This window comes from Miscanthus floridulus, chromosome 19 (assembly GCF_019320115.1).
Source record: "Miscanthus floridulus cultivar M001 chromosome 19, ASM1932011v1, whole genome shotgun sequence".
Classification (NCBI taxonomy): Eukaryota; Viridiplantae; Streptophyta; class Magnoliopsida; order Poales; family Poaceae; genus Miscanthus; species Miscanthus floridulus.
The window spans coordinates 8,377,629-8,449,717 of NC_089598.1; the positions used below are offsets into that span (position 1 = coordinate 8,377,629).

The 72,089-nt window shown below is 47.5% G+C and overlaps 3 protein-coding genes and 4 pseudogenes across 3 annotated transcripts; 1 reads left to right on the forward strand and 6 right to left on the reverse strand.

Moving 5' to 3' along the window:
- Positions 1–15,453: 15,453 nt before the first annotated feature.
- Positions 15,454–16,020, reverse strand: LOC136525489 (protein PXR1-like). Its single transcript, XM_066518456.1, has one exon. It carries the CDS (start codon positions 16,018–16,020, stop codon positions 15,454–15,456), a length of 567 nt encoding a protein of 188 aa, XP_066374553.1.
- Positions 16,021–16,298: 278 nt separating this feature from the next.
- LOC136525490 (uncharacterized) lies at positions 16,299–16,715 on the reverse strand. Its single transcript, XM_066518458.1, has one exon. It carries the CDS (start codon positions 16,713–16,715, stop codon positions 16,299–16,301), a length of 417 nt encoding a protein of 138 aa, XP_066374555.1.
- A 4,080-nt stretch (positions 16,716–20,795) lies between these two features.
- Positions 20,796–24,712, reverse strand: LOC136525491 (uncharacterized). Its single transcript, XM_066518459.1, has 2 exons — positions 24,647–24,712; positions 20,796–21,686 (listed from the first exon to the last, which is right to left on the reverse strand). The coding sequence occupies exons 1-2, from the start codon at positions 24,710–24,712 to the stop codon at positions 20,796–20,798; spliced, it is 957 nt and encodes a 318-aa protein (XP_066374556.1).
- Positions 24,713–25,268: 556 nt separating this feature from the next.
- Positions 25,269–26,266, forward strand: LOC136528301 (uncharacterized; annotated as a pseudogene).
- A 3,817-nt stretch (positions 26,267–30,083) lies between these two features.
- Positions 30,084–31,287, reverse strand: LOC136525381 (uncharacterized; annotated as a pseudogene).
- A 4-nt stretch (positions 31,288–31,291) lies between these two features.
- Positions 31,292–32,935, reverse strand: LOC136525492 (uncharacterized; annotated as a pseudogene).
- Positions 32,936–34,963: 2,028 nt separating this feature from the next.
- Positions 34,964–53,383, reverse strand: LOC136525493 (uncharacterized; annotated as a pseudogene).
- Positions 53,384–72,089: the final 18,706 nt, after the last annotated feature.

The window sequence follows — 72,089 nt, forward strand, 5'->3', positions numbered from 1 at the left end:
AAAAGTTTAGGGTAAGGAATCGTAAGTTTCTAAGTTTGTTTAAAAGTTCCTTTGTAAATCGTAGTCCTCTAGGACTCGTGTTTTGTCTAGGGTATAAATATTGACCCTCGACCATTGTAATAAGGGTTCACAACCAAATCAATACAACCGGCCCCGTGCCAACTTTCGAGTCCTTTTGTCGTGTCGTCGAGTTCTTCGAGAGGAGTCATCGATCCGTCGACCTCCGTAAGTTCCGACAACCTTGTTATCATGTTTAGTATCATGCGGTGGATTTAAACGTGATGCAAGTAGTCTTGTTTGTTCTCAATGGTCGTGCGGCGGATCTTTGATTGACAATCAAGAAGTCTTTGCTTATGCTTTGTTTATGAGTAGATACCGTGCGGCAGACATTTGCTCAATATGCTTAGTGAAAGCAAGATAGTTATCGGCTCTATTAGATATGGCAAAATCTAAATAGATTCATTAAGTTATCCAGTGTTGCATGTTTTAAATATTTTATATATTTGTAACACACTTCTGCCCAATCTAGATTGATATTGTTCGGCTCTCTCTTATGATTTTGTTCGTGCTTCAACGATCATTGCTTTTCATATTACCTTTGCAAATAAATAACATGCTCATAATGGCTGAATTATTCTAATCTAGGTTGTCACATGTCGTGGGTTCATGTACGTTAATTACGTTTAAGCTTTAACGAAACTAGGTGTCGTACGGCAGATGCAGGTTTTAGATTAGTTTAATCGTGTTTATTTGTATGTTCCTTCTTCATGGACCCCAACTCGGCTGGATTGCTGAACTTGGTTGTGCATTAACTCATAATTAATTTCACTTGTTCAAACATGTCTTCCCATGCACATGCATTCGGCAATCAGACCTTTACGCGCGTTCATCTTACGATTAGCTGAATGGTTTATAAACTTGTTGACAGACAGCTTCCTATAGCTGTATGTCGTTGTAAGTGGCTTCAGGGCCGTATATATGGAACTGTCTGGTCTCACCCGACATGTTCCGGTTTGGCATTTAATTGTTTTATCCCTTGTTAGTTTTCAGGTCAAACTGACTGGCACGCTTCCGGATCACGAAGCACCCGGGAACCCGATTGAAGCTACGCTTTCCGGCTTGCTGTGTGTGAGGCACAGTGCGTCACATTTTGTGTCAACAAATTTTATCAGGAGTTTTATTTCAAATTTGTCGGAAATAGTTCTGTGATTTTCTCCCTTGTTGAAGTTGAAAAATGATCAAGAATTTAAGTGGGGTGACATACAACAAAAGGCTTTTGAGGAGATAAAAGAATATATGAAATGTCCACATGTGCTGGTCCCTCCTCAGCAAGGTAAGCCTTTTAAGTTGTACATAGCGGTCGATAACCAAACAATAGGATCGGCTTTGATGCAAGAATTTGAAGGAAAAGAACGAGTTGTTTTCTAAGTAAAAGGCTTTTGGATCCAGAAACAAGATATTCTCCCATCGAAAAGTTATGCTTGTGCTTATATTTCTCTTGCACTAAGCTACGACATTACTTGTTATCGGCTGAGTGTACAGTTATTTCCAAGGCTAATGTGATCAAGCACATGCTATCAATGCCAATATTAAATAGAAAAATGGTGAAGTGGATTCTTGCGTTGTCGGAATTTGACTTGAGGTACGAATCGGCTAAAGTAGTCAAAGGGCAAGTAATAGCTAATTTTATCACCCATCATCATAAGCCAAGTATTGGCTACATAGAGCCAGTACCTTGGGCGTTGTTCTTTGATGGGTCATCATGCAAGCAAGGTGATGGCGTTGGTATTGTTATTATTTCACCTCGGGGGGTAAGTTTTGAGTTTGCTTTTCTAACTGAGCCAATGATTACCAACAGCCAAGCAGAATATGAAGCTATTCTTAAGGGGCTTCAACTTCTTCATGAAGTAAAGGCCGAGTCAATTGAAGTATTTGGAGATTCACAGTTAATTATTAATCAGTTGATCGGCCTATATGAGTGCAAAGAAGATACTCTGAAGGGATATTATGATGAGTGCTAAAGGTTGCTCAAGGAATTTCCTCATGTCTCTCTTTAGCATATTCCGAGAGCACATAATCAAGAGGCTAATCATTTAGCTCAAAGTGCGTCAGGTTATCGAGTGTTTCAAGAGATCTTAAGTAGTGAGACCTCGAATAATGATTGGAGAGTTGAAATAGCCGATTACCTTAAGAATCCATCACAGAAGGTTACCAGGAGGCTAAGATATAAATCGATTAAGTATGTTTTGCTGGATGATCAGTTATATTACAAAACAGTCGATGGGGTGTTGCTTAAATGCTTAAATCAAGAAGAAGCTAAGGTGTTGATGGGTGAAGTACATGAAGGGATATGTGGAGCTCATCAGTCGGCTTATAAGATGAAATGGATTATTCGCAGGACTGGATATTTCTAGCCAATAATACTAGAAGATTATTTTGAATATTATAAGGGGTGTCAAAATTGTCAATGTTTTGATAATATTCAGAAATCGCCCGCATCGGCTATGAATCCAATAATCAAACCATGGCCGTTTCGAGGTTGGGGAATTGATATAATTGGCTAGATTTTTCCGCCTTCAAGTAAAGGACATAAGTTCATATTGGTAGCAATGGATTACTTCACTAAGTGGGTTGAGGCAATTCCTTTGAAGACAGTAACCTCGAAGAACATGGTTGATTTTGTCAAGGAGCATATTGTGTATCGTTTTAGGATTCGTCAGACTATCACTACCGATCAAGGGACAATGTTCACATCAGAAGAGTTTGGAGATTTTGCTGCCAGTATGGGAATTAAGTTGTTAAATTCTTCTCCTTACTATGCTCAGGCTAATGGCCAGGCAGAGGCATCCAATCAGATTATGATTAAGCTGATCAAGAAAAAGATTGAAGAGCAGACAAGGAAGTGGCATTCAACGCTTAATGAGGCACTGTGGTCATATAGGATGGCTTGTCATGGATCGATTAAAACATCACCTTATGAACTTGTGTATGGTCATAATGCAGTCCTTCCATGGGAGATTCAAACTGGATCGAGGCGTGTCACATTGCAAAATGATTTGTCAGTCGAAGTCTACATGACTCTTATGATAGACGACTTAGAGGACTTGAGTTGCCATTGGCTGCGTGCTCTTGAGAATATCAAAGCCAACAAACTAAGGATTACAAAGTATTACAATAAAAAGGTCAAGAGTAAACAATTTTCTGAAAGAGACTTAGTCTGGAAAGTGAAATTGCTGATCGGGTCAAAAGACAACGAGTTCGGCAAATGGTCACCTAATTGGGAAGGACCTTATTGGATTAAACGTTGTGCACCTGGCAATGCTTATATTTTGGAAACACTAGGAGGAGAAGAAGAGTTTGATAGAGGAATCAATGGGAAATATCTAAAGAAATATTATCCTAGCATTTGGATTAATACTTGACAACCGATTTGTTCAGTCATTGGCTCTAATAGCCGATACCAGAAGGGTATCGCCTCTAGTTCAAAAATAAACCCGAAGGGGTAAAAGCCGGTACGATATGTATCGCCTATAGATCAAGAACAAACATAGATTGGCACATGGAATATGAGTACAAGAAACCAAATGAAAATGAAGAAATTGTTTGCCAGCTTCTCTTATTACAAGCTAAAGGCCGGGGAACACCTTATTCACTATGTCCTCGGCCTGGGTAGCAAGGCCTACGGAGTTGGTGGCGTCGAAGAAATCCTTGACTAGGCGCTCATGATCCCCAGGGTCTTCGGTGGCTGGAAAACCGTGGGGAAGAAGTTGAAGCTTGTGGCCAGAGCGAGCTTGCGCAGCAGCCAATGCCATGGTAGCACCATGACGGACACCATGAAGAGCAACCTATCTGACATGGTTCGGGATGTCATGCAAGCAGACCACTAGCATGGCACCCCTAGCATTGATGAATCCTGCCGCGTACTCTATAGCTGATTGAAGGCTTTCCAGCTGAGCCGATAGATCTAAAAAGATTCGAGGAAGGGATGATGAAGATCTTGGAGACAAAAATTAAGAAGAGACAGAAAATTGTGGTAGGCATCTCACCTATGATTCTGGCCTCGGCCTTGGCCAACCTCTCCTCCACCTAGTTGGCCTTGGAGGGTGATCGGTGCTGAGCCAAGGTGGTCAGAGCCGATTCCATAATGGAGAGGCAGTCAACGAGCTTCTGGCCAGCCCGATCGATGGAGGCGATCAGATCATCATTGTTGATTCACTTCCTCGGGTAGCAGGGGAGCTAGCGGTGAATTGTTGATGAAGACGACCCTGGAAGTTGGGTAGAGTTGGCCCTATGCTCTGGGATAATGGGAGCATCCTGGATTGCACCCTCCTAATGACGAAGATGCTAGCGTGGTGACATAGGCCTGTTAAAGGCCTCCTCAGCAGACCTCTTGCCGTTCTCCATGCCTTCAAACCTATGGGAAGCAGAATCACACCAAAGACACAGAAGGTTTGGGATGAAGCAGGTTATTTTTTGATCCACAGCCATGGCCCGTATATATAGCCTGGGAGGTGAGAAGATAGGCTTCATCAGGGTTATGGAATTAAAGTCAAATATGGAAATGGATTGACACTCCGAGAATTCAGGGGATGGATCACGAAGAGACAACATATTCAGACTTATTGCTTCCCATAATTACAAAATATCATGGGATTAATATGAAAGGTTTACATTAACTGACAATCAACCCACTAAGACTTCTTAGGATTGAAGGGAGTCTGGATCCCCACAAGGCTAAAGGTCATCATGGACCAAGTCATATCGGCCCGCTGATAAAATTGCATCAGGGGAAGAGGAAAGGCCACCTGCTTAAAAGATGCGCATATACCCAACTGATTTCTCGGTGACTGGGAAATAATGGGAAAGAAAGCCGCCTACTAAAAGATGCTCATTTCTCGGTGGCTGGGAAACCATGGGAAAGAAGTCTATGGTTACCCCGATGGGCATTTGATGAAGCGAACAAGGGGAAGGTGTCCACACATTTTAGCCCTTGCAAGCACTGGAATCGGCTCTCTTCAGATGACGCCAACAGATAACGACAAAAAGCTACGGTTGGCATCGGGAAAAACATGTCGGACACTAAAAAAGGGAAAGATTAGGGTCGACGTTATCTTAAATTAGGAATGCTTTTATCTTATGCCAAAGATTGTAATAAGTCGTACTTAAGTAGGATTCATGCTTAGGTTCTGGGTATAAATATTGGACCCCGGCTATTGTAAAAGAAATCATCCAATCAATCAATACAAGTTACTTTTTTTCGGCTCCGTGCCAACCCTTAGGAGTAGGAGTAGAGTAGATCTCGGCGAGTTCTTCAACAAGCAGGGCTGCATCGGTCCGGCTGACCTCCGACTTGTCTATAAGTACCGTCATGGCTTATACTTCTGTTTGTATGGCTGCATCGGTTAAGTTCGACCTCCTCTGCGAACTCTAGTATAAGCTGGTTATCGACTCTTATCTAGTTCAAGTATGGTTGCATCGATCCGGTCGACCTCCACTGCTCGAATTAGATTAAGGTCAAGTTATCGGCTCTACCTAAGGGTGGCGTCCTTCGGGTAGATTCATTAAGTTACCGATCTTGCTGATGTTCTTACTGCCGTTAATCTCATCAACATCAACCTACCCAGTTGAGATCGATTTGGATCGGCCTCATACCCTTTTTAGTCCATCGTTTGCCTTGCTACAACACGATATTACTTACTTTGAGCGACGGTTTATGTTTCATCGGCTGTTCTATTTTGATCTTGATCGTGCCTAGTACATGGTTAAGGCATGTATGATCTTGAAGAGGTTTGCTAGCTAGTTAAATCTGGTCTACGGTTCGCTATTATGGCTGTAATGATCCGATCGATCCCCACTGATAGCACTTTAGATTGGAGGATGCTAGTTGGTAGATTTGCTCTCGATCAGGCATGACCTTAACTGTTTGCTATGCCTACATCGGCTAAATAGCCGATCGCCTATGCTTTAACGCCTACAATGTGTTCTCATGATTTTGTTAAATATGAATAGATCTGTGTACTTTAAAATTTTGATTTGTTGTCTTTATCATGGCTGCCATCGATCCGGTCGAACCCCATTGTTAGAGATAGCAGGTTAAGTCTGATGAGTTCATAGGTTTGTCCATGTGAAATAGTCGATTGTTCACACGCAGTAGTCCCTTTTCAACTGAATCGGCTATTTCAGCCGATTCGCCTAAGCATCCACACATATAGCGTGTCTTTCGAAAAGCCTGTCAATGTATAGATGGTTTTACGGATTCTAAGGTTTTAGTTTGTATTATCATCATAGCTGCCATTGATCCGGTCGAACCTCACTGTTGATGGTAATAGATTAGATTCAGAGCGTTTGTAGGACCATTTGTATTAGACAGTCGATTTGTTCGCATGTTATATCATTTCTTGTTAGATTCATCGGCTCAATGCTTTACACTGGTAATATCCACCGAGTTGATGATTTCACTTACATCTGTGGGCATTGTACTTATCAACATAAAATCAATCGCGATCCATAAGCTTTACTATCCATAACAGCCGATTTCTTCACGTATCGACTATTTAGTCGATTTTCCCGTCTGGCTGCTACCGAAGTGGCACACTTGGAACTGTCTGGGTAAGACCGGCATGTTCCACCTTAAATTATTGATAAACTTTCTCTCCTTGTCAATTGCAGGTCAAATTGACTGGCACGCTTTGGGAGGAATTCGCTGGATCGGTTAACCCTGCGTTGAAGTCAAGCGGATCTCCGGGCTCATCCTAAGCAGATCCTTCTAGCTTGCTGTGTGCTTTGGCGCATCGACACATTTTTGCGCCGACAGCTACCTTGTGCCTCTTCACCAGAGTAGGTGCAAGATCCCTCACAATCACCGGAGCCGGCCACGAACAATCACCAACATGTGTCGAAGCTCCTCCGCTGCTCTAAGCCATCTAGGTGGCGGCAACCACCAAGAGAAACAAGAAATCCATAGCCACAACGATGTCCAAGTCCCACTAAATACAATCACTCAAGCAAATGCATTTGGAATCACTCTCAATCTCACTATGATGATGAATCAATGATGGAGATGAGTGAGAGGTATTTGCTTAGGCTCACAAGGATGTCAAGTATGTCAAAGTGCCAAGACAGTGAGCCCCAAGCCAGTACCTTCCTATTTATGGAGCCCCAAGACTCAAAGAGCCATTGGGCACTCTCGGGCTGACCGGATGTACAGACCAGACTCAGCCCAACGTCCGGTCGCACCAATGGCTGCCATGTGTCCTTGTTCAAACCTTAGCCATCGGACCCATTGGTCTCTTAACGTTCAATGCCACAATCAATGAGTGACCGGACACGCCGCTCTAGTGACCGGACTCCAAGCCTCTCAGCGTCAGATCGATTCCAGAAATGTTCCAGAGCTGATAAAAGCTGACCAAACAAGCCCGGTCGAACGTAATCTGATGCACCATGGCATCCAGTCTCCACTGGCCTCCTCTATGCATGCACGACATCAGCGTATGTCAGCGTATTTGCTTTACTCCTGTGCGTTTGGTCGCCTGACTACTACGTTCGATCGTGCCACCGAGCGCTGCCCCTCCACTATTGTGTGTGACCGGATGTGACCCCACGTCAGGTCCAGCGTCTGATCGCGTTCCTTGTGCTCTCGACCAATGCTGTGTCACCTCGCTATAAATGACCGGACGTGCCGGGGTGAGTCCGGTCACCCCGCGACCTATGTCTGGTCGTGTACTTTTAGCTCCTTTTCTTTTTCTAAGTCCACAACCACTTCACCCTTACTTCCAACTTGCTAACCACAAAGTATAGAACTTGTGTGCACTTGTGTTAGCATTTTTCAAAGCATTTTACAAGGGTCAAAGTTAGCACACTAGATTCCTAAATGCATATGCAAGAATCATGTCACCTAGTGGCAATCGATAAACCGTTTAGCCAAACATTTCCCCTCTTTATAGTACGACTATCGATCCTAAATCACTCACACCCTCTATGGTGTCTTGAGTGCAAACCAAAAATGGCTCCTATCATTATACCTTTGCCTTGAGCCCATTTTTGTTTTTCTGTTTCTCCTTTTCTAAATGTGAAGCACTTGATCATCTCTTTTATGGCCGTCACCTTCACCATGACCATCTTCTAGCTTCACCGCTTGGGTTGGACCACCTTATCTAATTCACACACTTAGATCAAAGGTTAGTCCTTGGTTTCATCAATTAACCAAAACCAAACTAGGGTTTTCAATCTCCCCCTTTTTGGTAATTGATGACAACCCTTCACAAAGATATTCAATGAAATTTTCTTGGATTCATGTTGCTTGCCCAAGCATATTACCATGTGTAAAGGTTATGGACATGTTTCATAAACCCAATTTGGTAGCATTAGCTCCCCCTACATATGTGCTAAGAGATTGGATTTGAAAACTTGCACATATGCATGGATTAGGATGTGTGGGGAAGTAATGTCTACCAAATGATGGTAAGGTATAAAGAATGGACCTTTGAAGCGTGATACCAATCAGAGTTGCCATTTGAAACACCATCCTTAGCACCATGATTTGCTAGATACCACTTGAAAACAAAAGACACTAGATACCTCATGAGATCAATGTTAGAAACAAGGCTCGAGCACCACTTGTAAAACCAATTCAAGTGTCTAGCTATCCTATGCATGCTAGTTTTCATTACATCAATCATTTTCTATAATCTAGCATACACCATGTAAGAATGGATATGGAAATTAAAAACTTGTGCCTTGCAAGCACGCATATGTAATGCACATACAAATGCAACAAACAAGTTTATGAGCTTGCTCCCCCTACTTGTGTGCTTCAAGTTTTAATTGATCCCCTTCATTTCTCCTATCTTATCTTTGTGCATGTTACTTCTCCCCCTTTTGCAATATCTTTGGGAATTTCTCTCCCCTTTTGTCATCGATGACCACAAAAGGTGATCTCAAAATTTTAGATAACCATGTGAAGTGAGGATCATTTTCTCATATTTGGTTCAATCTAGATTACTTGCAAAAGATATTTAACTCGGTTTGATCCAAGGACAAGCTTCTTCACACCTCCAAATAAGGGTTATCTTGTACCATGTTGAGTTAAATACTTATAGCTCATTTTCTAGATCAAACTCTAGGTTCATAAGCCCATAAACATGTCATATGCTATCACTAGATCATGTCAAGCATACAAGCAATAGTGGTACCATACAAGCATCAAATTCATTTGATTTTCATGAATGAGTCTAAGACATGATAGGAATGACTAAATGCACTAATCAAGTCCTTAGCAATGGATGAATGACATGTCAATCAACTTTACCTTGCTTTGCTCGAGGGAGAGGTATGTCATATAATGGGGGTACATTAACACATATTTGAGAAGTCAAGTATGTTCAATTCATTCCTTAGCTTGCAAAACCTCTTCTCATCAAGTGGCTTGGTGAAAATATCAGCAAGTTGATCATCGGTGCCCACACTCTCAATGCAAATATCCCCTTTTTGTTGATCTCTTATGAAATGATGGTGGACATCTATGTGTTTTGTTCTTGAATGTTGAATCGGGTTGTTGGTGAGCTTCACGGTACTCTCATTGTCACATAGCAATGGCACTTGTTTGAATTTGATTCCAAAGTCACTCAACGTAGCCTTCATCCAAAGTAATTGAACACAACAACTACCGGCCGAAATATACTCCACTTCAGCGGTTGAAAGTGCTACACTATTTTGCTTCTTTGATAACCAAGACACAAGTAATCTTCCCAATATTTGACATGTGCCCGATGTGCTCTTTCTCTCAACTTTGCATCCCGCATAATCGGAGTCCGAATATCCAATCAACTCAAATCTAGCTCCTTTGGGATACCTCAATCCAACATTTTGTGTATGCTTCAAGTATCTCAATATTCTCTTGGTTGCCTTCAAGTGAGGCTTTTGGTGAGGCTTGAAATCTAGCACACATGCATACACTAAACACCACATCCGGCCCAGATGCGGTGACATAGAGTAGGCTACCAATCATAGACCGATACATCTTTTGATCCACCATGTTGCCACTAGCATCACTATCCACGCTTCCATTTGTCCCCATAGGTGTACTAATAATTTTGCTCTCATCCATGCCAAACTTCTTGAGCATGTCCTTGATATACTTGCCTTGACTCACAAATGTGTCATTCTTCATTTGCTTGATTTGAAGACCAAGGAAGTAGTTAAGCTCTTCAATCATGGACACATCAAACTCACTTGCCATCATTCTTCCAAATTCTTCACAAAAATCTTGATTGGTTGATCCAAAGATAATGTCATCAACATAGATTTGCAACACAAACAAGTCATTGCCTAGCTTATTGGTGAAGAGAGTGGTGTTAACCTTTCCCATATTGAATACCTTAGAGAGTAGGAAATCCCTCAATCTCTTATACCATGCTCTTGGTGCTTGCTTCAAGCCATACAAAGCCTTTCTCAACTTGTAGACATGGTTGGGTTTCTTCTCATCTTCAAACCTAGGAGGTTGCTCAACATAGACAAAGTCATTGATGTACCCATTTAGAAATATACTCTTCACATCCATTCAGTATAACTTGATGTTGTGGGCACAAGCATAGGCTAACAAGATCCTAATTGCTTCAAATCTTGCAACCGGGGCATAAGTTTCTCCAAAGTCAAGACCTTCAACTTGAGTGTAACCTTGAGCCACTAATCTTGCTTTGTTTCTTACAACTATCCCATCTTGATCTTGCTTGTTCCAAAAGACCTATTTAGTTCCAATCACATTATGATCCTTAGGCCTCTCAACTAACTCACATACTTGATTTCTTGTGAAGTTGTTTAGCTCTTCATGCATAACATTCACCCAATCAACATCCAACAAAGCTTCATCTATCTTCTTAGGTTCAATGGATGACACAAATGAGAAGTGTCCACAAAATGATGCCAATCTTGATCTTGTTTGCACACCTCTTGAGATATCACGAATTATGGAGTCCAAAGGATGATCTCTTGCAACATTGGTTGGTTGCAGCACTTGCACTTGATTTCTTGCACTTTGTCATCACTTGAACTAGCTTTATCTTGATCATGAGAACCACTAGCTTGCACATTTAAGTTAGAGAGCACTTGATTCTTGTCATCTTCAACATCTATCACCTCTCTAGGCCTTATATCACCAATGTCCATATTCTTCATTGCATTGACCAATTGAGTGCTCCTCACATCATCTAGATTCTCATCTTCCTCTTGGGAACCCTTGGTTTCATCAAATTCAACATCATGTACCTCAACAGTTCCACTAGCTAAATTCCAAACTCTATAAGCCTTGCTAGTAGTTGAGTAACCAAGCAAGTATCCTTCATCACATTTCTTCTCAAACTTGCTTAATCTTATGCCTTTCTTCAATATATAGCATTTGCAACCAAAAACCCAAAAGTATGCAATGTTGGGCTTTCTATCATTCAAGAGCTCATATGGGGTTTTCTCCTTCAATGAGTGACAATAGAGTCGGTTGCTATAGTAGCAAGCCATGTTGATTGATTCAGCCCGAAAGGAATGACTAACATTGTATTCACTCAACATTGATCTTGCCATGTCAATCAAGGTTCTATTCTTCCTCTCAACTAGGTTATTTGATTATGGAGTATACTTGGCCAAGAATTGATGTCTAATCCCAAACTAATCGCACAAATCAACTCTTGTATTCTTGAATTCACTTCTATTGTCACTTCTCACTTTCTTGATGGTTGTTTTAAACTCATTGTGAATTCTCTTGATGAATGTCTTGAAGATTGCAAACACATCACTCTTGTCAACAAGAAAGAACACCCATGTATATATAGTGAAATCATCCACAATCACAAATCCATACTTGTTTCTACTAATGCTAGTGTATGTGGTTGGTCTAAACAAGTCCATGTGCAACAACTCAAATGCTTTAGATGTGCTCATCATGCTCTTCTTAGGATGTGTGTTACCAACTTGCTTTCCGGCTTGACATGCACTACATAGCTTATCCTTCTCAAATGTGACTTCTTTCAAGCCTCTAACTAGATCATGCTTAATCAACTTGTTCAATTGTTTCATTCCAACATGACCAAGCCTTCTATGCACTTAAAACCAAGATCACACAATTAAGCTACCGACAATAGGTTGAAGTTCAAGCTTTCTACTAGTAGCACATTAGAAATGCTTAAGTCATTAGATATTGCAATCTTACCAAGCCCCTTGACCTTCCCTTTGCCATTGTCACCAAATGTGATACTATCAATCCCATTGTTATCATTTTCATTGATTGAATTGAACATTCTTGAATCACCGGTCATATGTTGTGTGCCCACTATCAAGCACCCAATGCCTTCCTTCGGCTTTATAATTGAAAGAACCTTGATGTCGCCTAGAGGGGGGGGGGGGTGAATAGTCACTACTGAAAATTAACAACAAATAAAACTTACAACAGATTAGTAGAGTGCGTGGCACTACTGCTCCGTCGTGCGGCACTGCCTCACTGAGAATGTGGCACTACGGCGCCTGCGCAGAGAGCTTCAACAGCAGCTACGCCTAGAACCCAAACTTAGAGATATGCATGGAGATGTCCAGTGGCAAGTCCACTAAGTACCTGCACTCACAAACACGCACAACCAAGTACATCGAGTGGAACACAAATAATGCAAATCAACACAAGAGAGAGGACACACGATTTATCCCGGGGTTCAGCTCGCCACCAAGGCTTGCCTACGTCCACGTTGTTGAGGAAGTCACAAAGGCTTTGGGTCTCTTCCAACCCTATCCTCTTCTCAAGTCCATCACCGAGGTTGAGCTTGAGGTTTCCACTAAGATCTTCGGGTAATACAAACTTTCCCTCGGCTCACCACAAGCATGGGAGCTCGCTGGGCGACGCCTAGCCGTCTAGGAGGCTTCACCTCCAAGAGTAACAAATATGCAATGAAGATTGACAAAGCCCGACAAGTGCTCAAGGATTGGCTTGCTCTTAATTGCTCTCTAACACTTAATCAATCACTAATCACTCACTCTCACAAAGAGTGGGGTTAGAGAGAGCTCACAAATGGCTTGGGAAGGGTTTGGAATGGTTGGAGCATGAGCAGCAACACCAGGAGGCGTGGGATGGGTATTTATAGCCACCCCACATAAGCTAGCCATTATAGTTCAAAAACTAGCTGTTATGACCTGTACAGGTGCGGCACTGCTGTGAAAATTCACGGCACTGTCGTAACTCTCAGAAACAGCACAGGTCACCTCACAGAAAATGCCATAACTTTTTACTCTGAACTCCATTTTTAGTGATCTTGGACTTTCTGAAAAGCTTGTTTCGAGGGCTATCCAACCTATTAGAGAACAAGAACCAAGATCAATAAGTGCAAGTGTTGTGCTAATGTGTTTCTCTCATGTTAGCACTTGGGTTTGGTTAGTTTGAACACTTGAGACTTGCCTATGATTCGTATTGCATCCCCCTTGATAGTATGGCATACCTATACTCAAGATCAAGAGAATATAACCATTTTAACCACTTGAGTCTTCAATGTCTTCATATGCCATTTCTTCTCAATATCACTTCATAAGGGGTTGCAAGCATCTTTATCTCATCTATTCGAGCAAACACACCTTGAGCATGTGACTTGAACCATTTCCATACATATGAGTTCACCTCAATGGCTTAAAGTCACTTTCACTAATGATTTGATCTTCAAGACAATATGACTCCTCATAGCTTGATTAGTTCCTCGACTCAATGCAAGTACTCTCTTCTTCACCTTAGCCATGGTACCTCGGTCCTCAAGCTATTGCTTGCCCTTCACTTTGGCTTAGTCCCTCGAAGCCCTTTTCTTGCTATCTTCACCTTATCAAGCCATACTCAAGTCACATCATATTAAGGATCCAATGAAAAACCATTTCTTCAATAGTATGATCCTTGCTTGAATATCTTCTAGATATGAATGTTGAGATCAATCAAGCTTTAGTTTGATTCACATAAAGACATATGAATCAACATCAATATAGTCAAGCCAATTCACAATTCCTTATATCCTCTTCATCTTGGCTTAACACTCCTAACACTCACTTCAATATCTATCTTCATACTTCTAGCTTGATCAAAGCAATGCAAAGTGATTTTCCAAATCTTTATCCATACAAGCAAACCAACATAGAGACCGACTTATATCCAATATGAGTTGTGTCCTTTGTCATTTAAACCTTTGCCTAGTATTTCTTCACTTATGCATTCTTGACTCATTCTTCAATCCTTGATCAAAGCTAATCCACTATCAAACTCTTCTTGTTCATGCAAAGCAAGCCATTATTGAGACCAATCCAAAATCATCAACTCATGTCTCTTTTAACATTTGGCAAATATGCTTGCTTTCTCATGATACTATGATATTCCTCAACATAGAAGCCATTTCATCAACTCTTTGCATTGTTGTCTTTCTCATGAACTATATTGTTTCTGTGATCTTCCAACACAACAATACACAATTTTAGCCTTGATTTGAACATTATGTGGAATATCATCAAGTTTGCCTTCTTGTTGAACCTATATACACTTCTCATTCCACAATCCACAAGTGTATGCAACAAACTTAATTTCCTATTCTACACTTAGCAAACTTGTTAGACCTTTAATGGTGTTGTCATTCAATTCACCAAAAGCCACTAAAGGGCTAGATGCACTTATAGTAATTGACCTACAAAAGAAGATCAATTCTTTTTAGGTACCTAAACTTGCTTGGGTCCTTGAAGGTTAGTTACCAAGGTCTTTGGTACTCAAATGGCCTTCTTCTTTGGGCCCACAATTGGTGTACCAATGAACTTAGCATTCACACCATTGGCACCCTTAACAAGCATGTAATAAGAATCAAATCTAATTGAGGATACAATAGGTTGCTTGTTATTGTTAGTTTTGCAATATTGCTCTACATGCCCAACTTGCTTGTATCTATTGCATAATCGACCATTGCCCTTCACAAATCTAGCTTTAGGAGTGATAAAGGCCGTCTTGCCTTTTTTAGGGGTATAGCCTAATCCCTCTTTGTTGAGAAAAAAACTTTTGGCTACCCAAGCACTTTAGCAAGCGAGCATCTCCACCATAGGCATTGCCTAAGGTACGAGTGAGTTCATTCACCTCTTTCTTGAGGGTCTCATTTTCCACCATTAGTGAGGCATCACAAGTGAAACCATCACTCAAAGGTGAAGTAGAAGTGGTAGTGCTACAAGAAGGGTTAGTGGGAACAACAACAATGGGCTTATAAAAACATTCATCAAGAATATCACATGTTAGTCCCACATCACAAGTCACAATCACTTGCTCCTTCTTGGCTTCCTCCTTCTTGACTTGCTTGAGGAGAGAGGAGTGAGCTCTTTCAAGCTTAGTGTGTCATTGCTAAGCTCCTCATGGTCTTCCCTTAGACTCTCATGAGAAGCATTGATCTCATCAAAGGATCGCTTGAGAGCTTTAAACTATTTCCACAATTCTTTGCACTCCTTTCTCTTCATCTCAAGACATGTGTGGGCATTTTCCAACATGTCTATGAGAGTCTCATTGGAGTCCTCATCATCATCATCGCCATCACTCCTACAATCATCACTTTCATCATATTTTATCTTGGTGGTCTTTGCCATGAGGCATGTTGATGAAGTGTCGAAGATGAAAAGATTGTTGTTGATGGCTATGCTTGCAAGTGCTTTCTTCTTGGATTTCTTATCATCATCACTTGAGTCATCATCCTCCAAAGAAATATCACTATCCCATGTTGCCACATAGCAACCACCCTTCCTCTTCTTTAGGAAGGTCATCTTTTTCTCCTTCTCTTTCTTTTCCTTCTTCTCCTTCTTTTTCTTCTTCTTCTTCTTCTCATCCTCATCATTGTCACTATTGTAGGGACAATTCGCTACAACATGATCCGGGCTCTTGCAATCGTAGCATCTTCTCACATATTCTTTGCTCTTGTTGTTGTCTCTTCTCTTTCTAGCACCATAGCCCTTCTTCTTCATGAATCTTCCAAACTTGCACACAAAAAGAGCCATGACCTCATCATCAATGTCACTAGCATCTTCATCATCACTTGATTCTTTCTTGGACTTGCCCTTGTTCTTGGATGATGAGCTTGCCTTGAATGCTACACTCCTCTTCTTCTTGTTTTCATCTTCCTTCTTCTCATCCTTGTCAACCCCTCCCTTTCCACACGGTATGTCTCTTGTGTCATGACATCACCTAGTACTTGGTTAGGGGTATGCTCCTTCAATCCTCCCCTTATGATGAGCAATCTCAACATCTCAAATCTTGGAGGTAAGCACATCAAGAACTAATGAGACACATCATCAACTTTGATCTTCTCTCCCAAGGCCTTCAACTCATTGACAATCACTTGCAATGTATGGTACATCTTCAGAATGCTCTCATCATCCTTCATCTTGAAGCTTGTCAACTTGTCCTTGAGAATGTATAGCTTGGCACTCTTAATCGTCGGTGTGCCCTCATAGGTCTCCTTCAATCTCTTCCACACCTCACTAGCTCTATCAAGATCCTTGATTTGCTCTAACACTTTTGAATCAATAGCATTGTAGATGGTGTTGAGAACCATTGTGGTGTTGAGAACCATTGTATTGCATTGCTTGTTTGCCTTGTCTTGGTTGGTGAGATTGGTGGGATCAATAATTGCAAAGTCATTCTCAGTCACATCCCACACTTGATCATTGAATGAACCAAGATACATCTTCATCTTTCTCTTCCAATAATCATAGCATGTGCCATCAAAGAATGGTGGTTTGCCCCGCACATGATTGAACACAACTTAAGCCATCTTTTTGACACCGAGGTTGTTAAGCCTTCAATCAAACGGTGACCATGGCTCCGATACCACTTGAAAGGTCCTAATATGGCTAGAGGGGGAGTGAATAGCCTATTTAAAATTCTACAAAGCACTAAGGCAAATTGATTAGTAAGACAAACGACACAATGCAATTTTGCTCTAGCTCTATAAGGGTCACAATCCACCTATCCCAACAATTCTAGTTGCTATGATCACTAGCACACACAAAGGCTAAGTCACTGCTCACTAAGCTAGTTTGCTCTCACGGGCTAACTAAAGAGCCACACTAACCAAACTAACAAGCTCTCAAAGACTAGCTACACTAAAGAGCTTGACAACTAGTTTGTAGGAAAGTAAAGGAGAGAGTAGGGTGATTATACTGCCGCGTCGAGGGATGAACCAATCACAAGTTGAATACCAATCAATCACCGGGAGAAATCCAAGAGACAAGTTACACACCAATTTTCTCCCGAGGCTCATGTGCTTACTAGCACGCTAGTCCCCGTTGTGTCGACCAACACTTGGTGGTTCGGTGGCTAATAGGTATCACACACCTAGCCCACCACAAGAGGTGCCGCAAGAACCTACCCATAAGGGAGGTAACTCAATGACATGAGCAATTTACTAGAGCTACCTTGTGGCTCTTCGCCGGGGAAGGTGCAAGACCCCTCACAATCACCAGAGCCGGCCACGAACAATCACCAACACGTGCCAAAGCTCCTCCGCTGCTCCAAGCCTTCTAGGTGGCGGCAACCACCAAGAGAAATAAGAAATCCGCAGCCACAACGATCCCCAAATGCCACTAGATGCAATCACTCAAGCAAATGCACTTGGAATCACTCCCAATCTCACTATGATGATAAATCAATGATGGAGATGAGTGAGAGGTATTTGCTTAGGCTCACAAGGATGTCAAGTATGTCAAAGTGCCAAGATAGTGAGCCCCAAGCCGGTACCTTCCTATTTATAGAACCCAAGACTCAAAGAGCCGTTGGGCACTATCGGGCTAACTGAACGCACTGACCGGACTCATCCCAGTGTCCGATCGGCCAGCGTCTAGTCGCACTGATGGCCGCCACGTGTCCTCATTCAAACCTTAGCCATCGGATCCCAATGGTCACTTAACGTTCAACGCCATAGTCAATGAGTGTCCGGACGCGTCGCTCTAGTGACCGGACTCCAAGCCTCTCAGTGTTAGATCGACTCCAGAAAGGTTCTAGAGCCGATAAAAGCTGACCGGATGCGCCTGGTCGAAGGTGACCTGACGCACCTCAGTGTCCGGTCTCCATTGGCCTCCTCTCTGCGTGCATTATGTCAGCATACGTAAACATATTGTTTTACTCCTGCGCGTCTGGTCGCTTCATTGCTCCTGCGTCCGATCGCGCCACCGAGCGCTGCGCATCCACTGCTGTGCGTGACCGGACGTGACCCCGCGTTAGGTCCAACATCCGATCACGTTCCCTGCGCTCTCGGCCAATGCTGCGTCACCTCGCTATAAATGACCAGACGCACTAGGGTGAGTCCGGTCACCCCGCGGCCAGCGTCCGGTCGTGGATTTTCAGCTCCTTTTCTTTTTCCAAGTCCACAATCACTTCGCCCTTGCTTCCCACTTGCTAATCACAAGGTGTAGAACTTGTGTGCACGTGTGTTAGTATTTTTAAAGCATTTTACAAGGGTCAAAGTTAGCACACTAGGTTACTAAATGCATATTCAAGAATCATGTCACCTAGTGGCACTCGATAAACCGTTTAGCCAAAGATTTCCTCTCTTTATAGTATGGCTATTGATCCTAAATCACTCACACCCTCTATGGTGTCTTGAGTGCAAACAAAAAATGGCTCCTATTATTATACCTTTGCCTTGATCCCATTTTTGTTTTTCTCTTTCTTCTTTTCCAAATGTGAAGCACTTGATCATCTCTTTTGTGGCCATCACCTTCACCATGACCATCTTCTAGCTTCACCGCTTGGGTTGGACCACCTTATCCAATTCACACACTTAGAACAAAGGTTTGTCCTAGGTTTCATCAATTAACCAAAATCAAACTAGGGCTTTCACTTGGGTAGCCTCTAAGTCAAGGCCTCCATCGTGGTTCCGATCCCGTAGTGGGTGGAATCGTACATGTATCTCGTCGAGCCATACGTGGACGGTGAGTTGTCGTGCTGGCTGTTACCGCTTGGGTGGTATTGTCTTTTCCCTACGGTGTGATAGAGATGGCGTCTGACTGGACCGAGGTGACCGCTGTCCCCTCGGTCCTTGTGAGGTCAATGCGGCATGCCTCTCGTGTCAGAGTTGGTACTCTTGGCGGGACTTGGTCGCTTTTCGTCTCTCCTAGTGGTCGTGGTGGAGAGATCGCGAGCTGTTGCCTCGGTGCGTGGCCAAGGCAGGGGGAGAGGTTGTGGTAGGCCTTGGTGTCGTCACTTGGCCTGTCCTTCGCAGTATAATTGGGCCTCGGTCGTTTGGTCTTATACTGCTGGCGTATTCGGCGTACCAACTAATCGATGCCTTGAGATACCCGGGGTATCATAACCCCGACACGTGGTGTCTTTGGCTGGCCGCAGGAGATGATGTCCCGGCCGGCGACGACCTCCTATTGGTGGCGTTGGGTTGGTAGTGGCTTGATGATGCCGCAGCCGCGAGGGGCGAGGTGGATGGGGCGTGGTGCGGCTGGCGATGGGGTGCATCGCGGTGGGGGGAAGTGCACAGTGCAGCGAGGGGCAGGGCATGGTGGGGAAGGGGGAGCGGCGGGACGGAGTGGGGCGGGCGGACTGGAGTCTGAAGAAGAGGCAGAGTAGGAGACAATGCCGGTAGAGGCTGAGAAATGAGTGGATAAGAATTAACGTAGAGAATGAGAGATTGATATGAGCCTGGAGTCCGTCCGATATTTCTGGGTGCGTCGGACGCTTGGATTGGAGCGTTTCCGAAAATAATTTCCCCGACAGTACGTTCTACACATTGGCAAATAACTCATTTTCTGTTATGATGAGTTGGATGAGCAGCGTGCAGCTGATCGCCGACAGTTGAAAGGTGGTGGTGCGGCGGCGAGGGCCTCCTCAGGCAGTCCAGCACCGCCTTGGAGCTTGATGACTCGTCTCTACACCGCCGTGTATGCGTTTCGACATCCTGGGCCATGTGAACAGATTAGAGGTCTCTCAACAAAAAATATAAAATAATTTTTAAGAGCTACCATCTCTGTTCCAAAAGGCATGGTGATTTTAGTTTTGTTCGCTAAATTCATTTTTTGCATTTTCATGGAATTATTTCATGATTTAAGTCAATTTCAAAATCCGTCAGATAATCATTTTTTTATGAAGCGTCAGCTAAATCATTCGTCGATGCTCGTAGGGGTATCAGTGTTGTGCTTGTTGTTCATAGGGACTATTTCTTTCCAAATTCATTTTCTGTCGTTTATTTGTTTAGCTCGTGTAATTCAGATTCTAACTGTCAAAATCTATGCCCTGAAATCTATGAAACGAAAGTGGCTGAAGACAATACTTATACACATTTGGATTTCTGCTTCATGACCAGTGTGCATACGACAACCTTTATTTTCCCTTTAGACAAATAGATTGCGTAGCATATAGCAAACAAAGGGCAAGGCAGCAACCAGATGCCTGCATGGCTGCATACACACAAGCAATTGCATCTTCACATTTTACATGGACAGAGGAAACTCAGACATATTAGAAACGTTTCTCTACTACTCATTAAAATAACAGTATCCAGCCTTCCAGGATTTCCAGAATAGCTAACAAGTTCATAAGTCATAACTAGTGCAAAAGATAACAAGTAGCAACGGGACAACTGATAACTGAATGGAAAGAGAACCCGATTTGTAAACTCTCAGGCTAATTCAGAGCCACTATTAATTAATCAAATCCTCATCTACCATAATGGACATTATCCATTGTAAATGCGAGCTTATGTTCTCTAAGGAAATTTGAGGTGAAGTTTCAGCACAAGCTGATGGAGTTCATCCATCACTTGCCATCAGCGATAGAGCATACTTGGGTACACCCAGAAGTCCTGCAGTTGGGTGTACCAGTTCCTCTTGAACTCAAGGTAATCATCGTTGTCTGGATTCCACACAGCATCCGCATCATCTCCAAGCCCATGCAACACCAAGGGTGGATCGTAATACCCGTAGTACAAGCAGTTACTCCTCCCGCTCCATCGTCCTAAGCTGGCGCAAGAAAACGCAGGGCTCCTCACATCGCACCCAATAAAAAGCGAGTAATTCTCTAGCTTCTTCACCTCCACCCAAGCTGCAGGCACAGTTGACATGTCGAGGCGATAGGCTTTGTACTCGACAGGTGCTCCAGCTAACGAAAGGGTTATGCAATGGTCGACCATCAGGAGCATGTCACCACACACCACGATCCATGGCCTTAGATATGGGCATGCATCCTCGCCATCCCACCACGCAGTTGCTATCTCCTGCAGACCAAGCTGAGGGGCCAAGGACAGATTGTATAGCTTGTAGTAGTAGTCCATTGCGATGAACTGGCCATTGAACTCCACAATCTGCTCAATCCGTGAATCATCGAGCCGAAGTTTTGACCAAGAATCACTTCCAATCAGCCAATCAAGCAGGAAGCACTGACCGCCCTGTTTCAATGATGCGCAAAGTAGGAGGTGTGAGTTTGGTGATGCGACGGGAGCTGTCAGCATGCCAGAGTAGAAATAAGTGTTGTCGCCAAATGGGAGCTGTGGAGGTAAAACTGTGGCACCAGTGAACACATCCACGATAAGGCAATTTCTGCCGCGGCCACAAATCAGCTGCCCATAGGAAGAGCCGGCAATGTGCAACTTCTCAGAGTGAGTGCCGGCGCCTTTGCCGGCGGCGGCGAGATTCCTTTTCCTTTCTCGTCTTCCTAGTTCCTACTCTACCGCTTCCTAGTTCCGCTCGTCTCTGCTCTACGCTCTTTTATGTGCCAAAATTGGGCCCTGTGAGCCAGGGCTGGAGAGATAGGAAAAAGCCCACATTACCTCCTTCAACTTTAATGAAAGTTCGCTTTTCTTTCCTGAACTCCAAAACCAGGCAAAACACCTCCCTCAACTTTTAAAACCGTTCATCTTACCTCCCTGACCCTGTTATATTTTGTTTTGAAGTAGGTTTTGTCTTTTTCTTTTTTTATTTATTTCGACTGAATATTTGAAAAATCATAATAAATCATAGAAAAATCATAAAATAGAAAATCTAATTTTGTTGTACTCCACATGAGTAGATCTACACAGTGAACATATAATATGGTAAACTTTAGTACAAAGTTTTTGTTGTGGCTTTAGATATATGTTTTTCTGTAATTATTTGGAATAATTCATAGCTGCAGTTTCTATGGTCTAATTGTGATGAAATTTTTATGGTGGGCTAATTATTGTATGATTGAACTGTAGTAAACATTTCATACTCATTGGATCATGTATAGCTTAGTTATAGATTTACTCATATTTGACAAGCATAAACCTAAATAAAATCTATAACTAAGTTATACATGATCCAATGAGTATGAAATTTTTACTATAGTTTCAGCATACAATAATTAGTCCACCATAAAAATTTCACCACAATTGGACCATAGAAACTGCAGCTATGAATTATTCCATTAAATTACATAAAATCATAGATCTAAAGCTACAACAAAAATTTTGTACTAAAACATACAATATTATATGTTCACTCTGTAGATCTACTCATGTGGAGTCCAATAAAATTGGATTTTCCATTTTATGATTTTTCTGTGAATTACTATGATTTTTCAAGGATTCAGCCAAAATAAATAAAAAAGAAAAAGACAAAACCGCCTTCAAAACCGCTTATAACCGGGTCAGGGAGGTAAGATGAACGGTTTTAAAAGTTGAGGGAGGTGTTTTGCCTGGTTTTAGAGTTCAGAAAGGAAAAACAGGCTTTCACAAAAGTTGAGGGAGGTAACGTGGATTTTTTCCGTAGAGATATCACGTATTGGAACTTTGGGCCAAAATGATGAAGCTTACAACTGGCCTAACAATTTCTTCAAATTTCAGAATCTTGCCCTCATTTGTTTTGAGCGACTATACAACATTTCCTATCCAAAATAATAAAAAAACTGACGTGCATTTGAGTGTTGAAATTGGGCTTCAGTTATTGTTTTACTAGAATATAAATTTGTTCTCGTCAATTCCAGTTCCAAATTCTTTTGTTTGGTAACCATTACGAATTATATTTTGACTCTTTTTCTCACAGTATAGTTTTTTTATAGACATTAGTCTCACACACATTTCCTTCCAAATTCGAATTCCAGAATTAAAAAAAAAACATAATCTAAACAGGTCGGTTCAAAAGCAAAAAGAATAGACAGAAAGCTGATCTTGAGTACACATAGTGGGTTTCCCCTTCATATTCCAAAAGCATACATCAACATTTCCTTCGGATACATGCACTATTTAAATGCAGATGGAACCTTACCAACACCTCATTCAGACAGGGAAAAAGGAGTGTTCAGACCGGGGCACCACTCTCAACGAGAAAAGTGACTTATTTCAACTACTAAGTGCTAGTACCATAGTGACATCTGTTAGTTGATCTCTATCCCGGTCAATTGGGCCCTTAGATCCACGCCCTGATCAGGGGCGTCTAACCCTACATGGTTGGTGGGCCCCCGTCACACTGCGCTATAAAAAAAGGTGGGGGCCGGCGGCTCAGATCACGAGGTTAAACGAGCTACAGCTGCCCCCACCGACGCAACCCTAATCCGATCTAAGAGAGGCTGCGCAGCCAGTGACGCGAAGCACCGCCACCGGCCAACGCCGCCACTGCACCATCGCCCTTCGACACAGCACCTACACCGAGGCTTCACCAAGCGCCACGATGGCCAGCCCGTCTTCCTCGAAGGTGGCCGATGGGTTGCACTTCTTCCACCCCTCTCCCTCTCACTCTATCTGTTAATCCCATACTGGTAGATGTTCTAGGACTCGCTGTTTACTCCAAATACAAGTACACATGCTAGATCTATGGCTAGTGATCCTGTTCTACTTTCATCAATGGTATCAGTCGCCTAACTAGACGTAGATCTAGCCTATCGGAGTAGAAAACCGAATAGCAGCATTTAGAAGGAGGTGATAGATTCATTTTTGGATCTAAATAGAGGGTTCATCGAACCCTAAACCCAAATCGGGTGAAGAAAAGAAGTAAGAAAGGGTGTCGGTTTTGAAAAGGATCTCAAACCCTAACCCTAACCCACGAAGACACCTCGGGGAAGAAGAACAGTAGCTAACCCTAACACTAACCCTAGAACACCCTAACCCTAGAAACAGATCGGACGATGGAGAGGAGGACCTATCGGACTCTTCTACCACGCGTCACCACCGTTGTCGTGTGGGTTGTCTCCTACCGGCGCACGGGAAGGAGCTTCGCCGCTGCCTCGTCGGCGCGCGGGGAGAAGCCGAGCCATGCTCACCGCCTTGCGCACAAGCCCGGCCGAGGGCACCATCATAGGACCGCTCAACGGCAGCACACTCACCCACTGGGGACCACGCACTACGGCGATGGGACCTGCGGTGGCGCCGGTCAGATCTAGGATTTCAGGAGCTTCTCACCGTAGTGCGTGTGGGGATCAGGGCACTGTCATCCAGATCGCTCGATGGCGGCGCGCTCACCCGCTGGGGAGCACGTGCGCCGGTGAGGGGCCCAGCGACGGCACCAACAACTCTCTTCGCTCTCGCTCTTTCCCTCACCGCTGCTGCGCTGAGAGAGGAGATGGAGGGAGTCCAAATGAGATAGGGTTTCGGGGTGTGTCCGCCGTGCCGGGGTTTTGTTCGGCCGATGCGCGCGCTCGACCATCCGATGCAGATGAACGGCTGACAGCGAACGGGCCAACATTCAGCCCAGGCGGGCACGAGCGGCGGGTGGCTTTACCGGCCCAGGCCATGGTTGCGACCTAGGAAGGCACAGCGGGCGCGAAAGCAGAGCTAGCTAGGCCATTTTGATACTTGGGCCACATGAACAGTATTCTACGAGTTTAAGTTTTATTCTTTTTTCAGAAGCAATGTTTTGATGATATTTGTCTAGTTTAAAATCTCTGTTAAAATTTGAACCAACGGGATAATTTTTTAGAGAATAGTTGAGAAAAGTTCAATGCTTCTGAAAATTAGATAATGAATTTTTCCATATTTCCGCTGCAATGTTAAAGTTTATCATTTTCTAATTAAATTAGAACCAATGGGAGAATTTAATTTAAAGAGTAGTCATTTTTAGTTAATAAATTATAATATTGTTATTTTTCTGATCAACGTTGATAATAACAATATTATAATGTTATTCATAAGTTTTCCATGCATTAATTCTATTTCTGCCCAACGGCGATGTAGAATTAGTGTATAAGAATGTTGTATGTTTTAATTTTGACCAACGTTACTTTAAAGCATGCAATTATGATGTCATAATTTTCTCACTATCTCTGACCGTGTTTTTCAGGACTCAACCCAATGGCATTCGTCTCGCACATACCACCTCTTGAAGGGGGCAACTATAGGGTATGGCGAGAGAAGTATGAACTAGCACTTGCGCTGTCTAAAAATGACCTGGCGCTTACCTCCCCGTGTCCTACTGAGCCAGTGGACCCGGTGAGGGAAGAAAACGAGTCTGATGCTAATTTCACTGCTCGGCGCCGAGATCATGCAGAAGTGCGGATGAAGTATGATCTCGAACGCAAGAAATGGGATATTTCAAACCGCAAGTGCTTGATGGTGGCTAAGTCCACAATTTTAGATGCTATAAGGGGGTCTATCCCAGACTGTGATACCGCCACGGAGTATCTTAAGAAGCTGGAGAGTCAGTTCACTGGCTCTTCAAAGGCTTATGCCAGTACATTGATCAATAAATTGTTTAATGAGAAATATACTGGTGGTGGTATCAGAGATCACATATTGAAGATGAGCAACACAGCTTCGAAGCTGAAGCCAATGGATTTGGGGCTCAAGGATGAGTTCCTGATTCATTTGGTTTTTGCTTCCTTGCCAAAGGAATATGAAACCTTTGTTGTTAACTACAACATGCAGCCCGACAAGTGGGACATAGAGAAGCTCATCGCAATGTGTGTTCAAGAAGAGGAGAGGCTGAAATCCTTATAGGGTGACTCTACTAACCCTGTGAAGGACAAGAAAAAGAACTTCAATAAGAATGCCAAACCTCAAGGGAAAGCCCCTCAGACTGAGCACCATCAGAAGAACAACAATGCTCAAGTTGAAAAGGATCAATGCAAATGGTGCAAGAAGCATGGACACTACCAGCGGGACTGTCCAGACTTCCTGAAGAACCTTCTGAAGAGAGGTGAGGATTTTATTACATTCATAGATGAATCCTTGTATTTAAGTTATGCAAAATCTACTTGGTGGATTGATTCAAGTGCAACTGTTCATGTTGCAAATTCATTACAGGGATTCCGTACGAGGAGGACCCTACAAAGAGGAGAAAGAAGAATTAAAGTTGCAAATGGAGTTGAAGCCATTGGAGATCTTTCTCTAGAATTAGTTGATGGTTTTCTACTTAAGTTTTCAGATGTTCTATTTGTACCCTCTTTGCGAAGAAACTTAATAAGTGTTTCATGTTTAGATGACGATGGATATGATTGCCATTTTGGTAATGGCAAATGTCAGATTGTTTATAATAATAAATGTGTTGGTCTTTCCTTCTAACAAGACAAGCTTTATTTATTATCACTTTCTGAGAATGTGAATGATGTAAGTACTGAGAATGAGAATGCTTCCTTGTCTATGAATGCAACAAATAAGCGGAAGAGAGTACATGATGTATCTTCAAAATTATGGCACTATCGTTTAGGCCATATTTCGAGGGGAAGAATAGAGCGATTGATTAAGAAATCAATTCTTCCGCCTTTAGAATTTTTAGATTTAGAACAATACATAGATTGCATAAAAGGAAAATATGTTAAGAAAATAAAGAAAGATGCCAAACGAAGCGCAGTAATTTTAGAAATAGTTCACACAGACATCTATGGTCCTTTTTTTGTGAAGAGTGTGGATGGTTATGATTCATTTATAACATTTACAGATGACTATTCTCGTTTTGGCTATATTTATCCAATTAAGAAAAGATCGGAAGCATTGGATAAATTTAAAATATTCAAGGCTAAAGTAGAAAATCAGCACAACTTAAAGATTAAGGTAGTAAGGTCTGATCATGGGAGAGAGTACTATGGTTGACACACCCCATATGGCCAAGTTTCTGGACCCTTTGCAAGGTACTTACAGGAAAATGGCATAGTAGCCCAATATTCTATATCGGGCGAGCCTCAACAGAATAGAGTAGCTAAAAGACGCAACCGTACCTTAATGGATATGGTGAGAAGCATGATAAGTTACTCTAACCTACCGATAAGTTTATGGATGGTGGCGTTAAAAACCGCCATTCATATACTTAATCGAGTGCCAAGTAAGTCGGTGCCCAAAACACCGTATAAGTTGTGGACAGGAAAGGAACCCTCACTAAACTATTTATGTGTGTGGGGTTATTCAGCTGAGACAAAAGTATTTAACCCAAACATAGGGAAGCTGGACTCCAAGACAGTTAGTTGCCATTTCATTGGCTATCCAGAAAAGTCAAAAGGTTATCGTTTCTATTGTCCTGACAGACAAACAAAGTTTGTAGAAACAAGACATGCTGTCTTCTTGGAGGATGATATGATCAGGGGGAGCATGGTAGCGCGTGAAATTAGTTTCAAAGAGAAGCGGGTATACGTGCTCACTCCTATGGTTCAGGAGCCATTCTTCACGCTACATGTTGTTGCTGTACCAACAGTGCAAGACACTGCAGTTACATCACCTGTTGTTAGTTCTCCTATGGCAACAATGAATGAACATGAGGAACCTGTCCTTCAGGATCCCCTAGAACCCGTTGTCACACATGAGGAAGAGCAACAACAGCCTCATATAGAACAAGCGTCATCTAACGAGGCCCCTAGAAGGTCTCAAAGAGTCAGGAGATCAACCATTCCTGATGACTATGAAGTTTATGAATGTGAGGAATTTCAAATGGAGGGTGATCCCACCTCATTTGAAGAAGCCATGAGAAACGCTCACTCATCCAAGAGGCTTGAAGCCATGGAAGATGAAATGAAATCAATGAAAACCAACAGAGTTTGGAACTTAGAAGATAGTAGGCTATAAATGGGTCTACAAAACTAAACATGACTCTAAAGGGAATATAGAAAGATTTAAAGCGCGACTTGTGACGAAAGGTTTCATGCAAAGAGAAGGCATAGATTACAATGAAATATTTTCTCTAGTCTCATGTAAGGATTCTTTTAGAATTATAATGGCGCTTATAGCACATTACGACTTAGAATTACATCAGATGGATGTAAAGACGGCGTTCCTAAATAGGGATCTAGAGGAAAATGTTTATATGGCACAACTGAAAGGTTTTGTTGTGGAAGGTAAAGAGCACATGGGATGCCGCCTGAAGAAATCCATTTATGGATTAAAACAAGCTTCAAGACAGTGGTATTTGATGTTTGATAGTACAATAAAAAAGTTTGGGTTTCAAGAAAATGTGGAGGACAATTGTGTTTATGCAAAGTTCAAGAATGGGAAATACATTTTCCTAGTCTTGTATGTGGATGACATCTTGCTCACTAGCAGTGATGTTAATCTACTACTAGAAACAAAGAAGTTCTTGTCTTCAAAGTTTGATATGAAGGATCTCAGTGAAGGTTCGTTCGTCCTAGGAATAGAGATTCACCGAGATAGAGAAAAGGGAGTTTTAGGATTATCACAAAAAGCATACTTAGAAAAAATTCTAAAGAAATACAGTATGCAAAATTGTAAGTCTTCACCTGCTCCCATAGTCAAGGGCGATAGATATGGGGAATTTTAATGTCTTAGGAACCAGTATGAGATCGATCAAATGAAAGCGGTTCCATATAGTTTAGCTATCGGAAGTTTATAGTATGCTCAAGTGTGTACTCGCCCTGACTTGCATTTGTTACCAGGTTGCTTGGTAGATATCAGAGTAATCCAGGAATAGAACACTGGAAATTAGAAAAGAAAGTTTTGGGTTACCTGCAAGGTACGAAGGGTCTCATGCTAATGTACAGAAGATCTGATTCCCTGCACATAGAGGGGTATACAAATTTTGATTATGTGGGAGATGAAAGAAAGTCCATGTCAGGATACATATTCTCTCGCAGGAGGAGCTATATTGTGGAAAAGCTCAAAGCAAACCGTCACTACATCGTCCACAATGTATGCTGAGTTTGTAGCATGTTATGAGGCCACATGGCAGGTGAATTGGCTAAAGAAATTCATGCCCGGGTTGAAAGTGGTAGACGACATACATAAACCACTCAAGTTATACTGCGATAATAATCCAGCAGTATGTTATGCTCACAATAATAAGTCAAGTGGTGCTGCCAAACACATTGACATAAAGTATTATATTATGAAAGACAAAGTCCGAGATCATATAATTAGTCTTGAGCATATAAGACCAGAAAAGATGCTCGTGGTTCTGCTTACAAAAGGCTTACCACCCAGCGTGTTCAGAGAACATTTAGACGGCATGGGTTTAAGGGAAAGCCTATGATTCCTGGACAATAAGGGCCTAGTTGAGAATCTATTTTAAAATAGAAAGGTGCATTGTAGCCGTTTAATCTAATGGCAACTGACCATGACGATGAGGCTCTATGTGCTGATCTGTGATGGAATGGGAACAAGATAAAGTAAGTAAGTTGAGTTTAAGTCATAAGGTGAGATCAAGGGGGAGAATGTTAGTTGATCTCTATCCAATTGGCCTTTGGATCTGCGCCCTGATCAGGGGCGTCCAACCCTACATGGTTGGTGGGCCCCTGTCACACTGTGCTATAAAAGAAAGGTGGGGCCGGCAGCTCAGATCACGAGGTTGAACGAGCTACAGTCGCCCCACCGACACAACCCTAATCAGATCTAAGAGAGGGTGTGCAGCTAGTGACGGGAAGCACCGCCACCGGCCAACGCCGCCACTGCACTACCGCCCTTCGACACAGCGCCTACACCGAATCTTCACCAAGCGCGTGGTCAGCCCGTCTTCCTCGAAGGCGGCCGATGGTTTGCACTTCTTCCACCCCTCTCCCTCTCACTCTATCTGTTAATCCCATACTGGTAGATGTTCTAGGACTCGCTGTTTACTCCAAATACAAGTACACATGCTAGATCTATGGCTAGTGATCCTGTTCTACTTCTATCAACATCATCTATTCAAATGCAGAAGTCTTCCTACCAGCAACATAGGGCGGGCACAGATCACTATCCATCTAAGTAGAACATGCTCGGGTACACCCAGAATGGCTAAAGCTTGAGGCACAGGCCCCTGCTGTACACAAGGTTAGGGTCAGTGGAATCATCCCAAACTACATCTGCATCATGACCCATCCCATGCAAGACCTAGGGTTGACTATCATGGGAGTAGTACAAGCAGTTGCTTCTCTCGCCCCCATCGTCCTGGGCTCATACAAGAGAATGTCGGGCTCCTAACATCACGCCCCATAAAGAGGGCATCATTCTCCAGCTTCACCACCTCCACCCAAGTTGCAGGTTCAGTGGACATGTCCAGGCAGTAGGCTTTATAGTTGACAGGTGCTCCAGATGATGCGAGGCTCAAGCTATAGTGAACAATTAGAAGCTTGCCGCTACATACCACCAGCGATGGCTGTGTATATGGGTATCCATGTATGTCATCCAACCACACAGTTGCTATCTCCTGCAAACCAAGCTAGGGGGCCAAGGACAGAGTGTAGAGCCTGTGGTAGTTGTCCCTCGCGATGAACTGACCATTGGACTCCACAATCTGCACAATCACTGAATCATTAAGATTGAGCTGTAGTTTTGACCAAAAATCACTTCCAATCAGCCAATCAAGCAGGAACGGACTGCTCTTTTCTGGTAGCGCACAAACTAGGAGGTGTGAGTTTGGTGATGCAAGGGGAGTTGTCAGCATGCCACAATACAAATAAGTGTTGTTGGTAAATGGGAGCTGTGGAGATAAAACTTTGGCACCAGTTAACACATCCATGATAAGACAATTTCTACCACAGCCACAAATCAGCTGGCCATAGGAAGAGCCGGCAAAGCACAACTTCTCAAATGTCTCTTCAGGAACCTGGCAGCGAAGGGTACTTTTCATGTTGGCTGGATCAAGGACCTGGCACGTGCCGAGCTTGTGACCATGGTCACTTCTGGAGGGTAGATTAGGAGCATGGACAGTGATATGGGGCTGGACGAGGAGAGACGGGAGCAAGATGCATAATGTGGATTTAGATGGGTATGAGGAGAAGGCAGCACGCCAAGAGCGACAGGTTGCGGCGAAGGCAAGGAGCTCAATGATGGAACCCAACAGAGGAACGACGGAATGAAGCAGACCTTCTGGGAGATCTGCCCAGCCTTGAAGCCCATACATAGCAGGGATTGTAGTGGAGGTAGGGGCACGTGTGATTTTGCTAGGTCTTTGCATGATGTCAGACTCTCTGCAACAAAGTAAAAAAAAATGAGCAAGTTGGAACTGAATCGATTCAAAAATGAAGAATAGACAGTTCACTTGCTAGAGACTTAGGTGACCTGCAAACATTTTAGAATATGTGCTATACAAGAGGTACTTTTTAAGTTGATATACACTGTTACAAACAAGGAATTCTATTTACTGGGTAAATCCTAATGTTTAAGCTAAGACAGATTGACAATGGAAGACCAGTTTTTATCTAAGTCTGGTTTCAATTCAAACTTTTCTTCCAATAGCCAAAACCCATGTCTATTTCCAGAACATGATATTTAGGATGGCCTGCAGTAACTTTAGTGAAGCATGAAACAAAGGTGAAAAGTATGGCAAAAATGCGCAATTATGCTCTGAAATACAATTTCGTGTACCCTTCACAGATTAACAATGGCATACAAAAAATATTTTCAGTATCCTGGGTTGACTCCCCACCCTAAAAAAAATTAACATAAAAGTGGAGTCTTTTATCATAGCATCGTTAGTCATGGGGCATAGCCATCTATTATAGGGGTCATTCATCAAAACTCAGAGGATGATGCTGCCGAAATTCCTTTGCTTAGTTTGGATTATAAGAAACCAAAGATAAGGCACATATGTGCCAAATGAACCAAGCAAAAAAGACATTAGGGACTACAAGAGGAAAAAGTCTACATAACCCTCTCACCTATTGCGACTCGACTACTTCACCCCATAACCTATAAAACCAGGTATTTAACCACCTTACCTTTGCAAAACCGGTCAAATAACCTCCCACGGTGGTTTTGCATAGCAGGTTTGCCACGCTAGGGCGCTGAGGTGGACTTTGATGCTGATGTGGACGAGTGAAAACTAGGCCCCGCTTGTAAGTGGCACCCCTTCTCTCACCTATGGGTGGTCCCCACCCGTCATCCTCTACCTCCATCTCCTACCTTCCATCCATGGCGGGCGAGGGATCACCATCCACTCTTCTAGATCGCTCGGTTACCCACTATAATTTCTTGTTGGTTCCCGACCGGCTTTAGTACTAAGAGCTACGAACGCTGAAGAAATCGAGCTAGCTATGCACACGTAAGAAAGGACGTTGCCGTCATGCTGGTGCCCCGATGATGCACACGACGAATGGACCGGACGCCGGATCAGCCCCGCATGACGCCCCGGCTTGTACCCAGCGCGGGCGGTGAGGCCGGCGCTGCCAACGGCGACGCTGTGGGCCCTGCGCACAGCGGGGCCGGCGACGCGCATGACGTCGTTGGCGCCGAACTCGCATGACGCGTCCTCATCAATCCGCCCCACTGCAACGCTCCGGCTGCGCACCGGGAGTCTGGGACCTTCAACTTCGTTGCCGCCACGTCATCGCCTCCGTGTCCAGCCGCTGCCTGGCGCGGACGAACTCGTTGACGTTGTCACCGCCATGGCATCGGGAGCTGGAGCTGGAGCTGAATGTCCAGGCCTCCATGGTCCCCAGCGCGAACCCGCCACGGCCTCCATACGTGCCCGCGGGCGTCGGCATCCGGCCCGCGCACGCCGACATCCGGCGCACATACGAGTCGCACGCCCACGATAGCGCCCGCACTGACGCGCCCAGCCACTGCCCTAGCTTGCTGCTGCTCTCCACCTTCTTGCTGCTCATCTCTCTACTTCGCCGCCTCAGCTACACGAGCACAGAAAAAGCCGGCCAGGAGCCAATAAGAAATCACCGTGGGTAACCGAGCGAGATCTGGAAGAGTGGATGCTGATCCCTGGCCCACGGATGGAAGGTAGAAGGAGCTGGAGGTTGGGGATGTCGGGTGGGGACCATCTATCAGTGAGAGAAGGGGTGCCACTTACAAGCCAGGCCCACTTGTCAATCTTCCACATCAGCATCAAATTCCAGCTCAGCACGCTAGCATGGCGAAACCGCTATGAAAAACCACCATAGGGGTTATTTAAAACGGTTTGCAAAGGTGAGGGGGTTTTATAGGTTAGGGGGTGAAGTAGTCGAGTCGCAATAGATGAGAGGGTTACGTAGACTTTTTCCGACTACAAGAGAGAGTCTCCACTGGCAGTTAGATATTAGCCTTCTCTCTCTCCTTCAGATCACCTATCATGCCAGCCAGAAATCTACCACCTCTAGCCAACTCCTCACACCAGGCAGGCAGACACTAGCAAAATCGATCACCCATTGTCTCCTCTTCTCTTTTGTGTTCTCAGTTTTGTTGGAGGCAGATTAATTTAATGTTTCCTGCTCCTGCCTCCTGCACCCCAATTCTATGGTAGTCTTCTTCAACGTCAGTTGCGTCTTACATCGCAGCAACAACAAGATCCATCATTTTCCCTTCCAATCGTCTCTACTGCTTTTCGATATAGCTCATGGATCCATGGTATGTTCCTACTACAGAGGAACGATGACCCAAGAAGAACAGGGACATCGACCCTGTTCAACCCCAACCCTCGATTTGGGACGGCGCCCCTGGGTCGTGGATTCATGTCTATTGGCACTAGGGTTTTACCCTGCCGTACATCTTACCATCACACGATAATCCAATGCAAACCTAATCTAAATAGCTCGATTCAAGATCACTTCACAACAACAAACACGCGACGCAATTTATCGGCTTGGTTGGTTCAACAAACTGAAGGACTAGGAGATAGGGATGCGCAGATGAACCAAAGGACTAAGGAGACAAGGATGCATGGATGAACCAAGCAAAAAGAATAAAAAGAAATCAGGCAGGGAGAGAGTGAGAGTACAGGCCTTGCTTAGGAAGCATGCGTCGATAATGTCGGTGTCTCCGCGTTCGCCGGCGAAGGCGACGGCGGCGAGATTGCTTTCCCAATCTCCTCTTCCCTCACTTCCAGAGTTCCAGTAGCGCCGCTTCTCCAGTCCCGCTCCCTTCTGCTCTACGCTCTCTTTTATGGGCCAAAATTGGACCAGGGCCGTAGCGATTTCACTTATTGGAAGTCTGGACCAAAATTATGAAGCTTACAAATGGCCTAATAGCTTTTCTTCTAGTTTCGGAAGTATATATATGCCCTCATTCATTTTGAGCCACTATACACATTTTCTTATACCAAAATAAAAAAAGGTGATTCGCGTTTGAATGTTGAAATTGGACTTCAGTTATTGTTTACTATAGAATATAAATTTGTTCACATCAATTCCAGTTCCACATTGTTCTGTGAGGCAACCGTTACAAATTATATTTTGGTTCTTTTTTTTTCTTTGACAGTATATATAGATTGATTCTTGTAAACATTGGTCTCACACACACCAGTTCCTTTCCACAAATCTGAATTCCAGAATTCCAAACGAAAAACCTAATCTAAACAGCACGGTCAAAAGAGAACAGGAAAAAGACAGAAAGCTGATCTCTGAGTAGACATCGTGGTTTTTCTTCATATATAATTCAAAAGCTACATCAACATTTTCTTCAAAAGCACACATTACTTAGCAATTAGACAAAAATGAAATCTCAAATACACACGTTATTAAAAACCTCATTCAGTTAGGGAGAAGGCTCGAGCAAACAGGGGTCACAATTATCAACGAGAAAAGTGCTAAATAACCTCTTTTAACTACAATATCACATAGTGGCATCATCTATTCAGATGCAGAAGTATTCGCTACCCAAAGAACACAGAAGGCGAAATTTCAGCAACATAAGGCAGGCAAGGATCACTACCCATCTAAGTAGAACATGCTCGGGTACACCCAGAATGGCTGAAGCTCGCCATACCAGCCCCTGCAAAACTCAAGGTCAGGGTCAGTGGAATCATCCCAAACGGCATCTGCATCGTCACCCAGCCCATGCAAGACCCACGGTTGCCCGTCATGGGCATCGTACAGGCAGTTGCTTCTCCCGCCCCATCGTCCTGAGCTCAAGCAAGAGACTGCGGGCTCCTCCCATCACCCGCGCAATAAACGCGGTATCATTCTCCAGCTTCACCACCTCCAGCCAAGTTGCAGGTTCAGTGGACATGTCCAGGAGGTAGGCTTTGTAGTTGACAGGTGCTCCAGATGATGTTACGCTCAAGTAGTAGTCAACAATTAGAAGCATGCTGCTACATACCACCAGCCATGGCCTTCGAAATGGGCATCCATGCATGTCGTTGTTGTCCCAAGACACAGTTATCATCTCTTGCAGATCAACCAAGCTAGGGGGCCAAGGACCAGTGGCGCGGAGGTAGGAATATTTTCTAGGTGTGGCGGGTTTATAAAGGTCGACCATGTATAATATAACTATCAATTATGCAAGGACACACTAGAACATTATCTAAATATGTATATTACTATGTGATCAGCAAATATAACAAAAATCCAAAAGTAAAGCATTGGTACATAAAATACCTCACTAAATAAATCTTGTTGTTGGAACAAATACATACCCACAATAAAGCTTTATTTGGGTGCAGACCTTGGCAATGCAATTATTCTTTTTTTTCTTTTGAAATTCTTTCTTAATTTCAGCAAGATCAAGTCCCTTGAATAAGCCTCGCTCAATGTAGCACACCATCAGGTCATTAAGCCAAGCATTAGCCATCTTATTGCGTAACTCGATCTTAATAATCTTCATAACCGAGAAGGCCCTCTCAACCGATGCTGTCGCCACTGGCAGTAGCAACCTCAACTCAATAATACGATAAACTCGAGGGAACATAATATTTCTTTCAAGTTCGAACATCTTTTTAGCTAGGCTTGCAAGATGATAACAAACTCAATTCGTCATGCCTTCTCATGTGGTTGATGAATAATTGGAGGTCAGTTTTTATACAGTTACGATCATCCTAGGAGAAATTTGCATCATAGATATCAGTAAGCTTAGCAATTCTGTCCACATCAAATTTGGCAAATGAGTCTCTTGGGTCAAGACAAGCGAAGCCAAGAAGCAAATCTGAAGTCATGTCATTAAAGCGATGATCTAGCTCGGTGGTGATAGCATCTATAGCTGCATAGAATGTATCAACACTGAAAAAATGATCTTGAGTGATGTTATTTCTCCCCCTTTTTCTTGATCGGCCCCATCTTGACACAGCTTCATCCATATTTGGTACTAGGATATCATTTTCATTGCAAAAGGTTTTGACATCTTCAAATAGTGGTTCCCAATCGTTAGCTCTCAAGTTGATCAAGCATGATTTCACATCTGTAACCAAAGACATGGCTTTGAACAATATTTTTATCCTTCTTTCGTAGTAGAAGTGACCTTATGTTTTAGACTTAGCTTTGGTTTTTGAAATCTTCATATGCTGTCTTTGCTTGATTGTGGATACTCCTGGCACCACCTACAGTGCCATGGGCTCTTGAGTCTTGACGTAGGCCCATGAGATACCAGCTCACAAACAAAATCCATCCGTGCATCAGGTCATCAGCAGGGGATGGCGGCCGTGTCATCAACAGGGGATCGGACGGTTTCACGTATATACAGTATATATACTAGTGTTTTGTATACATTTTAGGTATGGCGGCCGTGAAACCTCGCCATACAGCTGCCTCCGCCCCTGCCAAGGACAATGTAGAGCCTGTAGTAGCTGTCCATCGCGATGAACTGACTGTTGAACTCGACAATCTGCTCGATCAGTGAATTACCGAGCTGCATTTCTGACCAAGAATCACTTCCAACTGACCAGTCAAGAAGGGAGAGGCCGGAACGCTGTGCTGGCTGGATACTACACAGACAAGGAGGTGAGAGTTTTGTAGTGCAAGAGGAGCTGTCAGCATGCCAGAGTTGAAAAAAGTGTCATCGTTAAGTTTGAGCTGCAGTGCCCAAACTCTGGCCGGCCCCAGTTGTTGTAACACGGCTTCGGCGGGTGACGAAGGCCTCCGACAGCAAGGTGTCGCCAAGGCGTCTTCGACCGTCTTAGGGCGGAGACCTGGCGCTGACTAAAGGAACTTTCCTGGCACTACACGAGGCTCGGCGGGCTGGTCGCGAATTCCGCCCAGGCCGGGCACAGACACCTCCGACCTGTGCTCAGGCAGACCCCGCCCCGCCTCGGCTCACGAGCGTCTCCGGCGATGAGGGCGGAGGCCGCCTTACCTCTGAACTAATTAGACAAACAATCTTGCCTAAGTGTGTGCAGGTACTCAAGCGCAGGCGCTCGTGGTCCGCGCGAGCACGCCAGCAGGGCCCCCGCGAGGCCGGGCGGAGACCCACGGTTGACGTCTCCGACCGGACCGGTGGCACCCATGGTCCGCGCGAGCGCGCCAGCATGGCCCCCGCGCGGCCGGGCGGAGGCATACGGACGATGTCTCCGACCGGACCGACGGAGACCCGCCAAGGCGACGGTGCGCCCCCGAAGACGGAGGCCAGCATCGGGAACCACGGCCCCCGCGCGGCCGGGCGGAGGCATACGGACGATGTCTCCAACCGGACCGACGGAGACCCGCCAAGGCGACGGCGCGCCCCCGAAGACAGAGGCCAGCATCGGGAACCCAGGCCTTTGGGCCGAAGACCGAGGCACGGTGGGCCGGCCGCTTATGGAGGCCCGTTACTTGGAGACGGTGTGGCAGGATTGCCCCGCAAACAAGAGACCTGTAGCAGAATATTCCAGGAATGTACTGTAGCAGTTGAGGGGCATTGTAATAAATTCCGTCAGGGAGTAGTTGAGCCCTATAAATAGGGAACACTTGTAACCGTGCAGGAGGTTTTTTGGTGAATGAATGAATGAAACCCTAATTCTTTGTGCCAGCTTCCCACAAGTTCACCTGTCGAGCCTATCCCGAGCCTCCGCCTGAGGGCGACCTCTGACGAGCGGAGGCCCCTGTCTCCCTCACTTTGTCTAGAATCGCAGTTCCAACATTGGCGCCCACCGTGGTTTGGCCGAGACAAACCAACGATGGCAGGGAAAAGAAAAACCACCACCAGAGCAGCAACGACCACGGGTCAGAGAGGAAGACCTAGGCGCACCACTCATAGCACCTACGCAACCTCGCCAGCGGAGGATGGCAACAGAGCAGATGCCCAGGGTCAACAACCGGAACACCAACATCAAGAGATCCAAGAGCCGGAGGCCCAACCAAACTCAGGTACAACACTCGAGCAAGAACTACAACAGCTGCAAGCACAGTTGCAAAGAGCGCAACAAGAAAGGGACAAAATGGCAGCAGCATTCACAGCTAATCAGCAAGCTACTCAAGCGTCAGCACAAGCATCAGAAATAAGGCAGCAGTTGGCAGTCCTACACGCTGAGATGCTAAGTATGCAGCATGCAGTACCAGCATCAACCTCCACGATCCCAGCCTCCGCAACAACACCAACCGCAACCATGCCTCCACCAGTGATCAGCCCAACCACGATGCCGTCTCAGGCGATGTGGAGGCCTATCGACCCCAAGTCCCCACTCTCTGAAGGCATACAACAATCGCCATGGCCAACGGCGTACAAGCCAATCACACTACCAAAGTTCAACGGAAAGACAGACCCCCACCAGTTCATCATGAGTTATGAGGCAGCAGTAGCCTCCGCCGGCGGAGACGACGCCGTCTTGGCAAAGTCATTTGTTATTGCTGCCGAAGGTGACGTGTTGGCTTGGTATTCCATGCTCAAACCAAGCACGGTCTATTCTTGGGAAAATCTCCGAGACAAGATATTGGCAAACTTCAAGGGGCTAGCAGCACAGTCGCTGACATCCACAGATCTGTTCCAGTGCAAACAAATGTAGGGAGAGACACTACACGACTACTTCCGGAAATTCGTGCAACTAAAGGCGAAGGCACCAGACGTCCCAGAAGAGATCGCCATTGAAGCAGCGATCAAAGGGCTCCGAATCGGGCCGTTCGCAGCACACCTAGCAAGAAAGAAACCAATTTCCATACAGCAGTTGTACGACGAGTTCGAGAAGTACTGCAGATCAGACAATGACCTCCGGAAAAGACTAGAGGAGCAGGGTCAAAATAGACAGCAAAACAACAGCAAAAACTCACAGAAGAGCTATACGAACCAGAACGCATCAAATCAGAAACCAGGCCAGGGACAGGTGCTCAGCATCGAGGGTCAACCTCACCCCAAACAAGGGCAAATGGCAGGGCCAGCAGGGCCGAACACCCAGACCAGGAACCAAGGTAGGCAAGGTTACCAAGGCAAAAACTGGAACAAAAACCACAACCAGAAACAACGCAGGCCATATTGCGTCTTCCACGGTGAAAGCACAGGGCACAACACCAAAGATTGTCCGGGAGACAAAGGAGACACAGGAAAGAATGAAGAACAAGCAGACCGCCCAACCTCCGACACAGCAGAACGCAAGAGAGGTCAACACCACCTACACAACTGGCCACCAGCAGTACTGCCCGATGTACCCAGCGCTAAACGCAAACCAAATACATCCCTCCACACTGGCCTCCGCCTATTACCCAGAATTCCTACCAGCATGGCGGTCAGCGCCCCCGCAGCAGCCTCCGGTGGGCAACTATAGGTCGGAGGCAAGCCTGACCTACATAAACCCAAAAACTCCCCACATAACCTACCTCGAAACAAACCAACCGCCACAAAACCAAAGCAGGTTCGAGTATCCGCAGCAACAGCAGCAAATGCAACAACTGCCTCCGCCACCACCTCACAACCAACCCCCAACACCAAAAAATGAGCCAAACCCAGAAAACCAAGTCAACCCTCATGGAGCACTGCCAACAATAGGCATGATACTGCCAATTGCCGGAGGCTCATCAATGGAGTTTCAAACGAAAAAGCAGAAAAAGAATCACCTCCGCCTGGTAAACAATGTAGCAGTCCAGGGCACAGCAAAATACATAGATTGGTCCAGAGTACCAATCACCTTCATAGAAGAAGACCTCTAGCTAGAAAGCTACCCTCACACAGACGCAATGGTGATCAAAACAAACATAACAGCATGGGAGACAAGCAGAGTGCTGATTGACACTAGCAGTTCAGCAGATATCATCTTTGCAAATACGTTTGACCAAATGAAGCTCAGCAGAAATCAATTACAGCCCTCCGAATCCCCTTTAATAGGATTCAGAGGCAAGCAGATACAAGCACTAGGAAAAATTTCACTCCCAGTGTCGTTCGGAACCCAAGCAAATGCTAGAACCGAATACATAACCTTCGACGTCGTCGACTTGTATTACCCATACAACGCCATCTTGGGCAGAGGATTCATAACCAAATTCAATGCAGCACTGCATATGGCCTACCTGTGCATGAAAATACCAGCACTCCATGGTATTATCACAGTCCAAGGCAGCCAAAAAGAAGCAAGAAACATAGAAAAAGCTATCTACAGAGCCCAAAGAAACATCAACGCAGTCGAGTCAGCAAACAAAGAACAAGAGCCTCCGGATATGCCCAGAGGAAAAACAGATATGGTAGGTCAAGAACAGACAAAGCTGATCCCTCTAGAAAAGGAGTTACCAGATAGAAAAGTAACAATCAGCTCAGAATTGAGCAAGGCAGAGGAGGAAGAGCTCATGGAAACTCTAGCAAAAAACAAGGATATCTTTGCCTGGTCAGCCTCCGACCTCCAAGGAGTCAGTAGGGACATCATACAGCATGAACTGGATATCAATGAAAACATCAAACCAAGAAAGCAGAAACAGAGAAAAATGTCAGAGGACAGAATCCTGGCAGCAAAGGCGGAGGTGCAAAGATTGCTAGATGCAAAAGTGATCAGGGAAGTCAAGTATTCAGAATGGCTTGTAAACGTAGTTCTGGTACCAAAGAAGAATGGCAAAATGAGAATGTGCATAGATTTCACAGATCTCAACAAAGCTTGCAAAAAAGACCCTTTCCCATTGCCAAGAATAGATGCCTCCGTCGACAAGGCAGCCAGATGTCAGAGGTTCTCTCTACTCGACTGTTTCTCTGGGTACCACCAAATCTGGATGAAAAAAGAAGACGAAGACAAGACAAGTTTCACAACTCCATTCAGGACATATTGCTACACCAGAATGCCGGAAGGCCTCAAAAATTCTGGTGCAACCTTTGCCAGAATGACAAAGGAAGTTTTGGGTTCACAACTAGATAGAAACATCATAGCTTATGTCGATGACATAGTGGTCATGAGCAAGAGCAAGGACGATCATGTCTCCGACTTACAGGAGACCTTCGCCAACATCAGGATAGCCGGCCTCCGCCTCAACCCAAAAAAATGCATATTTGGAGTCACAAAAGGGAAGATGCTCGGATATATCATAAGCAGCGAAGGCATCAAGGCAAACCCAGACAAAACCAGAGCAATAATGACAATGGCAGAACCCAAAAACAAGAAAAAAGTGCAAAAGCTGACGGGAAGAATAGCAGCGCTCAACAGATTCATCTCAAAATCAGTAGAACGCAGCCTACCCTTCTTCCAAGCCCTGAGGGGCGGAGACAACTTTGAGTGGGGGCCCAAGCAGTCGGAAGCATTTCATAACTTGAAAGAGTATCTGGCAAGCTCACCGGTGGTCTCTGTCCCAGAATCAGAAAGCCACCTACTGCTGTACGTGGCGGCCTTCGACCATGCAGTCAGCGTAGTCCTAGTTCACGAGCTTGAAAAAGAAGCAGGCAAAACTCAAAGGCCAGTTTATTTTATCTCAGAAGCACTGTCCGGAGCCAAGCTAAATTACACAGAGGTGGAAAAAGTCACCTACGCAGTACTGATGGCATCAAGAAAACTAAAGCACTATTTCCAAGCCCATGAAATCTCAGTTCCAACATCACTGCCATTGCAAGACCTGCTCATAAACAAAGAAGCCTCCGGCAGAATAGGAAAATGGGCTACAGAGCTATCACAATTTGGTATCTCATATGTCCCCAGAACAGCAATCAAATCACAAGCACTAGCTGATTTTGTAGCAGATTGGACACCTCTGACAGAGACCAAGGTACAACCAATCAGTCAAGGCTGGACAGCATTCACGAATGGAGCCTGGGGCCAAGCCGGAGCAGGAGCCTCTGCCGTTTTAGCGGCACCCTCCGGCGTCAGAATGAAATACGCAGCAAGGCTAGAGTTCAAATCAACAAACAACATTGCAGAATACGAAGGCCTGATCCTAGCGCTAAGCAAAGCAAAGGCCCTAGGGGCAAAAACATTGATAGTCAAAACAGATTCTCAAGTGGTCACTGGCCAAGTAGAGAAAGAATACACAACAAGAGAGCCGGAACTCATCAAATACCTATCCGTTGTCAGAAATTTGGAGCAGAGATTCGAGGGCTTCACCCTGAAGCACATACCAAGATCAGAAAATGCAGAGGCAGATGAATTGGCAAAGGCTGCAGCAAATAACCTGCCACTGCCACCAAACACTTTTTACCAGATCTTGAAGTCTCCGACAACTGCGGAGACACCCAAGGCACCAAAGGCAATACTACACCTGCAAAATGAAGATTGGAGAAAGGCGATAACAGAATTCCTAGAGGGCAAAACCAACGAAGAAGATGAAGCAAAAGCAGCAAGAATACAGGCAAGAGCAAGGAATTACACAATCTTAGATGGTGTACTGTACAAGAAAGGAGTAGTCCAGCCTCTCCTCAAATGCATATCGCAGAGTGAAGGCATACAGTTGCTTCAAGAAATACACTCAGGAATTTGCGGGTCACGCATTGGCTCAAGAGCATTATCAGCAAAGGCAATAAGGCAAGGCTTTTATTGGCCAACACACATACAAGACCAGAGCAGACAGTCAGAACATGCAAAGCATGCCAAACATTCTCTCCAGGGCAGTCAAAACCATCATCGGAGACCCAGCTTATACCTCCGACATGGCCGCTGCAAAGATGGGGTATGGACCTGGTCGGCCCATTACCGCCATCCCAAGGAGGAAACAGATTCGCAGTAGTAGCAGTGGAGTATTTCACAAGATGGATAGAGGCAAAGCCGCTGGCGAAGATAACCTCAGAAACTATCAGAAAATTCTTCTGGCAAAACATCATTTGCAGATTCAGTGTACCGAGGATTTTGACAGTAGACAATGGAAAACAATTCGATTCAGAGAACTTCAAAGAATTATGCAAAAGCATAGGGACAAAACTAGCCTTCGCCTCAGTATACCACCCAGAGTCCAATGGTGCTGTGGAAAGGGCAAACAAAATAGTGTTTTCAGCAATATCAAAAACATTGCTGTGCCTACGCAAAGGAAAATGGGTAGATGAATTACCTAGAGTTATTTGGTCACACAACACATCTGTCTCAAGAACAACAGGATTCACACCATTCAAATTGCTTTATGGAGAAGAGGCCATGATGCCAGAAGAAATAAGGCATGAAAGCCTCCGCACAATGAGTCAGCTGATGTTGCAAGATGAAGAATATGCAAAAGAAACAATAGAAGCAATAAGACTGGAAGCAGTCAAAAACATCACAAAATATCAATCCCAAACCAAAAAGTGGAGAGACTCCCAGGTGGTAAGGAAAGATATAAAACACGGAGACCTCGTACTCAGAAGAAAACCCAACGCACAACTTGCCGGCAAGTTGCAACCAAAATGGGAAGGCCCATACACAGCAACGGCAGCAGGCCGACCTAGCTCTTTCCACTTGACCGACAGCGAAGGTGTCACGACAACACACACATGGAATATCGACAGCCTTCGCAGATACTACATCTAGGCAATGTACCAAAGGGCAACCTCCGCAAAATATAAGCGGAGGCCCCTCAATCTATTTACTTCTAAGTTTTTTTCTTTACTTCAATCAAAACAAAATGTAAAAGAGCTTGCACTCTTTTCCTCACAGGGGAACTCCAAGCGGAGGTGAGGTTTTTAACAAGGCAGGCTCAATGTAAAAATCCTCTACAAGTATAAAGAGGTAATTCCCCAAAAAGAACGCTCCAAAAACCCAAAACCGAAAGCGGCCAGCTCTGGCGCCGCAATATTCGGTAAACAAAAAGTATAGGTCCTTTCAAAGCGCCAGCCATAGGCACGGGCAATTTGAAACGACTTCTATGGCCAAACAGGCCTTCAACCTTGACAAAGACCTGTCCAAAGTCAGGCATCAAGGCAGCAAAAAATAGGCCAAACAGGCCTTCGACCTTGACAAAGACCTAAACAAAGTCAGGCATCAAGGCAGCAAAAAATAGGCCAAACAGGCCTTCGACCTTGACAAAGACCTAAACAAAGTCAGGCATCAAGGTAGCAAAAAACAGGCCATACAGGCCTCCGACCCTTGACGAAGACTCAACAAATTCAGGCAGCAAGGTCAAAAAAATTGGCCAAACAGGTCTCCGACCCTTGACGAACACCTGAACAAAGTCGGGCAGCAAGGTCAAAAAAAAAGGGGGGGGAGCCAAAAAGGCCTCCAACCCTCGAAGAACAAATTCAGGCACCAAGGAAAAAACAACCTTGGCAAAACAGGCCTCCGACCTTAACAAAAAACACCCCTAGCATCAGGGGCAACAAATTTGTGGCGCTAGAGCTACCCAAGGTCTCCGTCATCGAAAACAGGAAAAACAGAAAGTGCCTGACAAAACACTGCCACCACTGCGGCGCCAGGCCTCTTTACTTCAAAAGATCTCAAGCGGAACGAATAATTCAAGCAAGATATAGGCTATCAAAGCCAAGATATGATCCAACTAACAACGTACAAAAATGTTAACACCCGAAAGCCACCACCCCACTATAAAAACGGATTCCCCCCATGCCCTTAAAAACTCAGTCGGCATAGGGCGCAAGGGCGCAAGGGGGGAGCAAGGCATAGCATAGGCAAAAGCCGCAGCGACGGCCATGGAGGCAGGGGTCTCCTTAGATATCCAACTCGGCCGTAGATATTGTACGAAAACTCGTAAAATCGGGGGCAACAGTAGATAGTCGGAGGCAGTGGGAAAAGAGATAGGACCTATGGCACGGTGATGAACAGCAGAGGCCTACGGAAGAAGGGGGATATCGCACGAAATCTCGTAACATCCCCCTGATGCCGGAGACCTAACCTGCCATCTCCAAAGATCAACCATGTCCCACGGGTGTGTAGCGTCGGAGACCCATACCTCCAGACAGCTAAAACACCTAGCCAAAGAAATATCAAAAGTCTCCGCCGTCTGCACAAGCTGCGCCAAACCTCCAGTCGGATCGAACACCGATTCGGCAAGCCTCGCCAGGCGGACTTCAAGTACGCCTCCGCCGGTCAAAAAACTACGGAGACTTCTACCCCGGCCATCAAGCGAGCACAGAGAATGAGAAAAAATGGGGCGAAGGTCCTGGCCACCACCTCTATATCGCGCGCGTTCGCCCAAGTGAAGGACAACGGTGTGCGAGCTCGAGACTAGACGAGATATGTAAACTAGCTCGATGGGCTCAAGCCACCGCACAAACAATCAAGAAAGTGAACCTGTCTTGTATTCCATAAAACGTCAAGAAACATTCTTACAGGACACTGACTTAAAATAAAATCCTAACTATGGTGGCGGACGTCCACGCCAAGCGAGCGTGCGAGTAAACCCAGCGCGCTCGTCGTCTATGTCAAACCTAACTGACTCGAACACGTCACGTGCAACGCTGCGGGGAAAGGCCGAGCGCCAATACTCCCAAAGCTCTCCGCTCACGTAAATACCGTCGTTGTAGAGAGTCAAAGGCACAACATCTTGCGCAGGCTCCCGATTTGGAACCTGCGCAAGATTAAAATTTTCCACAAAACCATTCAGAACAAAATAAACTTTATTCACAAAAGTCCAACTAGACTGCAAAATACACGCTAAAGCAATTAGGTACTACGAAGTGCCTAGACCTCCGGCGCTTCAGCCGCAGCGGAAGTCCCTGGAGCGGAGCCCGCATCAACTGTGGGCGGGCATGGCGCCTGTGGCCTCCGACCATCGCCACCATCGTCGATCGTAGATCCCCCCGGAGCACCGCTAGTGGCGGAGGTACCGACCGCAGTCGCCAAGCGCGGAACTGACGGAGGCCTGCCCGCAAGACTCTTCTGCGCATCCTGCAGCATAGACTAAAGTGTCAGGGCCACAAGCAACGAAAGCCTTTGCAGCCTCGCAAAAAACCAAAAAAGAAGGGGCGCCAACAAAGGCCATAAATACCTTCGCCCTCTTGTCCTCCGCCAGTTTCCGGGCAGCAGATCGCCCATAAGGAGCCCAAAAGTGCCCAATGAAATTTCTCAAGGTTTTTCGCAAACCAAGAGAAGTCTCACCGAGCTCCTCCAGACCAGGCAGTGCTCCTTCCGGAACACTCTCGGTATGCGTACACCTGCCGCGTGCCAAAAGCTTGGCATAGTTCGCTACTCCCGCTAGCGCCCCATAGTCCATGCAGCCGTTGATCAGACCGGGGAGCTTTGCAAGGTGGCACTTTAGTCAGGAGGCAAGGGCGTACACACTGTCTTCCTCTGGAGGAGCGGAGGTTTCGCCTCCGAGCTCGGCGACGGTGGCCCGGTAGTGGCCAACGGTTGCAGCAAGGACTCCCTTGACCGAGTCCAAACGCCTCGTCGACAAAGACAGATGCTCCCTCACCGCCGATGCGGATTCCTTCTCAGAGGCAAGCTCTTGCTGGAGACCCTCAGCCAGCTCGTTCGCCCTACGGGCCTGCTCGGCGGACAAAACCTCTGCATCCCGAGCCTTGGCGAGATCGGCCCTCAAACCATCCTTTTCTCGCTCCTTCTCTGCCAGAGACAGGCGGAGAGCTGCAACAGAGTTGGACAGACCCCCTTTCTCACCTTCTAGGCGCTCGATTTCCGCCTTGAGCGCTTCAATCGCAGCGTCTCGGTCGGAGACCTCGCGAGTACAGCGCTCTTCCATAACAACGCCCGTGTGATACCCTTGCGACTAGAGAGAGAAAAGCCAAAGCGATCAGCAACGGAATCAAAAACAAGTCTAGAAGCGAGCATAGCGCAACCCGCCGAAGACGCACCAGGCTCTGGTGTTCTAGATGAACACGGAGAAGCTATAAGAAATCCATGTCCCTCAGACGCTGTTTGAAGCGATCTGCTCAAAGGAGAACAAACAAACACAAAACAATAAGGTGAGAAAAGCAAATCTCACGTTAAACACACCAACAGCCAAAGACCACCTCCGACGTCTCCAAGAACAGCAAGATAACACTCCTCCCAACCTGAGATAGAGGTGTCGGAGGAACCTACGTAAAAAAGACAACAACAACAGATCAGGTCAGAGGGCAAATCAGAAACAGGCAATAACAACAGGCCAGATAATGATCGAAATAAAAGCATTCTATACTCACTCGGACCCGGCGCCGTCAGCCCCGGCTGCCCCGGACCAAACCTAGCGCTGGCAGCGGCTGCTCGCTCCTCTGGGGTGAGGAGTCCAACCATGACATCACCTGCAAAGCAACAGATACACAGTATTAGCACCTGGCGCAATAAGTAAAGAAACGAACCGGGCGAAGACATTGAAAACAAAAGGTGCGCCAAATAGACTTACTCATAAAAAGCCCAGGCAGGGCAGCTTGCTGCGCCCCCCTGGGCAAAAGTCTCCACCATATCGTGTGGCGAAGGCCCAAAGGGCCGGATCTCCTCGGCCAGTGACCTGGCGGGCGGAGGACTCGAAGAAGGCCGAGCCGCCGGGGCCTGCTCTGCAAGCACGGCCTCCAACTGCCCGACGTCGGCCACCGGCGCGGGCGAAGGCATGACAACGGCAAGGGATGAAGGAGCATACTGCGGGACGACCTCTGTGTCCTCTTCAGAGCTTGAGCATAGCCCGCCGAGAACGTCGGGCATGGGCTCGACGGCGCTACCTTCCGGCTGTTCACCGACGCTCATAGCACCATGCGATGAGCGTGCCAGGGCAGCGCTGGCTTCCGGACGCCCAGCACCGCTCGCAGCTCCGCTCATGGGGCACACCAGAGCTACGGGAGAGCCGCGGTCCCCTCCGCTCGCAACATGCGCGTCCGCTGATGGGACGGAAGAGCTCTCAACGTCTTCACTGCCGGCGGAGGCAGCGCCCGCACTACCGGCAGAAGACATGGCCGGCGCGATCAATGGAGCACCGCTCTTCTTCTTTTTCATGGGTGCCCGAGCAACAACGGCGCCCTTTCTCTTCTTAGACTCGGCCTCCGTCGTAACATTCTTCGCGAAGGCCCTCTTCTTCTTCTTCACAATCGAAGCCAGGACCTCAGCGGGAACCTCGCGCTCCCGATAGACGATCCCGACCTCCTCAAAAACTCGATTGAGCCACGGCATGGTGCCTGCCATGACCATCCGAGACGTGTACTCACGCTCGGAAATCTTGCCGACCAACCCTACGGCGGCTTCCTCAACCTCGAAGACGAAACTGTCCTCCGTCACCCCCTCCCCCAGAGACTGACCGAAGCGGGGGAACGGAATCCCGGCCTTCGGCCCAAAAATGGGAACCTTCACCTGTTCCAGCCGAAAGGCTGGGTTGTTTTTGCCCAGGGGCCAGTAGTTGGAAGCCATAATCTCCTCCACCAGGTCGTGGCCACTGGAGTAGCGGCACGCTGCCGCAAAAGCCTGGTCGCAAGCCTCTCTCGTCGGAGACACCTCCTCCGGCGGATCCACGTGCGTGAGCGGCGCCATCTCCTCCATCCTTGAAGTCAATGGGTACTCCGAGAACTCCGCGCCGTCCTCGGTAGTACTACGGACCCCGTAGGTCTTCACGTAGAACCATTGCTCAAGCCAGCCGCGGCCCCACTTGCCCTTCTGGCAGAAAGAGATCTCCAGGCAGTCCGTGCCTTGGTTCCTCTTAGACATAAAGGTGCAACTACCGTACTGGTAAATCACCTCCACCTCCTTGCCCTCTCGCACCTCCTTCTTCTTCTTCGGCTGCTTCTGCAGCTCGTAGTATGCGCATAAGGTATCCACATCCGGCTCGGCACCATAAGAAACGCACGCCCAGCAAAACTTGCTAAGCGTGAGGAAGGCAGTAGGAGTCAGATGATGGAGCTGGACATTGAAGGTCTCCAACACCCGGTGAAGGAAGGGGATGTAAGGAAGGTGGAGGCCGCAAGTGAAGAAGTCCCGAAAGACCACTGCATACCCCTCCTCCGGTTCCGGAACAGTCTGGTCCGGCGGAGGGATCTTTACCCTGGAAGAAGGAAAACATGACTCCTTCAACATCTCCGCGACTGCCTCTTCAGTAATAGAGGAGGGGCCGAAATCCCAAGACTTTATCGCCATATCTCTGGAATCCGCAATGATCAGGTCTCCGACAGACGCAGAGACACTCCCCAGATCCTCCTCCACCAGCTTTTCGAACTCCAACGCGGAGGCAGAGGCAAGCATGCACTCCTCAAAGCACGCACCCCAGCCGATGGCCCTAACGCCGAGAAGGTGGCGGTAGGGTCTGAAAAAGGCGGGCCGGCGAGTTTGGGCGGAGGCGGAAAGGAAAGCCACCGCGACAGCAGCCTAAGTGCGAGACGCTAGCAGGAAGACGGAACGCGCGAGGGCAGTGAAAGACGAAAGCGAAGAGAGCAGAGAGCGATTTCTCAAATGCAATGAAAGCGAATGAGCAATGCGGGGGGGGGACCCCACAACCAACGACACCCTTATATAGGCAGCGGGCAGGCGGTCCGGCTCCCGCCATACAACGGTCACCTCCGGAAAATTCGCCTGCCGCACAACGGTCATCTCCGAAAAAGTCGCAAGGTGTGCAACGGAAACTGACACGGCATAAACGGCCGCGCCGTAGGACAACGGCTAGATTTGCTGCCCAACGGCCACTCTCAACGAGACCAGCGGCCGCGCTAGAGCGGGCCAGGGGAGAAGTAGCGGGGCCTCGCTCGAAGACGCCGATGAATATGGCCTCCGCCCCCGCGGACGCCTTTGGCCAAGGCGTTTTGAGCTCACGACACGCTCCGGCGAACCATGGTCTCAAAAGGGGGGAACTGTTGTAACACGGCTTCGGCGGGTGATGAAGGCCTCCGATAGCAAGGTGTCGCCAAGGCGTCTTCGACCGTCTTAGGGCGGAGACCTGGCGCTGACTAAAGGAACTTTCCTGGCAATACACGAGGCTCGGCGGGCTGGTCGCGAATTCCGCCCAGGCCGGGCGCAGACACCTCCGACCTGTGCTCAGGCGGACGCCGCCCCGCCTCGGCTCACGGGCGTCTCCGGCGATGAGGGCGGAGGCCGCCTTACCTCTGAACTAATTAGACAAACAATCTTGCCTAAGTGTGTGCAGGTACTCAAGCGCATGCGCCCGTGGTCCGCGCGAGCGCGCCAGCAGGGCCCCCGCGAGGCCGGGCGGAGACCCACGGTTGACGTCTCCGACCGGACCGGTGGCGCCCATGGTCCGCGCGAGTGCGCCAGCATGGCCCCCACGCGGCCGGGCGGAGGCATACGGACGATGTCTCCGACCGGACCGACGGAGACCCGCCAAGGCGACGGCGCGCCCCCAAAGACGGAGGCCAGCATCGGGAACCACGGCCCCCGCGCGGCCGGGCGGAGGCATACGGACGATGTCTCCTACCGGACCGACGGAGACCCGCCAAGGCGACGGCGCGGCCCCGAAGACGGAGGCCAGCATCGGGAACCCAGGCCTTTGGGCCAAAGATCGAGGCATGGTGGGCCGGCCGCTTATGGAGGCCCGTTACTTGGAGACGGTGTGGCAGGATTGCCCCGCAAACAAGAGACCTGTAGCGGAATATTCCAGGAATGTACTGTAGCAGTTGAGGGGCATTGTAATAAATTCCGTCAGGGAGTAGTTGAGCCCTATAAATAGGGAACACTTGTAACCGTGCAGGAGGTTTTTTGGTGAATGAATGAATAAAACCCTAGTTCTTTGTGCCAGCTTCCCACAAGTTCACCTGTCGAGCCTATCCCGAGCCTCCGCCTGAGGGCGACCTCTGACGGGCGGAGGCCCCTGTCTCCCTCACTTTGTCTGGAACCGCAGTTCCAACACCAGTGAACACATCGACAATGAGGCAATCTTTGCGAAGGCCGCATATTAGCTGACCATAAGAGGAGCCGGCGAAATGCATTGCCTCCTTACATATTTCTTGAGGAATCTGCCAGCAAAGATCTGTTTTTGGATTGGCTAGATCAATGACCTGCCATCTGTGCAGCTCGTGACCGTCAGGTGCACGCACGGGGATATTGGGGGCCTAACGAGGAGAGGTGAGAGCAATGCATAGAACCTGGATTTGGATGGGTATGACGAGAAGGCAGCACGCCAAGAACGGCAGGTGCTTGCGAAGGCAAGGAGGTCATTGAAGGAGCCCAGGAGGGCAACAATAGACTGGAGCGGGCCTCCAGGGAGAGATCAGCCCACCCTTGAATCCCACATGTAGCAGGGGCTGTTTCTGTCGAGGCAGAGGTGCCAGATATTGTGAATTGTGATAGGGCTTTGCATGATGGCAGACTCACTGCAACAAAAGTAAATTCAATACATACATAAATTAGATGCATGAATTGAATACAAAATGAGAAATAGGCAGATAACTTCCAAGAGACAAAGACAACCCCACAAAACAACTGCATGACACAATTTGTTGGCCTGATTTGAGTCGAGAAGAGAATGGTCGTGCAAAATGAACAGAGTAATAAAAGAATGTAGGGATTAGGTTCCAGGGAGAGTTTCTATACTCACTGCTTGATATTAGCTATGCCATATGCCCACAGGTATCCTGAAAACAACAACAATATACAGTGATACAAATTAGAATTCTGATGGTGTGCGCAGAAGGTTGTTTAATGGTCCCCAATTGAACTACCTAATTTCCTGGTATCCTACCGGATCGTCACGTGAAAGATACCAAGCAAGGTTGTTCAAATGGCATAAATGCCCATTGTGTAATATTTTTCGCGAACATGCGCCGTAGAGCAAGTTTTTCATTAAGAGGAAAGGAGATAGCAAGATCATACAACCAAGGCAAAGTAGTGCCACAGCAATGCAAGATGTATCCCGAAGACACTCCTTTCCTTGCAAACCCCCGTCATACATACGCGTGATTACACGGCACAAGATTGGCGACAAAGCCCTAAGCAGCCTAGACAACAGCCGACGCGAGCAGTAGCACTAGCGGCCTGAATCCAGGTGTTGGCATCCTCCAAGATGAGCAGCAGTAGTTGATGCGGCTGTTTGGATTCGCCCCGGAACACGCGTCGATTACACTAGTAGCCAAAGGGGCCAGGAAATCAGCAGCACGAGCGAGTCAAAGCCCGGTGTGCAATATGTCAAAACGAATACGTTATGTGACTTTTTTTTTTTTGTTTCTGAATCTAAAGAGATCAGGGCACCACCAGTGCAGGCAGCACCTAGTGTTAATCTTGGTATAAAGTTATACTCCACCTAGATCAAAATGAGTTGAGGCCAATAGCCTCTCAACGCAAACAGCAGCTTGTCCTCTGCCATCGTCCTGCTACTGTGCTCAGCTTTTTTATACCACAACGCAGGAACATATGGCTGCTTCAAACTTTTTGTTCTCTTCAAGAGAACATGACATCCTGCGAGGCTAATGTTCTTGATGATTTGGACACTGAATGCATAGGTGAAAGTTGGGGGTAGTACTCCACGGTGGAGCGTTGGGCATGGCACTGTGACTGCAGAGCAACATTTATTAAAGTGGACTACAGAATAACAATCAAAGTTGAAGACCCATCCAGGAAGCTAAAACATTTATTTACATGAAAAAATACCAAAACTTCTTCGTATCTAATAAAAGCATTAGATCCCCAATCAAATTAAACCAAGACGTACCACCAGTTCCCGTTTGCAGAGGAACCGTGGCAAGTATACACAGTTACACACAACATCAAAATTTCTGTTGGAGACTACCGCAAAGCATCGAAGTCGAGTCTTTTTTTTTACAACAAAACCGAATCATTTATTGTAGCCACATCAGTTACGGCGCATAAATCCGTTTACGTCTGCTCAGTCACTGACCAATTAGGTGCATTGATTCTAGGGTTCTTCCATTCCATACACCTCACAAGTACACCAAAATCCTAAGGAAACTAGACTGCAATAGCTCGAGTCGGGAGATCCCCCCGGACCTCAAGAACAAATACGCCGCACGATTTCTTGGATTGGTTAAGAAACCACAAGAAATGGACCCAGAAAAAGAGAGAGTGGAAAATAGGGCCTAGGTGACAGGGTGGCGGGGTGTGAGAGAGAGGGAGGGGGGAGAGGGAGAGTGCCGACCTTGCAAGCGAAGCCGGTGGCGGAGGCGTGGATACTGGGGCGGTGGCTGGTGCCGGCATCAGGGGCGAAGCCACGTTGGCTTTCCCTGGTGCACGTGCACCATGGTAAAATAAATGTTTGCTAATATCTACCTTAAAATTTCCATGTATTTCCTTTGAAATTGTACACATTCCTTTATGTTTGATAGAGTGTGCACCAGAGTTGGTTTTGATCTGGCTTGGCCCCTGGCCAGCGTTGTCAGCGACTGAGCTCGCTTCCTTTCCCTTCCTTTCTTTTCCTCCGTTTGGTTCTGTGGTTATGGGCCCATTTCGGCTTTATGGGCGTCCATCAACCATCTTTCGACTGGGCTGCCCAATCGGGCTTCCAACTAGCCCAACATAAAGGTTCAATTTTGAATGGTGCATTTTGGAAGGAGTTTCCATAGTTTTAGACCCCAATTTGACTTCGGCCAGCTTCGGTTTTAGATTCTTTTTTATTATATTATTAGAATTCATATTTGACTTTGGCCAGCTTCAATCGCATTTGACAGTTTGGCTGTAGTTTGAAATGTCAGGACAAAATATAAGTAGTTATATCACTTATCAGCAGCCACGTTCACCATCAAAAGCAAGACGGGGAATAGTGGTGGCTTTCAATTTCAACATGAAAAAGAAGACCCCATAACCCACATATTGGAGAAAATTACACGACAGAACTGAATGAAATGTAGCACTACCGTACCATCTAAGCACAAATGTCATTGGCGCACATATAGAAAGGGCAGATATAGAACAACATTGCTAGGAGGACTTTTTCATCTCGTATTCTAAATGTAGTTTGTTTTTTAAGAGCTTCCATGACCAAAAATTTATATGTGTTCATTTAGGAGGGTATACATGCTTCAAGCAATGATAAGAACTCGAGCCCATACGCGCAGATGCTATATCCGCCCCTGCATATAGGGTATGACCCAAGTGAGAGTGGAGGACAAATAAAAGTCATGGACATGCCAGAGAGAGCCTAAACTTCACAGAAGCTAACATTTTTTACGATCACCCTAAATGACATTGTATGTTCTCATTGTGTCGGGTTCATAAACCCGGGGTCCCCGATGGGCCCGCTTCTTAGCAAAAGCTCAGCCCAGTAGACGGCGTAGCGACAATGCACGCCTCTCGGGCCGGCCCAGATACCTAATGGTAGGCCAGGAGAACGATCCGGTCCCTGACCGGAAGGCCTGGCCAAGGTGGGGACATAGTCCGACTCTGACCTCCTTTTCTGACCGGGGATACACCGAACCTCTGCTTGCAGCTCTTCCCCGACCGACACAGTCGGCGCCGACCGGGAACGACCGACCGGGGATGCCCGCTCGGTAAGGGCCCGGGGATCAGGCGGAGCAGATAAGGTAAGGCGCTCAACTCAAACCGCACTACCGAGGACCGTACCCTGTGCACCTGCAGGACGGTGCCACCAGGCCATACCAGATAGGCACTATGCAACCTTCCAGGCGTGTCAGAACCCGAACAATGTTGTGGGCGCCGTCATTTTCCATACCCTGCCGTGCCCTGCGCACGTACAGGACGGTGCCATCGGGGCATGCCAGGAGAACACGGTAGAGCCTACCAGACGCGTCTAGGCATAAACAGTATTGTGGGCGCCAACAATCATCTCGTACCCGATGTCATGGGCAACAAGACTAGGTAGCACACGTATGCACTCTCTCTCTTTCTCTTTGACTTGTAAGGCCGTCCCCTTCACCTATAAAAGGGGATGCGCTCTTTCCCAAGAGGGAGACACTCTCTCTTTTGGCTCTAGAGAACCTGAGCATTCGAACAGCTCCATGGCTCTAGAACTCAACAGCTACTCAGAGCTTACGCTCCAATACTTAGCGCGCGTTAGAGCACTTGTCACTCTTAGCCACTTGGCTTAGAGTCCGACTGGGCCTTTAACACCCCCTTCTCATTTTATACTCGTTTGTAACCCCACAGCAAACTCCGAGCACCTGGGTTTAGGAATAAAGTCACTGACCGACTGAAACTGGACGTAGGGCACGTTGCCTGAACCAGTATAAATCCTGTATCATTGAGTGCATGGCCACATCCGATCACAACGCACGACAAAACTACAAATATTTACTTGTTGGTCACTTTTCGCACCGACAGTTGGCGCTGTCCGTGGGGAGGACGCCGTGCGTTCATGCTTTTGGTCATCGGATGGCCCATCTTTCCACCATCTTCGTCATGACGGGCTCAAGCGATACGATTCGCTTTGGCTCGCTGGAGTTTCCCACGCTCCCACCTATTGGGATGTGGGTTCCCCCCATCTTCAAGCCACTCCAGACCTTCCTCTTCGGTAGTCTGGACTTCGTCGCTGACCGGCTCGGCGTACTTCGCTTCCACGAGGAGACACTTGTCAGCGTCAACTGGAGCAGGAGCGCCCTCTGCTAGCCCCGGGGCCACTCGATGACCTCAACGTCAAGACACCTGCGCTTCGCCTCGAGCCCATGCTGGGCTCAAACTCCACGATGAGTAACGTACATATTTTTCTTTATTCACTATTTAACACTTTCCACTGACTCTCCGGAGGGACCCCATTGTCCCCACTGCGACCACCGTGCGACCGGTTCCCCTATGGCTTTGCGTCCCCCACGGACGCGCACATGCGGGGGCTCTGAAGGATGCTAACGTCGCCCCCTCTCATATCCGAATTCGTGGGGATGGTGGGCTACGCTCCTGCCTCTTTTCATGATCTCGTGGATGACGAGGTCAAAAGCGACGGCTCCAGCATCGGCGACGCCATGGCACCTGGCCACCCACTGTCTCGGGAGTATGCTATGGCGGACGCTCCGGGATAGCCACCGGTGGTAGCAGAGTCTCTACAGACTCACACCCCTATGGACCCTCGTGCAGAGGCCCTCGCGTGTGCGCGGAAGCACGGTGAGGAGTTACGACAAAGGCGACAGAGCTAGCCGCCACCTGCGCTGGCGCGCTCGGCGCAGCACGCTACACCACGCGTGTGACCCGACGAGTGGTGCCCGGGGTCATGCCTGTCAGGTCCAGCGCAACATCCTGGTCTCCACCAGCTGGCCAGAACATCGCTGTTGCGGCGATGCTTCTGCGCGGCCTCCCCGAGCCAGCCGTCCCCCAAGAGCAAGCAATCCACCGGAACCTTCGGGCGCTGGTGGAGACCGCCGCCATTCAATAGGCGAAGAGCTCCACGTCGTGACACCGGCTCATGGCCTCTTGCCCCACCAGAGGTATGGGGCCGCACCAGTCCAATCGCTCCATCCACTCACCGCTACAGTTGTCGGGCATGGGGCAGGAGGCCATGGCTGCACCATAGCCTGACCTACCACCCGCTCCACACTGACCACCTGTGCGCGAATGGCTCGGGTTGAACCAAGACGCTCGTAGCATGATCAACAATCGGCGCCGTGCCCGGCGCGATGATGATGTCCATCAAGTGGCGGCGAGAGTAGGCGGCACGGGCTGACCAAATTACCGGAGCCCTAGCCCGGATGACCATCAAGGAGTGTGGGGACACGCATCCTAGGCATGGCGGCCGACCAAATTACCGGAGCCCCAGCCCAGATGGCCTAGGGCCATGGGCCTTTGGTCATCGCATCTGGAGAGCGCCGTTCCCACAACGCTTCCGACCACCCACAAACATCACCAGATACACCGGGGAGACAAATCCCGGTATATGGCTCAAAGACTTTTGGCTCGCCTGCCGAGCCAGAGGGGTGGATGATGACCACTTCATCATCCAATACCTCCCCATATGCGTGGGGGAGCATGTTCAAGCATGGCTCGAATTCCTTCGGCCCGATAGCATCCACGACTGGGCGGATCTCAAGAGGGTCTTCGTCGGGAATTTCCAGGGGACATATGTCCATCCTGGGAATTCCTAGGACCTCAAGAGCTGCCAGCAGGAGCCCAATGAGTCCCTATGGGATTACATCCATAGGTTCTCAAAACGGTGCAACTCCCTTCGTGATGTTGTTGACGTAGACGTCATCAGCGCATTCCTCTCTAGGACAACCTGTGAGTCCTTGATCCACAAGCTCGGCTGTCTGAAGCCCCGTACCACCCGTGACCTACTCAACATCACCACGAACCACGCCTCCGGTGAGGAGGCGGTCGGGGTGGTCTTCAGTGGTGGTTGGGACAAGGGCAAGGCCAAGTGCGAGGACCAAGGCGAGGGCCCATCCAAACAAAGGGGCAAGAAGAACAAGAAGGATCAGCGTCGACCGACCAACCTAGCTTTGGTCGCCATAGCCGATCGTGTGGGCAAGCAGCCCCGGTAGGGCCAACCCGACCACTTCAACAAGCTCATGGAGAGTCCATGCACCAACCACGCCTATCCCATCAAGCACCTCTACAAGGATTGCGAGCTCCTCAAGCACTTTCCGCGACAGGCCAGCAAGCCGAAGGAAGGAAAGGGCATGGAGGCAGCGTCCAAGAAAGGAGGCACGGTGGGCAAGGATGATGACAGAATCCACGACCCTAAGGAATGCATCATGATCTTTGGGGGATCCAACGCCATCTACTCTAAGTGCCAGCACAAGGTGCGCTATAGAGAGGCATGTGAGGCCGAGACGGCCGTCCCTTTTTTCCTTAGCTGGTTGGACTCCCCGATCACTTTTGATATGAGACCATCCTTCCCATGTCGCCCAACCAGGTCGCTACCCGCTCGTCGTCGACCGCATCGTCCACAAGAAGTGCCTCACCACGGTGCTGATGGACGGAGGCAGCGGCCTCAACATTCTCTACGTTGACACCCTCGACGCCATGTGCATCCCCCGGTCGGAGCTTTGCCCAGTGAGCTTTCCCTTCCACAGCGTGATCCCGGGGATGTAGGCGTACCCTCTTGGGTAGATCGACCTGCCCGTCACATTTGGCGATCGAGCCAACTTCCGCTCGGAGGTCATCACCTTCGAGGTGGTGGACTTTCTAGGGTTCTACCACGCCATCTTGGGGCGGCTATGCTACGCCAAGTTCATGGCGATCCCCATCTACACCTACCTCAAATTGAATCTATCGGGACCGAACGGCGTCATCACTGTGGGTAGCACCTTTTTGCACGCCTACACGTGTGACCGCGAGCATTACGAGCTCGCCATGGCCATCATCAACTCCGCCGAACTCCCAGAGCTTGGGAATTCATCAACTCTAGCAGTCCCAGAATGCAACGAGCCGACCTCCTCGAGTGCCTTCCACCCGACTGAGGAAACCAAGGCGGTGGGGATCGACCCCGCTGACCCGACCAATACGGTGCGGATCGGGACCAAGCTCCCGGCCAAATAGGAAAGCGAGCTCGCCAACTTTCTACGTGCCAACCATGATATCTTCGCGTGGAAACCTTCTAACATGCCAGGCATACCAAGGAAGGTCACCGAGCACGCATTATGCCTCGTCCCGGGCTCGAAGCCAGCCAAGCAACGCTTGCGTCACTTTGACGATGAAAGGCATAGGGCAATAGGCGAAGAGATCACCAAACTCCTACTAGCCGGGTTCATCAAAGAGGTATACCACTCCGACTGACTGGCTAATCCTGTTCTTGTGAAAAAGAAGACCGGGAAATAGAGAATGTGTGTTGATTATACTAGCCTCAACAAGGCGCGTCCAAAGAACCATTTTCCTTTGCCACGCATAGACCAGATAGTCGACTCCACCTTAGGATGCGAAATCCTCTCCTTTTTGGATGCCTACTCAGGCTACCACCAGATCACGATGAAAGAGTCCGACCAAGTCACGACTTCATTCATCACCCCGTATGGTTCGTACTGCTACGTAACCATACCTTTTGGTCTGAAGAATGCCGGCGCCACCTATCAACGGTGCATGCAATGATGCTTCACCGACCAAATTGACCCACCCAACCAGCCTGACCAAGTCGAGCGGCCAAAACCAACAATCGCCATCTACGTAGATGACCTAGTGGTGAAAATGGCTCAAACAAGCGACCTGATCGCAAATTTGGCCGCAACATTTGCAAACCTCTAAAGGTTCAATATCAAATTGAATCCTGAAAAATGTGTTTTTGGGGTTTCAAAGGGGAAGCTGCTCAGATACATCGTGTCTGAGCGCGCCATCGAAGCCAACCCAGAAAAAATCATGGCCATCTCCAACATGGGCCCTATACGCAATGTCAAGGGCATATAGAGGCTCATCGGCTGTCTAGCCACCCTAAGCCGGTTCATATCCTGACTAGGGGAATAGGGGATGCCTCTCTATAAACTTCTAAAAAAGATAGATGCATTCGTCTAGATAGAAGAGGCACAGCATGCCTTGGAAAGCCTTAAAGCAACACTGGCGTCGGCCCCAGTTCTCATCGCTCCCAAACGAGGAGAACCCCTCCTCCTCTACATCACGGCAAACAACCATGTTATGAGTGCCACCCTCATCGTCGAAAGAGAGGAGCCGAGACACACCCTGAAGGTTCAACGGCCATTGTACTTCGTCGGTGAGGTACTCACTGATGCCAAGGCTCGATACCCCAGGTGTAGAAGCTTCTGTACACCATGCTAATGATGACCCGGAAGCTCCTGCACTACTTCCCCAACCACGAGGTCATGGTCATCACCTCGTACCCACTGGGAGACATCATCCACAACCGTGACGCCATGGGATGAATCTCCAAGTGGGCTCTCGAGCTCATGGGTCACGACATCAGGTATATTCCTCGCACCACTATCAAGTCTCAGGCTCTTGCCGACTTCATCGCCGAATGGACGGAGGTCCATCTCCTGACCCTGGATGTCACCCACGAGTATGGGACAATGTACTTTGATGGGTCGGTGATGGCACCCAGCTCAGGGACTGGAGTGGTTCTGATCTCCCCGGATGGGAGCAGGCTCCACTACGTGATTCATCTCCATTTTTTGGCCTCATCAATGGACTACGCATCAACATCGAGCTCGGCGCTACGCGACTGTACGTCCACGGTGACTTAGAGTTGGTCGTCGACCAAGTCATGAAGGAGTCCTCCTGCAAGTCCTCTCATGGCAGCATACTACCAATAGGTGCACAAGCTCGAGGACAAGTTCTGAGAGATTGAACTGCATCATGTCCCCCAAAAGGACAACGATGCCGTTGATTTCCTCGCAAAATTGGCTGCCAGGCGGGCTCCATCTCTAGATGGGGTTTTCATCAACGATCTCCATGAGCCATCTGCCCGCGTTCTAGAGGATCCGATCCAGACACACTCCAACACCAATCTATCACTCGAGGGCTACGACCTCCCGACGTGCCCCGACCCCGACCAAATGCTCAGGGGCTCTGACCTTGGCGCCTCTATGACGACGTCGCCCGCCGACATCATCGTGGTGGCACTCGATCAGACTGACTGGAGAGCACCACTACTCGCCTACCTCCCCGAGAAGGTTCTCCCACCGAAAAGGACTGAAGCGCGATGAATTGCTCAATGCGTCAAGACGTTCGTCTTCCTCGGTGATGAACTTTACAAGCAAAGTCCGTCGGGAGTACTCATGAAGTGCATCCCGACCGACCAGGGGAAACAACTCCTCCTCGAGGTCCATGCCAGAATCTACGGACATCACATGGCCCCAAGGCCGCTGGTCGAAAAAGCCTTTCGCCAAGGTTTTTACTGGCCCACTGCGCTGCGAGATGCAGAGGAGGTTGTCTGCAGGTGTGAAGGATACCAGTTCTATGCTCGGCAAACTCATTTGTTGGCACAAGAGCTTCAGACCTTCCCCATCACCTGGCCATTCATGGTCTGGGGCCTTGACATGGTCAGACCCCTCAAAAAGGCCCCGGGCGGCTTCACTCACTGGCTCGTAGCGGTGGACAAATTGACCAAGTGGATAGAGGCGAAGCCCATCACCAACATCTGCTCAGAAGAGGTAGTCAAATTATTCCTCGACATCATCTATCAGTTTGGCATTACAAACTGTATCATCACGGACCACGGAACAAACTTCACTGGGAAGAAGTTCCTGGACTTCTGTGACGGATACGGCATAAGGATCGATTAGGCCTCGGTCGGACACCCACGTACCAACGGTCAAGTCGAGCGGGCCAATGGCATGGTCCTCCAAGGACTCAAGCCCCGCATCTTTGACCAACTCAAAAAGTATGCTAGGCGATGGGTTGTGGAAAGTCCTAGTGATACTCTAGAGCCTAAGAATGACCCCAAACTAGTCCATAGGGTTCACCCCTTTTTCCCTGCATACGGAGCCAAAGCGGTGTTGCCCTTCGACCTCAATCATGGTGCCCTGAGAGTAAAGGCCTTGGACCAAGACCGAGCCACAGAGGCTCAATAGGACATGGTCGACCTGCTTGAGGAGGCTTGTGAGACGACCGTCATCTGCTCCGCTCATTACCAGCAAACTCTTCACAGGTACCATGAAAGAAAAATCTGGGGAGGATCCTCGAGGTTGGTGATCTTGTACTCCAAAGGACCTAGTTGACCAAAGAGAAACATAAACTCTCTCCATCATGAGAAGGACCCTACACGGTGATCGAGGTGATCCGACCGAGCACCTACCAGCTGAAGGACGACAATGAAAACGTTCTCACCAACACATGGAACATCGAACAGTTACGTCGTTTCTTCCCCTAAAGCTTGGTCTTACCTTTTCTTTCCATTCAACGTTTGCTCCTACAGCACCCCAACCCAAGCAGTCTCGGCCTGGGTCACTCGGGGGCTCCACAAGGGTGCGATACCACCCTCCTTTTTTACTATCATATAGTAATACTTTTCACCCAAACAAAAGGGCATCGCCTAAATGAAAGGGCATTCCATTCCTTTGATTACCCTAAGTAACTTACGTTTTAACCTCCTGACCGATCACACCCGCCACAACCTATAGTTACAAGCAGCTGAGCCTCGTGGGCCATGCCCAGGTTCTTAAGGTGGCAGCCTATGGGTCAACGGGTAGGTGCGAAAAAGAAAGGACAAGAAACTAAGCTATGCAAGGGTAAAAACAAGGGCGGATGGGATAAGCTTCCCCTCATGAGTGATTTCATCACAAAACAAACTCAAAATATTCACGAATGTAAAATTGTTCACACGGGGGCTTCCCCACGAACTCATCTTTTACATGAACTGACTATTTTTACTCTAAACTCTATTATGGCCGCCCGACAGCATTGACTGACGGTACGGTCGACGAGGACAAAGGCAGCTCGCTTCTAGTCGGGACAACGTTTGGCTCCATTGGGGGCAGGACGACGCTCACCTCCAACCCGGTCTCCACTCCTTCCATAGGCTGGACGACATCTTCCCAGCGCACGTCTTCAGCCACACTCGAACAGCGAGCCTCCATCACCCACTATGCAGTGACCTGCTCAGCGACCATCTGTGCATATGGCACCAAACTCTCCCCCAGCGCATGGATTTCATCTACGCTCCACCCATCGGCGTACCCTTTGTAGATGGCCGTGAAGTCTAGATTGGGGTGATGGGTCACCACTGAAGTCAGCACTCCTGACATCCCATAGAACATGCCGTCGGAGATGAGCGCCCGAACTTCATTTCGGGACCTCCGCCAATTGGACGACGGGCGTACTGGTGCTCGGTCCCGACCCAAACACCTCAGAGACGACCACCTACATGATGTTGTGAATCTGGTTGAGCTCCCCTTGAGAGCGTGTCGCTCTTCAAGGGACTGGGCTAGCGCCTCCGTGCCCCGACCGACCGCTACTTTGACCGTCTCCAGCTCCTACTCCAGAGAGCCGATTTTCCACCTAGTTCTAGAAAAAGACAACAAATTCAAAAGCAAAGGAAAGGAAAAATCAAGGCATCAACCAAGGGCAGAATAGGTATGTACCAAGGCGAGCGCTTTCGAGAATGGAGAGCCCTTCCTCTTGCCGGGTCACCCTCTCGAGCAGTCGAGCATTTGACTCCTCTACCCCAAGCATCTGCCCTCAGAGCGCAACCACTTCTTGTTCGGCTTCCGACCGGGCCTTCCGCTCTGCCTCCAGAGCCTCCAAGGACTTCTGAAGCGCCGCCTCGGTCTCTGCCAATCGGATGTTCGCTGCGTTGAGTTCCCGCTTGGCAGCAGTCACCCGCTCGACCGCACGTAGCTATGCCGCCCGTGCTCCTATCGCCTAGGCCGCCCGGTCTTGGGACTCACGATGGGCAGACTCTAGCTGGTGCCTGAGCTCGTCGACCTGCCACGACTCAGTTGCTTCCTGCTCCATCCGACCGTGCTTCTCCTGAAGAAATCAGGACTTATGGATTGACATCATCTCTAGATCCTGTGAGACAAGAAGCAGGTATGTTGAGACAACCATTGAAAGGCCAAGGAGTCAAGGACAACACCAAAAACATAGAGAACTTACCTCTGCAATGCGTGGCAGGTCGACTATCATGGCTGAAGGGACCGTGACGCCTAAGAGGGGGGGTGAATTAGGCAACTTAAAAAATCTAACTCTAAACTCTATGGCCTCTTTTGCTAACCCTAGCAAAACCTATGCAATAGATAAACTATCTAGATGTGCAACTATGGTTTTGCTAGTGTGTTGCTATCTCTACCGCAAACGTAGTAAAGTAATCAATGTAAATGTGGAAGCTAAAGAGCAAGGTAGAGATATGCAAACTCCCGTCGACGACTCTGGTATTTTTACCGAGGTATCAAGAAGCGCGCAAGCTTTCCCCTAGTCCTCGTTGGAGCCCCTCACAAGGAATCCCTCGCAAGGGCCAAGCTCCTGGTCGGGTAACTCCGTGGATAGCCTCGGGCCTTCCCCACGCACAAGTGGGTCTCTGATGTGCCTCTTGGCAAGCCTCTCCCGGATGCTCCCCGCCGTCTTCACTATCATGCTTCCGGCCAAAACGCCGCGGGCCTTGTTCCCTCCGGTACACAGTGGCGGCCACACCACAAGCGCGGTTAGTGTGATCTTGCAAGACTTCAAGCTCCTCCGATGTACAACACTTGTGCTCGCAAGCACGGGGTGGCAAGAGGTATGCAAACCTCACTAAACACTAGGCATACACCTAGAGCAAGCGCATAAGCGGTGGTCTAATCAACCTAAGTACTTCTCAAAGCACTTATGCTAATCACCTAATAAAACACTAAGCACTATGCATGTGGAGATCACTAAAATGGTGTATCAACACCCTTGGTATGTTTCCTCAGCTCCACACCTCTCAAATGGCCGGTTGGGGTTGTATTTATAAGCCCCACTGAGAAAGTAGCCGTTGGGGTCGAACTCCCGCGAAACTGCTACTGACCGGACGCTGAATCATCCTGACCGGACACGTCCGGTCGTGCCGACCATTGAGCCAGCAAAACACTGATCGGACGCTAGCCAGCGTCCGGTCGCCTGCCACCGGACACGTCCGGTCGCAGATTTGCTGCTCTAGAACCTTTCTGTACTCGATCGGACGCTGCGTTCCTGCGTCCGGTCGGTTGCCGCCAGCGTCCGATCCTTGCGTCTGGTTGCCTGTCTGCCGAGCCACCGGTCTAGCGTCCGGTTGTGCTTCCAATGTCCGGTCCAGCGTCCGATCGCCTCTGTGAGCTCGTTTCTTCGCGATCTTGCATACGGCTTGGTTCCTATCTTCATGCTTGGACTTTGCTTGATATCTTGGGTCTTTTCTTGTGCTCCTAAGGTCTTGCTTAAGGTGTTGATCATCAGATCATCACGTCGCCTTCGTCCAAGTTACGTCTTGCACCCTGTTGGACTACAGAATAGATACTTGCAAATTCATTAGTCCAATTTGGTTGTGTTGGACATCAAACACCAAAATCCAAAGTAAATGGGCCAAAGGTCCATTTTCCTTACAATCTCCCCCTTTTTGGTGATTGATGCCAACACGACCAAAGCAAGCAAATAATAAGAATTTGGAAGTTAAAAACTATCTACTTGCTAGGATGCAATACAAAGGGCAAGGTTGTATGATACTAATTGACAGATACCAATTAAAACTTAACTTAAAAGCTTGTCTTGCCCTTGCAAATGTCCCCATGTGATATTATGGATTAAAGCCTATCTTTAAAAAAAACTCCCATTACTTAGACTAACCCATAAATCACTTTTCTCCCTTTCTCGGACCATTACTACTTGAAACTAAAAGCTTGTCTTTGGTCCTTCAAATTCTCCCCCTTTGGCATCAAACACTGAAAAGGAAGACATTAGTAGCACAAGGGAGGATCAAATTTCGTGATCATTTGTATATAGAGTGAAATGGATCACAAAATTTGACTCTCACAATATATAGACTAAGCTCCCTCTAAAAATATGCATACATATGGTAGAAAGCAAAGCATATGCATAATTAACAATTTATTGTACAAGAGAGTTTAATCTATATAATGTATGGAGAAAGCATATAAATATGGAATGAAATCAACATGATGATGCTAATTGAAGAATAATGCTTTCCTCCGGGGACTCCATTTTCCTTTCAATGAGACTACTACACACAAGATAATCTTGAAAAAGGGTTAGTCTCAAAGCATCCAATTTGTAGATAAAGCTCCCCCTAAATTTGTGCACATTGATTTAAGTATCAAAATACCACTTGAAAGATGATATTTGGGAGAGATTATCTAAAATTTGGACTTTGGCACATATTAGATAAGTAATTGTAATACAAGCTACGTGTCGTGCTCCTAAACAATTTTAAACCATATAGGTTTGCTCCAAGGGTTGATAATGAAACCGAGCAAGCCTACCATATGATATACCTATTGAATGCATGACAGAAGATTAAGCATGTAAATGCAAACATAGGCATGAAAAATAACTAGATGCTTTAAGAGTATATCAATTGAAAAACAATACTAATTGAATTGAATACTAATTGAAAGTAATGACATCTAGTTACCTAACATGGGAAGGGGAAATTGGGTCCATAGTATTCACTAACCTACTTGGCAATGACTTTGTCCATCATGATGCACCCCATGAAATGCACCCAAACTTTGCCAAGTCTCCAAATTCCCCGTCTTCCGACGGACTTCTCACTTCCCTTTCGGGATCCAAACCTTCTTGGTGCTCTTCATGTTGGAAATGATTTCCTTTGGCACCCAAAAGCGTTTGACCCCATTGTTGGCTTGCTTGTTCACCTTGATGGCCACCACCTTGTCATTTTTCTTCTTCTTCAAGAGATAAGGTGTGGAGGCCTTCTTGTCCACCTTGTTGGTGTAGGTGTTGGAGAGCTTGCTTGTTTGCTTTTTCTCCTTCTTCTTTGCTCCTCCCCCATTCTTCACCTTGCACTCATAGGACTTGTGACCTTCCTTGTGGCACACGTAACAAACCATGGTTTGTCCTTCATCAAGCTTCTTCACTCCCTTGACGGTGTTATCTTGATGAAGTTGGGTTTGCTTCGCCTTGCCTTTTACTTGAGTCAAGTCCTTGGTGAGGCGAGCTACTTCTTGCTTGAGTTGCTCATTCTCCTTTGCAACCTCTTGTGTGCATGTATCTACAATAACTTTCTCAACACAAACTTGGTTGCACAAAGGTGAGTCTAAACATAAATCATTACAAGAAGTAGAGGCATCCTTTTTAGACATGTTAAAGATAGAACTTTTCTTTTTAGATGCCTTAGTGGGGTTTGTGCTAACGGCTTCAAGATTAGCAACTTTATTAGTTAGCTCATCACAATGTTTGCACATGGTTTCCATTTTAGCAAGCAAACTATTATATGCTTCTTGTGAGCTAGCTAACTTTTCTTTTAATTTTTCATTTTTCTTTAAGAGTTGCTCATCATTGATTGTGCATGCATTTGTTGTTGCACTAGTCTCAAGTTTCTCAATTTTAGTAGATAGTTCAACATTGAGATTTGCAAAGTTTTCATATTGTTCAAGCAAATTCTTGTATGCTTTTTGTGAACTATCTAGCTTTTCTTTTAAACTTTTGAGCTTCTTTTGTTGACTAGTGCAAGCTTTAGCAAATTTAAGATTTTCTTGCACAAGTTCATGATAAGAAGGCATATCATCATCACTATCACTCTCACTAGAGGAAGAGCTTTCATTACCTCGTGCCATAAGGCACACACGAGAAGAGCTTGATGATGATTGCTTGTGGCCTCGCCTCTTGTGATGGGGTTCTTCTTCACTTGAAGAATCATCCCATGATCTTATTGATGTGAGGGCTTTGTTCTTGCACGCCTTCTTCTTTGCCTTGGGTGTGGGCTTGTTTGGATAAACTTCCACAAAGTGCCCCAACTCGCCGCATCCATAGCATCCTTTCTTTCTTTGCTCGTCTCTTTGATTAGTGAAAACGAGGTCTTGAATTTGGATGGGCACACCCTTGACATTGAGCCTTACGATCATCTTCTCCACCTTTTTGATAAGTTTGATTGATTCTTCATCAAGGTCGGAGGTGGAGGAGGAAGATTGATCATCATCACTTGATTCTTCATCATCATCATCATCGTCCTCATCTTCTTCTTCTTCACTTGAGGAGCTTGAGCTTGAGCTTGACTCAACTTTCTTGCCCTTCATCTTTTTCTTCTCGCCACAAGTGAGAGCTTTGCCTTTGCTTGATGAAGAAGCTTCTTCTTGCCCCATCTTACGTGACATTTCAAATGCCACTAACTTGCTAATGGCTATGCCTAGGGTCATATTGCTCAAGTCCTCCATGTTGTGAAGGATGGTGATGATGCTTGCATATTTCTTTTGTGGTAGCACGGAGATGATCTTCCTCACGATGTCCGCATCATCTAGCTTTAATAATCCTATAGAATGGAGCTCATTGATAATTAGATTCAAACGAGAATACATATCACGAACAAGCTCATCATCATTCATAGTAAAGGAATCATAGTTTTGCTTTGCTAGACAATGTTTTTGCTCACGAACATTGCTCGTGCCGTCATGGAGCTCTTGGAGTTTTAACCAAATTTCATGTGCCGTATTTAAGGTGAATACTTGGTTAAACACATCCATGCTAAATGATTCAAACAAGCAATTCTTAGCTCTAGCATTAAAATGCATTTCTTTTTCGTCACTCTTTGTGGGCTTTTTGGGATTCTTAATGGGTTTCATCCCATCACGAGTGACTCTCCATACACCAACCACCTCAAGGTGGCAAGCCATTCTAGCTTTATAGTATGGGAAGTTAGTGCCGTCAAAGTGCGGAGGCCTAGCGGTATCCATCCCAACCACTCTACAATCGCGTCGGCTCAACGGCGGTTAAGCCAAGGGTCCAAATATAAGCCAACCGGCTCTGATACCAATTGAAGGGACCGTGACGCCTAAGAGGGGGGGGGTGAATTAGGCAACTTAAAAAATCTAACTCTAAACTCTATGGCCTCTTTTGCTAACCCTAGCAAAACCTATGCAATAGATAAACTATCTAGATGTGCAACTATGGTTTTGCTAGTGTGTTGCTATCTCTACCGCAAACGTAGTAAAGTAATCAATGTAAATGCGGAAGCTAAAGAGCAAGGTAGAGATATGCAAACTCCCATCGACGACTCCGGTATTTTTACCGAGGTATCGAGAAGCGCGCAAGCTTCCCCCTAGTCCTCGTTGGAGCCCCTCGCAAGGAATCCCTCGCAAGGGCCAAGCTCCCGGTCGGGTAACTCCGTGGATAGCCTCGGGCCTTCCCCACGCGCAAGTGGGTCTCCGATGTGCCTCTCGGCAAGCCTCTCCCGGATGCTCCCCGCCGTCTTCACTATCATGCTTCCGGCCGAAATGCCACGGGCCTTGTTCCCTCTGGTACACGGTGGTGGCCACACCACAAGCGCGGTTGGTGTGATCTCGCAGGACTTCAAGCCCCTCCGATGTACAACACTTGTGCTCGCAAGCATGGGGTGGCAAGAGGTATGCAAACCTCACTAAACACTAGGCATACACCTAGAGCAAGCGCATAAGCGGTGGTCTAATCAACCTAAGTACTTCTCAAAGCACTTATGCTAATCACCTAATAAAACACTAAGCACTATGCATGTGGAGATCACTAAAATGGTGTATCAACACCCTTGGTATGTTTCCTCAGCTCCACACCTCCCAAATGGCCGGTTGGGGGTTGTATTTATAAGCCCCACTGAGAAAGTAGCCTTTGGGGTCGAACTCCCGCGAAACTGCTACTGATCGGACGCGTCCGGTCGTCCCGACCGTTGAGCCAGCAAAACACTGATCGGACGCTAGCCAGCGTCCGGTCGCCTGCCACCGGACGTGTCCGGTCGCAGATATGCTACTCTGGAACCTTTCTGTACTCGATCGGACGCTGCATTCCTGTGTTCGGTCAGTTGCCACCAGCGTCCGATCCTTGCGTCTGGTCGCCTGTCTGCTGAGCCACCGGTCCAGCGTCCGGTCGTGCTTCCAGCGTCTGGTCCAGTGTCCGGTCGCCTCTGCGAGCTCGTTTCTTCGCGATCTTGCATACGGCTTGGTTCCTATCTTCATGCTTGGACTTTGCTTGATATCTTGGGTCTTTTCTTGTGCTCCTAAGGTCTTGCTTAAGGTGTTGATCATCGGATCATCACGTCGCCTTCGTCCAAGTTACGTCTTGCACCCTGTTGGACTACAGAATAGATACTTGCAAATTCATTAGTCCAATTTAGTTGTGTTGGACATCAAACACCAAAATCCAAAGTAAATGGGCCAAAGGTCCATTTTCCTTACAATGGCCTGATGGACAAGCTCAACCCTCTCCAAGGCCTCCTTGAGCCATGCCTTGGTAAGGGCGAGATCAGACTCCATCGATAGTCCTCTCTCCCCGAGCAGGTGCCAGAGCTTCACCTCCTCCTCGTCACGAAGGACAAACCAGGCCTTTCCTAGTTCGCCGAGGCAAGGCCACACTAGCTCGCGGGTCACCCTCGACCCGCTACAAGATCTAGCCGTCGCAGTATCATGAGATGACCAGATCATCACCAGCTCCCGGGACGGTGGGATGGCCGGTGGCTCCACCCTGATATCTTCCTCACCAAAGAAGGGGATGTCCACCGCCAGGACTCCACGGCTCACTGGCAGATGTTCTACCTCCGGCCTAGCCATGTCTCCTCCCTACCCCTCTAGCTCTGAATAGGAGGGCGAACCGCCAGGACTCCACGGCTTGCTGGCAGGGAGTCTGGTTTCCCTCCTCTCCTCCTCCGCAACTGTTGGGGGAGTGATCATGAGGGTCACCTCTGACCCAATCTCTGCTGTCACCATGGGGATCACCGCAATCACCGCTGCTGCCTCTGCCACTGTGCTTGCAACTGGCCGGAAGACGCAATACCTAGTAAGGAAGGTCGCACCACCGCCAGCCTGCTTCCTCCACCGCTCGTCGCGACCCACCATAGGCTGGGTCTCCACTCTTCTCGCACGGGAGGTGGGGAGACTCCTAGTCCCGCAAGCCCCTAGCTGCTATCAAACAAGCGTAGGTTAGTAACACTCAAAAACTCTACTATGAGAACAGGAGGGAGCATGAATGTTTACCTAGATGAAAGCGGCAGAGCCCTGAAGCACCGACCCGCTAACGGTGACCCGACCAAACAAGGAATGCTCACGGGTCATGACCCGCGCCCCCTCGTATCGATCAAGGCAGGAGTTGACCCGGCCGGTCCTCGATCGGCCCGAGAATGGCCATGACCACCGGCTCGTGGCGAACCCACCGGAGTAACTGACGGAGCATCTCTCCATTGGGGGTCGCTCACGCGTGCTGACCTCGAAGATGCAGGGGAACGATCATGTCCCCCCAACTAACCGGCGTGCTCCACCACACTAGGAGCAGGGGGTGCAGAGCCAACGACGCTTCCGAAGGGTGCAGCGACTGCGCCCGCTTCGCCTCTCGTTCGACGGCGGTGTCTTCACTCGTGGCGTGCTTCCTTGACTCAGGAACGTCACCGCGCGTCTCCGTATCACGCCCGCTGTTGACGGATGTGGCCGCAGGCTCACAGTGCTCCACTGAGGTCATGATAGCACCCTTGTCTCCTTCATCCTCAGAGGCACTCGCGTCGCCACCCATCTCCATGGGCTCCTCCGACTCGAGCTCTACCTCCACATCGCTCTGGCTCTCACCCCCTAGACCCGCCGGCTGATCTCCTTCTCCTTTTTGAACCTCCTCTAGGCCTTCTCGGCTTTCTTCTTCTTCTTGGTAAGCGCCGCCTCCCTATGGGCAGCTTGCCAAGCCGCTCCCTCCGGCCCCCTCAGAAGATGCAGCCGGGATTTATAGCCCGAGAGTCCCTTCGAAACGGACAAACTCAAAATCAATCAAAACATCAAAACAAGGAGGATAAGGTCACGAGAAAAGGGGGCATACCAGATTGGACAGCTTCACGGCATGAAGAGTCCCTTCGAGGGAGTCTTTATCCCTCAGTTGCAGCACCTGATCGAGTCAATTCTAGACTTCATCCTTTGGCAACTCCTTCAGCGACGCGTGGTCGGGATCCATCGGGCCGGAGTACTCCCACATTGGCCGCCTTCTCTCTACCAACAGGGCGACCCAACAGTGGAAGAAGGTGTGGAAGACCCACAACCTATCGAGGCCATGCTGCACAAACCTCTGAAGCACCATCTCGATAACCTCCAGCTTGTTCTGTCGACCGGCGGGACCCCATGACTAGCTTTCCCTCCTCCCTGGCCTTCTTCTGGTGAACATCAGGAATGGCGCTTCCACTGGGTTCCTGATGTAGAACCACTCACCATGCCACCCCTGATTGGAGTCACAATGGGAGTATGCAGGGTAGGGGACTGACGGCTTTAGTTTCTTCTGCAAGGCGAATCCCCCAACCGGCGTGATTTTAGGTGGCTTCCCCTCGGACAGGGCTCGCCCGCTAAAGATCTGCCGAAAGAGGTCCACATGCGGCTCCATCTCAAGGAAGGCCTCATAGATGGTGACGAAGCTAGTGAGGTGCAGCACCCCAGTCGGGTGGAGGTGCTGCAGCTCTAGGCCCCACTCGTTGAGGAGCCCGCGTAGGAACCAGTGCGTGGGATACCTAAGCCCGTGCTCGTGGA

Bases quoted from the DNA above. Each gene is read 5' to 3' on its own strand.
- LOC136525489 (XM_066518456.1), bottom strand. From the start codon at position 16,020: ATGGCTCTTTTTGTGTGCAAGTTTGGAAGATTCATGAAGAAGAAGGGC.
- LOC136525491 (XM_066518459.1), bottom strand. From the start codon at position 24,712: ATGGCCTGGGCCGGTAAAGCCACCCGCCGCTCGTGCCCGCCTGGGCTG. The intron at 21,687-24,646 runs GTCAGCCGTTCA...GCGGTAGAGTAG, and splicing joins TGAATGTTGGCCCGTTCGCT to GAACTAGGAAGACGAGAAAG.
- LOC136525490 (XM_066518458.1), bottom strand. From the start codon at position 16,715: ATGAAGATGTATCTTGGTTCATTCAATGATCAAGTGTGGGATGTGACT.